Source organism: Phacochoerus africanus, chromosome 15 (assembly GCF_016906955.1).
Source record: "Phacochoerus africanus isolate WHEZ1 chromosome 15, ROS_Pafr_v1, whole genome shotgun sequence".
Lineage (NCBI taxonomy): Eukaryota > Metazoa > Chordata > Mammalia > Artiodactyla > Suidae > Phacochoerus > Phacochoerus africanus.
In genome coordinates this window covers 57,201,056-57,272,926 of record NC_062558.1, presented here as the reverse complement: position 1 = coordinate 57,272,926, position 71,871 = coordinate 57,201,056, and the positions used below count along the sequence as shown (strand labels likewise).

The window sequence follows — 71,871 nt, the reverse complement described above, 5'->3', positions numbered from 1 at the left end:
TATGTTGTGTGTGCTCTTTGTCTGAGTTTTGTGAAAGCAATGATCATTATGGATGATCTCCCATCTTATTTTATTTAAAAATTTTTTTTTTTATTTTTAGGGCCACAACTGAGGCATATGGAGGTTCCCAGGCCAGGGGTCCAGTTGGAGCTACAGCTGCCGGCCTACACCACAGCCACAGCAACTCGGGGTCCAAGCCGTGTCTGCAACCAACAACACAGCTGTTGTTGAGTGAGGCCAGGGATCAGACCTGTGTCCTCATGAATAGTAGTCGGGTTCGTTAACCACTGAGCCATGACGGTTACTCCTGATATCCCTTTTTAATCACCCAGTTGCACCTGACATCAAGCATAAGGCTGGGCTAGTGGTGCTAACCCTTTGATTATTAATAGTAATCACTATATTTCAATGCTTTCTATACTCTGACTCAGGTACTCTGCTAGGTATTCATATACACTTATCTCTGTAAGGTTATTATCATCTTTTTTTACAGATGGGAAAACTGAGGCTCAGAGAAATTAAGTGACTTGGTGGAGCTTACGTGATTGTTAAGTAGCTACACGGGAATTTAAGTCTAGGCATGATGTAATCAAAAACAGTGCCCTCAGGCTCTCTGTAAAATTAACATTACTTTTGGTCGATTTGTAAATATTCAAATCTACTTGTTCCCAGTATTAATTATGTTTGTTTGTTTGTTTTCTCTCTCTTTGTATTTAATTTAATTAATTAATTATTTTTTTCTTTTTTTGTCTTTCTAGGGCCGCACCTGTGGCATGTAGAGACCCCCAGGCCAGGGGTCCAATCCGAGCTGGCCTACACCACAGCCACAGCAACGCCAGGTCTGAGCCACATCTGCGACCTACACCATAGCTCATGGCAACGCTGGATCCTCAACCCACTGAGCGAGGCCAGGGATCGAACCTGCAACCTCATGGTTCCTAGTCGGATTTGTTTCCACTGTGCCGTGATGGGAACTCCATCTCTTTATATTTTAAAAGATGCTACCAGGTCTTTACATTTATATCAGAACCACTGAACCCTTCTAGAATCTCATTATAAATGTCCACCGGGTAATGGTTATTTGGTGATACATAGATAATAGTCATAAGCATTGAGCTCACAGAGGATTCCTCCACCTTTTTCTCTCTTGCAATGTAGTATGTTCTATACATTGAACAAAGCTCAGGATTAAAAACAAAGAAATTAGTAAGCATACAATGGAAACAGAGACTGAGAACATAACGTAGTATCTCAAAATGAACACAGTATATGTTCACAACCCAGAATTCTTCAGTTGGGTTTGCAGTAGTGTTAAGTCATTGCTCATTTGTTTCTCTGTTGTTCTCTATACACCCTGATCTGGTTGAGTTCCTGTAAATCCTTAACATCAGATTGTGGAGCACCTCTAGACCATTAAAAAGTCTTCTATAAACATTAAGAAAATAAAATAACAAATTAAAATTAAATTGCTTGGTTACAATATAGTAACTTTATTTTAAGAACACTTTAGGGGCTGAAAACACCTTGAGATATTTGTGGCAAAGCATCACAAAACAAAATCAGTAGTAAGACTATGTCAGCTTGTGGCTCTAGGGCATCCCATCTCATTGCTGGAAGTATTTGCTTCCTTGCTCTTCAGGGCAACTGATCTTGTTCCCACTCTTGCATCCTGTCTCCCAGCGTCTGGCCTCTTTTCTTTCTTTGTAACAGAACCCTCATTTTTAGCTGGGCTCGTTGCCCTAGTCACTGGTCACCAACCCATGCTTTCTTCTTGGGCACCACTTCCCAGCCTCCCTGGCTGTTATTTGCACACAGCCATGTGCTCGAATCTGGCCATAGTGAGTGGAAGTGGTGTGTGTTACTTCTGGCTCTGGCCCACAGAAATCTCCCTTTCAAGATCTCCATGCTCTTTCCCCTTCTACAGCTTGATGCAGACAAATAAGAATACCTTGGAAGACAAGGGTGGAAGATGGCAGAGGCCCAAGATGAAAGAAACTTGGGTCCCTCAATCACTGGGGAAGAACCCCTACCAATTGAGAACATCGTTTTGGACTTTCTATGAATGAGAAATAAACTATATCATGGCATGTTTATATCATATCATGTTTGAGCCATTAATCATTTGGGGTTTCCAATAATAAACCTAAAGTATCTTACAGACACAGACATCAGAAGAAGAAGACCATATTTCCTAATTTCACATTCTAAGTAAGTGTAGCCAGGTAACCAAGTCCTGACCAGTTAGATGTAAGCAGAAATGTTTTGTGTGACTTTGTAGGAGGTAGCTCAAAGGAAGCTGATTTGGATGGATGGGGAGCATTTTGTCTTCCTTTGTTTTCCTTCTATTGCTGTCTAGAACTCAGGCACAATGGCAGAAATTCCACTGGCCATCTTACCACCTTGCAGATGGAAATCATTTGCCAACACAATGGAACAGAGAGACTAGGTTTCTAATGAGCGTGGAGCTGCTGGACCAGTCTTGGACCCCTAACCCCTCTTACAACACTTTGGTGTTAGTGAACTCTCTTATTTAAACCACTCATTTTTATCTTTTTTTTAGGGCTGTGCCTGAATCACATGGAAGTTCCCAGGCTGGGGGTCTAATTGGAGCTGCAGCTGCCAGCCTATACCACAGCCGTAGCCACACCAGATCTGAGCCGCATCTGTACCCTACACCACAGCTCAGGGCAATGCCAGATCCTTAACCCACTGAGTGAGGCCAGTCTGCATTTTCACGAACACTATATCAGGTCCTTAACCTGTTGAGCCACAACGGGAACTCCTAAACCACTGTTTTATTTGAGGTCCAATGTATCAACTTTTCTTTTTATGGACCATGCTTTTGGTGTCAAATCTAAGAACTCTTTGCCTGGCTTTAGCCTTCAAAATTACTTTCCTAGATTTTTTTCTGAAAGTCTTAAAGATTTATGTTTCACATTTAAGTTCATCATCAAAAATTGAGTCAGTTTGTGCATAAGGTGTGAGGTTAAGGTTGAGATTCAGTTTTTTTGCCTATGGCTATCCAGTTGCTCCAGCATTTTTTTTTTTTCTTTAGGATCCCACCTGTGGTACATGGAAGTTCCCAGCCTAGGGGTCATATTGGAGCTGTAGCTGCTGGCCTATGCCACAGCCAAAGCAGCTGAAGATCCGAGCTGCATCTACGACCTACACCACAACTCATGACAACGAAAACCCACTGAGTGAGGCCAGGGGTCAAACCCGCGTCCTTACGGATACTAGTCGGGTTTATTACCACTGAGCCACAAAGGCAACTCCCTCCAACGCCATTTGTTGAAAAGTTTATTATATCCCTTTATTGAATTGCTTTTGCACCTTTGTTGAAAATCAGTTGACCATGTTTGTGTGGGTTCTCTTTCTGTTTTACTGATCTGTCTTTCTTTCCACTAATGCCACACTGATGTATAGTGGACGTTAATATCAGGTAAAGTGACGCTTCACCATTTATTCTTCTTTTTCAAGATTGTTTTAGCTGTTCTAGGTTCTGTGCCTTTCCCTATAAATTGAAGAATAAGCTTGTCTATGTCTAAAAATAACCTCACTGTGATTTTGATAGAGACTGCATTAACCCTATAGATCAATTTAGGGAGAACTGACATCATTACTATCTTGAGTCTTCCAATCCATGAGCACAGTATATCTGTTACTTTATTTAGTTCTCCTCTGATTTCTTCTTCAGCTCTTTGTAATCTGTAGCATACAGGTTCTGTACGTATTTTGTTAGATTTCTATCTAAGTATTTCATTTTCTTGGGGATGATTGTAAATGGTATGTTACTGGTTCCTGGATGTTTATTGTTAATGTGTAGAAAGGTGATTGATTTTGTATCCTGCAAGCATATGAAATTCACTTACAAGTTCTATGAGTTTTCTTTGAACACTCCTTGTGATTTTCTACGTAGACATTCATACCATCTCCAATAGGGACAGTTCTGTTTCTTCCTTTTCAGTCCACTCTCTGTGCAAAAATAACCCAGCCAAATAGATTTTCCTACTGAAGCTATAAAATAGAAAATTTTTACTATAACATCTTTCTTTTCTTTTCTTTTTTTAAATCTACATCTGTTTGTCACCTTTATTCTTGAAAGAAGAATAACATAATATTCTAAAATAGAGATTAACAGGAGTTTTTGCCATGGTGCAGTGGGTTAAGAATCCAACTGCAGTGGTTGAGGTTGTGGTGGAGTTGTGTGTTTGTTCCTCAGCCCAGCACAGTGGGTTAAAGGGGGTTAAATCCGTCATTGCTACAGCTGCAGCTCAGATTCAGTCCCTGACCTGGGAACTTCCATATGCTATGGCTGCGGCAAAAAAAAAAAAAAAAAAAAAGAGTAAGATAAAATAGAGATTAACAGGAAATGTTACTGGACAACTTTGATTTGCAAGAGAAACAGAATTTATTGCTGAGTTGGGTACCAGTGGCCAAGTAATTAGAACTTCTATGAAAGAAACTGCAAGTTGACCTCTTTTAAAAGCTGAGGTTGATTTTGCAGTTCTTGGTCAGAATTTCACAACAATTTATATTATTTTGATATAGTGTCATGGGCATCTGTTGCTTTTGCCTGCCCAACATCCATTTGTTCCTGTGATACTGGAACCCTAGTTTTCTTTTCGGGAAATACCCCTCCCTGTCTCTCAGTCCTGTGGTCATGGTGGCTTCCTCTTGCCCGCGGCACCCCAGGGTGGGCATGTGGTCTAAGTCTGGCCAATGGGAATGTTAACTGTGCTGTGTGCTTCAGGAACGAGCCTATCAGAGCCAGGATTGTCAACCCCTGGAGCTGTGCTAGAAGTTTGGAGAAAGACAAACTCGCTGCTTGGGTTGTTAGCCTAGAGCTTCTGGTGTGTCAGAAACAAGGAATGAGAATGAAAGCAAGACAGGGAAAGAAAAGCTGAGGTCTCAAGACACATTGCTGAAAGCACTGTGTGAAGGTCTGGGGCCACTTAGACCTAAAATAAAAGCCTACTCCTGAATCTTCCTATGCACGAGAGCATATACTTTGGCTTTTATTTGAGTTGTATTTCTGTCACTTTCCACTGAGGGTCTTGGTCTACACTTAATTTGTTACTAAACTTATTAGGATATAGAGAGTTTTAAAAATTTCTTCATGTAACTTTTTCTGATTGAAGCAGTGTGGTTATTCCTCCCCAGAGGATCTCTTAGGCCTTATGTTCATTTCCTTTTGCCTATACACAATCTAAAGTTTTTTCTTTCTTTCTTTCTTTCTTTTTTTTTTTTTTGTCTTTTTACCATTTCTAAGGCTGCTCCCGTGGCATACGGAGGTTCCCAGGCTAGGGGTCTAATGGGAGCTGTAGCCACTGGCCTACGCCACAGCCACAGCAATGTGGGATCCGAGCCGCATCTGCAACCTACACCACAGCTCACGGCAACGCTGCATCCTTAACCCACTGAGTAAGGCCAGGGATCGAACCCGAAACCTCATGGTTCCTAGTTGGATTCATTAACCACTGAGCCACGATGGGAACTCCCACAATCTAAAGATTTTTAAATGTACTTCTTTAGTTGCCTGAATGTTCTTACACACTTGTCCTATCCTTTCAATTCATATCAGGTAGCAGGGACTGCGATGAACATGTTTTTATAATACCCAGCAAAGTGCTGCTTGCTGTAAGAAGCTAAGAAACGGCAAGAAAAGACAGTCATTCTTCCTATAGTTTTGTGCAAAAGCCTTCTTGCCTCTTCCTCAGAGCTGTCCTTTTTTTTTTTTTTTTTTTTTTTAATGGCCGTACCTATGCCATATGGAAGTTCCCAGGCTAGGGGTCGAATCAGAGCTACAGCTGCCAGCCTACACCACAGCCATGGCAATGCTGGACTCGACGCTGCAGCTTGTAGACATACAGGATCCTTAACCCACTGAACAAGGCCAGGGATTGAATCCGCATCCCGATGGACACCATGTTGGGTTCTTAACCTGCTGAGCCACAATGGGAGCTCTGAGCTGTCCTTTTCTAGGAAGACATGAGTTCCTGTTGGTGCTAGTACCTTTGGCCTGGGGAAGAAAGTGCTTTTCTTCTCCCATCCTCTTTGAAGGGGTTTCCCCACTACTGTCCATTCATGATGTGGGGTCCATCAGAGCATCATACAGCATCAGCAGAAAAGCCCTAGTGTGAGGGAAGAGCAGGCACTGCTCACCTCTGGGAAGGGCTGTGGCACAAGTGAGCATCACAGAAGGCTGACAGCTTTGGGCTCTGCCAGCTGGGATTATTTGCCAACCTTCCAAGGGATGTGAGTGGGAACAGTGCCACAGGCCAGACTGGATTCTTTACGACTGTGTGTTCACTGGTGGAAAACACTTCTGAGGCAGATGATTGAAATGGAGACTAGATGTGCCTCTGCCGCCTAAATAAAAGCCTTCCCAGGTAGGCCATTCAAACTCAATTAAGAGCAGCAAACAGGATCCATCAGAGCCGTGGCTACAACCCCTGTCACAGAGAATGAACGGTGAGTGGTCCAAATGGATGGGGGCGCCAAGTGGCACCTCATTTACAGTGGGAGCTCAGCCGTTTACACTCTTTGCTGCTTCGCTGGAACAAGGAAAGACATTAGGATGAAGGATAATGTGCTATGGATACATAAAGATGAAAGAGAGGGGGATGGAGGAAATGTCACTTATTTGAAGGTCTCCTTTAGGCTGCTCCATCCTCTCTTATCCCTGCAAGCACACTTTACAGTGTTCGAACCTTCATGGCCTACTCCGGAGCTCAAGGTACTCAGGCTTTTCTGGTTTCTTGTCGAGCCCAGACACGTGAAACCAGCACTTCCATCTGAAAGGGCATAACTGGTGCATTTTACTGTCTCTACTGAGAAAAGAGGATGGATGTATCAAACCTCTGCATTATGGGTAGAACTGTGTCCCTTTAAAAGACACATTGAAGTCTTAAACCCCGGGACCATGAATGTGACCTTATTGGAAATGGAGTCTCTGTAGAGGCAGTCAGGAGAAACTGAGGTGACACAGAGTTCGGCTGGGCCTAATCCAGAGTGTTGGTGTCTGTATGGGAGAGGAAGACACAGGGAGAGCATGTGACATCAGAGCAGACTGGGGTGATGTGTCTACAGGCCAAAAACCACCAAGAGTTGCCGCCACCCTGGAGGGTAAAAGAAAGGTGTGGGCAGGTTCTGCCCCGCAACCTTCAGAGAGAGGGTAGCCTTGCTGACACCTTGATGTTGAAGTTCTAGAGCAAATTCCTCTTGCACTGAGCTATCAGGCTGGCAGTAATTTGATGACAGCAGCCCTGGGAACCTAATACACCCTGGTGAAAAGTAAGTGCACAACACTGTGAAACCTGCCCCACAGATAACAAGGTCGCCGAGAGCCGTCCCAAATAGTCAGAGTCAACGATGCCATCTTCCTTAGAGGAGGTTCAGCTGGCCTAGATGTGGCTGCAAGTTGTGCCCCAAGACGTCGGGGTAGGGGCGAGGCTGCTTTGAGGCCAGGAGCCGCACCCATTCTACTTCACATCCCTCCTTTGTACCTGACCCCAGAAGTGCCTGATAAAGGGTGGACGTGTGAATGAATTAACAGGAGAATGTGTATCAGATGAGAGATTGGCATTATTTTACGACATCTTTAAGTGAGTACCATCACCTTCCATTAATACAGAACAGACCAGGTGTCCTCACTGGAGAAATCCACTCTTAGGCATCGAAAGACATAACCTTAGGGCTTTTTTGAGATCGAATTTGGTCCCTGGAGCCCAGTGTGGCAGAAATGGCAGATGTGACTAGTAACACCTTTTTATTTTATTATTATTATTTATTTTTTTTTTGTCTTTTTGCCATTTCCTGGGCCGCTCCTGAGGCATATGGAGGTTCCTGGGCTAGGGGTCTAATCGAAGCTGTAGCCACCGGCCTACGCCAGAGCCACAGCAACACGGGATCCGAGCCGCGTCTGCAACCTACACACAGCTCACGGCAACGCCGGATCCTCCAACCCACTGAGCAAGGGCAGGGACCGAACCCGCAACCTCATGGTTCCTAGTCGGATTCGTTAACCACTGCACCACAATGGGAACTCCCATTATTTTATTATTTTTTTAAATATCCAGCTGATATTGCAATTCTGCAACTCAGATGTGACCACAGTTTCTTAACTTTCAGGGCAAGGTGTATTACTCTCCATTTAAAATCAGCCCATCCAAAATGATAGCTTGCTGTTTTGAGCATGAGTTCATCTTAAATACCTTTGGAGACGCTAGGTAAAGAGTGCCATCACCAGCAACAACCACTAAATGAAATAATACCAGATGAAAAATCAGTCACACTGGTCTCCTAGAAGTAAATAGAACACATGAGGGGTGTCATTTGCCGAAACCCCAGAATTGAAGTACCTTTTAATGTTGAATGTGAAAGTCTTTTATAAACTACAAAGGGCTATAAAGTAGGTATTATGCTTATTATTTTCCTGTTCTATATCCTTGATTAAATGACAAACCCATGGAGTTTCCTGTAAGCTCAGCCGGTTAAGCTCAGCTGGTGTTTTCACTGCTGTGACACAGGTTCAATACCGGGCCTGGGAATTTCTGCATGCATTGGGCATGGCCAAAAAAAAAAAAAAAAAAGGAAAGAAAAAAGACAAACCCAAAGACTCAGTAACCAACCTTTTTACTTTTCTGAACCACAATTTCCTTATCCAAATGAGGGAATTAGTTACTATCCCAGGGTCCCAGCTAAATCCATTTGTTTTCCTTTGACTCTGATTTGTTAGCAAGGGTGTATATATATATATGTATGTTCCTAAAATATGGGGATATATTTGGTGACTCTACTGGTATATAATATTAAATTATTTTGCATAAGTTTTTCAGAATAGATTTTGTATAATATAGAAGAACAAAGTTTTTTTGAGAAGTAAAATAAGAGGGAAAGTAGGACATGAGAAAATATAACAAGAAGCACTTAGGAGAATATATCCATCATAATAATTAAAATCCAATTTACCTGGAAACGAGAGGAAGAGTGTGTTTATGATTAATATATTTTGTGCTTATTGCAAAGAAAATTTTAAAAAAACAGAGAAGCAAAAGCTGCCTTTAAATGCAGTTAGAAACCCTAGCTGCCTTTTATTTTTTTATCTTTTGTCTTTTTAGGGCCGCACCTGGGGCATATGGAGGTTCCCAGGCTAGGGGTCCAATCGGAGCTGTAGCTGCCAGCCTACACCACAGCCACAGCAAAGGGGGATCCGAGCTGTGTCTGCAACCTACACCACAGCTCATGGCAACGCCAGATCCTTAACCCGCTGAGAAGGGCTAGGGATCGAACCCTTGTCCTCATGGGTACTCATCAGGTTCTGGTTTGTTAACCACAGAGCAACAGAGGGAACTCCCCTAGCTGCCTTTTAAATGTAAATGGCAACCTTAATTTTTTGCTGTGTAAAATAACAGCTTTTTCTTCAAGTTATAATTGTATAAAGCAAACATCATAGGAAAAAAATGACCATTGTTTTTTTTTTTTTTTTGGAAGCAACAACTTTGACTAAAATGCCCCCTTGATATTCCGGAAACCTGCCAGAATGCTGGGAAGAACGGGTAGAAAGAAATACAAAAGTCAGGAAATAATCTAGTTTTTAATTCAACAGAATCAATGTTTCTTGTGTATTTTTATTTGCTTTTTTAAAGACAGTCGGCTTTTGGTTTTAGTGTGTGTCTAGCCTTGAAATCAGCTCTGCAGAGAAATTCCTGGTTCTGCGGAGGGTCCACCAGGGTGACCTTGAACCATAGGTCCCAGGCCCCCAAATGTGGGCAAGACAACACAGCCCCTAGGAACCTCTCGGGTGAGTGGTCTTGAGACACAGGGGGAAACTTGATGAGCAGCAGGGATTCTCAACTCTAAAGATGACAAATCCCTACCCTGGCCTGAGCTGATGGAAATGAGGCAAACACAAGCAAACTAAAAACCAAAAATCTGTCATATTTCCCCATAACTTCCTTTAGATCTTAGTCCTTACATGTGGTAAAAAGAATTTTAAAAAATATTTTAAGTAGTTCCCGTCATGGCTCAGTGGTTAACGAACCTGACTAGTATCCATGAGGACATGGGTTCGATCCCTGGCCTCGCTGAGTGGTTTAAGGATCTGGCGTTGCTGTGAGCTGCGGTGTAGGTCGCAGATGCCGCTTGGATTCTGCGTTGCTGTGGCTGTTGTGAGGGTGCAGCTCCGATTCGAGTCCTGGCCTGGAAACCTCCATATGCCACAGATATGGCCTTAAAAAAACAAAAGACAAAAAAAAATTTTTTTTTAAGAACTGTGTCACAAGAGCTGTGAAAGTACTTATATCCCTTGCTCACAAAATTCTGCTTCTAGATAGCTGTCTTAGGAAAATAATCATATTATCAAAAGTGATTTATAAATATGTTGGCTGAAGCATTATTTATAATATAGAAAAAGTTGGAAACAAAATCCATGTACAAAAATAAGAAAATGGTTAAATAAATCATAGTCCATCTATGTGACGAATGCTGTATACATATTTACAAATCATATTTTCAGAGAGAGTTGTTGATAAAGGAAAATGCCCAGCATTGAAAAAGGCAGATTCACAGTGAAATAGTCCACATAGTTATAATTTTAAATGTGTAAGTTTGTCTATGTATATGTATAGAAAACAGTTGAAAAGAACTACACCAAAATGTTAACTCATTATCTCTCGAGGCAGGATTATGAGGTTACAAGCGATTGTTTCTGGTTATTTACATTTTCTAGTATTTTAAGATTTTCCTACAGTGAGCCTGTATTACTTTTTAATGTCAGAAATATTAATTTTAAGGTTCTTATATTTATGTATATTCCTTTAAAATGATAAACTCTTCCTCCATAAGTCAGAAACCTGGACACCGAGGAGTTCTTATTATGGTGCAGTGGGTTAGGAACCTGAGTGCAGTGGCTTGGGTCACTTCGAAGGCTCGGGTTCTATCCCTGGCCTGCTACATTTGGTTAAAAGAATCCAGCATTGCTGCAGCTTGGATTCAGTCACTGGCCTGGGAACTTCCATATGCCATGGGCGCAGCCATTGAAGAAAGAAGAAAAAGAAACATGGACACCAAGTTTTGGCTTTAATGTAGTGAGCTGGAGAATTATGATTAAATACTATTTCAGGAGTTCCCGTCGTGGCGCAGTGGTTAACGAATCCGACTAGGAACCATGAGGTTGCGGGTTCGGTCCCTGCCCTTGCTCAGTGGGTTGGAGGATCCGGCGTTGCCGTGAGCTGTGGTGTAGGTTGCAGACGCGGCTCGGATCCCACGTTGCTGTGGCTCTGGCGTAGGCCGGTGGCTACAGCTCCGATTCAACCCCTGGCCTGGGAACCTCCATATGCCGCGGAAGCGGCCCAAGAAATAGCAACAACAACAACAACAAAAAGACAAAAGACAAAAAAAAATACTATTTCATTGATGACTCAGTTAATGAACGAATATTTATAGAGCCCATGTGAGTCACTCGACCAATGCTTATCTACCCCCTTTTATGTGCTGGCCATTGAATGCATGCCCAAAATGAAATCATGCCCATCTTGTCTGGATAATGATGGCAAGAAGATCCTGTTATGGGTACTCGTGAATGTCACATATCACTGAGGAATGAGACATGCCTAAAGGTTGGGCACATTTGCCCAAGCAAACTGCCAAGGAATCTAAGCCTTGCCCAAGTGTGTAAGACCCAGGCTCACCTTCTCGCCCAGCCTCACTGAAGCGTGGAGGCAAAGTTTTTGCAAGTTCCCATCATGATTTCCTGGATGCCTCATTTTCTGTTGTTTTGTCTCGGAAGGAAGTTCGGTTAGTCCAAGAGGCTTGGTTTGTTATACGGCTGTACAGCTCTGGACTTTCATAGCCTTCTCTTTAAGCGCTGACAACTTGATACTTTGATCAATGGTTGTTATATTTCTCTGTATGTTAGTTGGACAGGCTGATGATTTCCAAAGTCAATCCCTTCTCCTCTCCCTTTCTCTCTCCAGTTTACACATTTCTGTTTTCCAATTGCTTTATCTACGTCTTCTAAGTATCTCAAAGTAGGAAAAAGCAGGGGCCCTGGAATTCTCCTGCCCAGTCCCTGAACAGTCGTCAGGGCTGGCTGTGCCCTTGTGTCATAGAGGACTGCTGTATGACGCCGGTGGCCTGTGTTCAGGACGTGTTGCCAAGGTCACTATAGTTTGTTAACAGGCAGCTGCCACTGGAAAGCATGCGCCTGACTGGCAACATTTCCCCACTGTTGCAGAGAGCCTCTGAGTGGCAGGGAGGGATCTAAGCAGGTGGTTTCTGCTGCAAAAGCCACCCTCCCTGGATGTGCCTTCTTCCCACTGTGGCCTTTCCCAGGCCTGGCATGTGGCTTTCCCAGACACTCAGAGAGGCCACGTGCCCATTCACATGGCAGCAGCGTGCCTGGTGATCACACTGCACATCCCAGGTCTTTACCTGTAAAGTGGCTGTTTTCCCAACCCTTCCCTGCTCTTGAGAAAATGAGAGTCATTGGCAGAGATAAACATTTAAGCCTCGCTGGGAGATTTCCTGGCCCAGTGGGTTAAGAAGTGACTTTGGGATGGGGTGAAGGGGGAAGGAGTTCCCGTTGTGGCTCAGCTAGTTATGAAGCTGACTAGTACCCATGAGGATGCAGATTCGATCCCTGGCCTCACTCAGTGGGCTAAGGATGCCACATTGCTGTAGCCGAGGTGTAGGCTGGCAGCTGCAGCTCAGATTTGACCCCTAGCCTGGGCACTTCTATATGCTGCAGGTGCAGCCCTAAAAAGCAAAAATAAATAAATAAATAAAATGCCATCTCTATTTTTTGTGAGCTTCATGTTTTTAAAAACATGTGCTTAAACTTCTCAAGCCTCAGTTTCCTCACGGGAGGCAGGGGGCATGTGACAGCTAAGTGTTGCCCTCTGACCCCCTGCCTGGCTCATAGGAATCGCTCATTAAAGGGCAGCGCTGACAGATATTACACGTTCCTTACATGACGAGGTTCCCACGTAAGGATTGTGGGTGCGCGCAGGAGTCTGCCGTGTGTGCGAAAGGAGGGTGCAGTTGATGAGACTGACTTCCAGAGTTGCCGGAGTTCAACTTGTTTTTCCTTATGAAAATGCGAATGTGCCAACATCTCTTCTATATCACATGGGGAGGAGACTTAGCTTTTTCTTTCAGTTTTTCATCAGTTGAAAGAAAAGCTCTGGTGGCAGTGAGCCGTTGTGGAGGTCTGTCTGTGAGCTGGGCTGAAAGTACAAACCAGCGGGACAGTGAAATTTTGTGTGTTCCTTAAGTAAGCCCTCCTCCCGCTGCACTAGTAAGGTGATGTTCATTCCGACCCAGCCCCTCCATTCGTGTTTTGCTTTGTTTCTTCTCTTTCCAAGTAAAAGTATCTTTAACAGTGGTTCAACTGTTCAGAAATAGAACAACTATGAGACGACTTTTAAAGGATATGAACTAATACTAATCACATAATATGTAATAATCACACATCTATATATGGCACCTATTAGCACGGCCACCGTGAAATCCCATCTCTCTTTGAGAAAGTAACCGTTCTAGAGAGTGGGGTTCTGGACCATTGAGAGCTTGACCTTCAAAGCAAAAGAATGAGGAGTGAAGGAAGAAAAGGAAGGGAAAAGAAAGGAAAGGAAAGACATTTTGAGCAGAAAACTTTCTAACGTGTAATTCAGAGTTCCTGTCGTGGTGCAGTGGAAATGAACGCGACTAGGAACCATGAGGTTGCAGGTTCCATCCCTAGCCTCGCTTGGTGGGTTAAGGATCTGGTGTTGCCCTGAGCTGTGGTGTAGGTCGAAGATCCCGCATTGCTGTGACTGTGGTGTAGGCTCGTCGCAACAGCTCCGATTAGACCCCTAGCCTGGGAACCTCCATATGATGTGGGTGCTGCCCCCCAAAAAGGCAATTCAACCTCTCCAGCTTTCTGAAAGAGTCTGGAGGCTTTATTTAACATCTTTTTTTCTTTTCTTGGTCCTGACATTGTCATAATGAGAACCCGTTCTGATATTATTGTATAATAAAGTCCTGTGCTTAGGCAGTGGAGGTAGATGGGTATATATGCAGACATACTAGGAGGTCCTACGTTACTGGGCCTTCTAGAATTCTTCTGTCTGCTTTTTACACTTTTCTATTTCCTCCCTTCTTTAGGGTGTCAGCAGTTACTTCTTGCTAATATGCCTGTCTATAGGAAACCCTCTCCCTACTTCTCATTTTCTATTTCTAAAGTACTCTGGGCATGAACTTGAGAAAATCACAGTGATTAGGGCTGTGTGTACAATAAACATGACTACTTTTTGAGTCTGGGCCTAAGGGCCATTTCTCCTACGAGAAAAGTATATGTGTAAGAAAATTATTTCTCAAGTTTTGTTTTAATTTTTAGAATGTCTTGTTTCTAAACTGTTTTCTGGATAAATGAGGTGATGCAAAAACTCAGTTCTGTGTAAATAGAAAACATAGAAAGTGTTAGCGACCTACCCACTCCGGCCCCTGCCAGTTGTACAAGGTTGGTTATCAGTTAACCAAATGCTTATATTCAGATAATATATGTCTTCAGTGCCCTGAAGTTCTGAAAATTTTAATAGCTCTGTGGATTGAACTGACATGAGAGAAAAATATTTCAAGTCTCCTTCAGTCATTTTTATGCTCATAAAAGTATTCTCAATATATCCAAGGCAATTTTTGATCACAGAGAAATAATATCCTCAGAAATCTCAGGTGCCATCTCCCTACTGGAGACACTTTCTTCCTTTCCCGATTGTTTTACAAGATGCATTTCCATGGCTGGCCATTTCTGTTTAGGATTCTGTTGGTCAAAAACATAATCTAGACAGCAGCCATGGCTTCAGGCTTTCCTGGCAGAAAGTGTAGTGAGTACTCAAAGTCAGGGGTTAGGAGCAGTTAGTCACCAAACACCATCACATTCAACTGTGCAAAGCTCCTACTGTACCCCCCTGGCCTGTTCCTTCCTGTGTGGATTGGGACCCAGAGCAGATTGTGGCTGGCTGGCCTTCCAGAAAGATCCACGCACTGGTCCCTGGACCCCAGGAGGCCTCTGGTACCCTGACTGTTTATATTAGCTATCATGCACACAGCAGTCATGTGGTACCCTTTGCAGTCAGCAAGTTTATCTTGTGTTAAAATTTTACCAATAGAAACGAAGCAGTGTTTACCCCCGTTTGATGGCAAGTCATGTGCAAATAGCACCTGTGAACATTTTCAGCACACATGCTGGACCACCCCCCCTTTCCTATTTCCCGTTGCGACGCCTGTCGGTGGGAAAGCCAGAAATGGTCAAATCTTTGGCGAGTGTTAAAATATTCACCAGAAATGGTTCACAGTCACTGCTGTCAAGGTGCCTGGGAGTTCTCCTTGTCACCATCAGAGCACGTTCATCCATTGACTGTAGACATTCATCTCAGCACCTAGCTGGAAACCCCGAATGCTGTTAACAGGTATTTCTGCCCAGTAACAAGAAGCCTCTATATTTAGAATTTTTTTTTAATGTGTTAGAATTTAAAAGGATTTTAAAAATTGGAGTTCATCATACTTTCCAACCTCTTTATTTCATATTTGTGGATCAGTCACAGTGTGCTAAGCACTCTTCTAAGTGCTTTGAAACATGAACTCATTTAATTCTCATAATCACTTAGTAAGATAAGTACCATCACCCTAGTTTGCATTTATGTAAATGGAGGCACAAAGAGATGAAGTCGTGTGTCCAAGGCCACACTACTAGTAAGTGATGGAGCAAGTGAGTTGAACCCAGGACCCAAGTGGGGCAAGTGCAGAAACACCACACCATGCAGCCTGCCCTGCTGACGCTGTCCTAGTGTGTCAACAAAGTGAACCAAAGTGGATTTTAAAAAATATCTGCTGTATTAGCTTGTTAGGGCTGTCACAAAAAGGTACCACAGACTAAGCAACTTAAACAACAGAAATTTACTTACAATTCTGGAGGCTAGAAGTTTAAGATCAGTGTCAGCAGGGCTGGTTCCTTCAAGGCCGCCCTCCTTGGTCTGTAGATGGCCGCCTCCTCCCTGTGTCCTTACATGGTCTCCCTCTGAGTCTGTGTCCTCATTTCCTCTTCTTGGGAGGATTCTAGTCATATTGGATCTGGGCCCACCCTAATGACCTCATTTTAACTTAATTACCTCTTTTAAAACCTCATCCCAAATACAGTCCCACTCTGAGGTCCTGAAGGTTAGGACTTCAGTATATAAATATGGGGTGGGGGGGCACAGCTTAGCCTGTAGCATCTACAAAATGGCCAAAATATTTTAGCAATTATGCAAAATGTCAAAATGAGCTCTGTGTTCTTTAAAAAGAGACAGTACTCAAATGGACATTTATTTGAATGACAAAATTGAGACGGCACTTTTTTTTTTTTTCTGGATGATTGGTTTGACAAGTCTCTCCAATTTGAAGTGGATACTATGATGATGAGACATAGTGCCGAAACCACTATTTAGTCTGACTTCTTCCCTATCTCTTCTTATACCAAGTATGAGAATGTGGGGAACTATTCACCAATCTTTTATATCCATCCATCCATCATCTATGCATCATCTATTCATCTATCATCTATTCACCCATCCATCCATCCATCCTTCATCTATTCATTGATCCATCCATCCATCCATCTATGATCTATCTATCCATCCATCCATCATCTATTCACCCATCCATGCATCCATTTACCCATCTATCTATCATCTCAGTGGACCATAGATTGAGGAGTGAAGTAGTCCATCTTGTTAGTTAACTGCATTTAGGGCAGGTCTTTAAAAAGACTTCATTTTAGCTTTCTCATCATAAAATGTGACTTTTAAGTTAATTATAGAACACATGAAATCATGTAGAGGGAAGGAGCTTTATGGCAAGAAATGTAAGGTAAGCCATTTTTTACGACTAGACGTAAATTCCTGGCTATAGTGAAAAATCACAAATATGTGGAAAGAATAGGTACACGTACATGTAAATGTGAGATATTCATCTTACAGTGTCCAGCATGTAACGGATGGTTAAAAATATTAAGAAAAGGAAGGAAGGAGTTCCTTAGTGGTTCAGTAGGTTAAGGATATAGTGTTGTCACTGCTGTGGCTCTGGTCACTGCTGTGGCATGGGTTCCATCCCTGGCTTGGGAATTTCTGCATGCTGTGGGTGCAGCCAAAAATAAAAAAATAAAAAAGGGAAGGCAGGAAGAAAGGAAAGAAGGAGGGAAGAAGGAAGGAGGGAGGGAGGAGAGTGGGGGAAGGAAGGCATCAGGTCCCAGCTTTTCCTAACAGATGGCATAAATGGATACCAGCGATGATGTAAGTCTCTGCAGTGATTAATCACATGAACACTATAATTTTACTTCTCATACAAGAGCAATATTATCCAGCCTCTCCTAGTTCCAGTTCTAATTCTTCAAGTAGAGCACGTCTGTCTTAGCTGTGTTCATCATTTCTGCAACTACTATTCATAGCAGCGGAAGTGCTGTCTAAACAAAGTCTAAAGTGCTCACAAGTATTAGTGTCGGCGCTGGCCATTCCTTTCCCTTCTTTTGTTTTTACATCCCAGAAAGCTAGAAACAAACTGGGCACTAGTGAAGTGAAGTTGCCAGCATAACGTCGAATAAACTACAGCAATCTTTTGACAAACCCGATGTTGTGAAAATGTGGCTTTGTCTTTGTGTATTAAAATTCAAAATACATGACCTTTTAGCAAATGCTGGACTTGGTTCAGCCTCCTTGGCAATGATGACTTTCCTTTTCCTTGGGTTATGTGTGTCAAGATTGGGGAACTTCTCCCTTCAATGAATGGACAGAAATGTGCTCTTAAGTTTCTCAGTATTTTGAGGAATGGGTTGGTGGTCACAGGGATGGATTATATAGTATTCTTCACAATTATTCCTTTTTTCTTCTTAAAAGGATTATACATTTTTACCCATGCCAGGCCTCCTTTACCGGTAGAGTATTCTTCCCTGCCTTGTTGTCAGGCTTGGTCCTGTGATTCACTTGGAATGACATGTAAGTAGACATAATATATGTTATTATGAGCAGATGCTTTAAATGTGATTGTGTGGTTCACTTTGATCTCTTGCCTTTCTGTCCATTGCCAAGAGAGCAGCATATTCCACATAGGGACCACTTCTTCAGCTGCCTTCTAGGGTAAGAAAACACAAGGGATGGAGCCACAGCTAACCCATAGCCTCCATATATCATGAGTGAGAAATAAATCATTGACAGAAGCTACTGAGATCTGGCGTTGGTTGTTATGTACTGATGCTGGCTAATACCGTTGCATGAGATTTTGTGGAGATTTGCACAAATGAAACAAGGAAGAATATGAATGCAAGAAGATATTACATTTCAAATCAGTAAGGACTAGTTTATAAACATTAAAGAACTTATAGTTTACATTGCATAACATTTGTTGAAGAATCTTAGAAAATCAGGAGGTCCCACTGTGACTCAGCAGTTAAGAACCCCACTGGTATCCATGAGGCTGTGGGTTTGATCCCTGGCCTTGCTCAGTGGGTCAAGGATCCGACATTGCCTCAGGCTGCAGTGTGGGTCACAGATGCGGCTTGGATCCTGAGTTGCTGTAGCTGTGGCATAGGTCGGAAGCGCAGCTGCAGGTCTGATTTGACCCCTAACCTGGGAACTTCCATATGCCACAGGTGTGGCCGTAAAAAAAGGAAAATAAAAATGTCAAGAAGGTTTGCAGGCCTCTTGCATTTTGTAATTAACATTCTCTTGCCTTTCTGCTCTGCCTATTGAGTGTTTTGGGTTTATTGTCCTTGAGATTGATTCAGACCCACTCCGATCACCTCCTTTTCTGCTCTGCCCCCCATGCCTGTGCACAGAAGACCTTGATGCTTGTTCTTGAAAGACGGTCATTGGAGGACAGTGACTCTAGAGAACATGCTGTTTGAAATCTAGAAATGGGTGGATCCAGATAGTGTTTGATACACGATCAGTGTTCCCTGAAAGTAAGCTCAGAACTTAATTCATATAGTGTAAGGTAGAAAAGAGGATTCACTGCTGCATACTCGTCCCTTCCCCGCTGACTTTCTCTCCTACCAGAATCCCGCATCTCGAAGGTGACCTGTCATACAGTTCCCGGTGCCAGCCACGCAGCTGCTCATGGAGACTCTAGGCAGCTGTGAAAGACTCCTGATACCAGGAGCTGGCGCAGCCATCTTGTGAGTGCGAGGAGACAAGACTGAAGACAAAAGCCAATGATGCTGAGGCTGGAGATGCAGAAAGGTGGCGAGAACCCGGCTCCTTAGTATCAGCGTTAAACCTCTATGCTAATTGAGCCTTGAACCGCTTGGCCTCCAAACCTCCTGTTCTACGACATAATAGACACCTTTTTGTTTAGGCCCCTTGGCCAGGTTTTCTGTTCACTAAGGCTGTGGACACCCAGAAGGATACTTTGACCTTTTGCCCTTTTACAAATTGATTCCATGCTGGTCTGGATCTCACAGAAGACAAAGATGGACTCTCTGCTGTAGGCATCTGTGGTCTCTATGAAGAAATAATGAACTACATGAGGGCAGGATCCACACTTTCTGTTACTTTGCTTTGTCTATAACATGCAGGTCCTCATGGGCACCTGAGAGTAGCAGTTGCTTACTTGTCATAAAATAGTTGTTCAACGCATGAATATTTACCGTTGAGACTGTAAAAATGCTCCTACAAAGAAGCAGCCTAACCCCCTTGGAGGGTGACAGTACTCAGGGGAGTCCCAATTCTGCCCTCCCTGACCCAGGCTGAATCTCCTAGGGAACGAGGCTGTCACCAGTCTTGTGAAGCCAGTCCTACCTGGGTGGCAAGAAGTTTACTTTCCTGCCTCTGCTCTGGTGGAGGTGTGCCCTCCCCTTGTGTCAGTAAATTTCATAAATATAACATAGTAAATATGTTTCAATTCAATAAATTAAATATTTGGTAAATTAAATATAATAAGTAATGATCAATGTCCCACTTATCCCCAATAATCATTTTAGGTTTATACCTTCTCTGTTACAGGTATTAAAAGAATCCAGGGATGTCTGAAGCTGCCTTTTCCCCGCTAACCTGTATGCTTTGTGAAGGCAACACCCACATCTGCCTGGTTCACTGTTGGGTCCCTGAGTTCCTGTCCTGTTGTGGGTGCTAAACACATACATAGAGTTAAATAAATGCCCAGCCGTAGTATAGTGAGGGGCCCAAAGCTATGAGCAGGTCAGCCCATATCAGGGCCTGGCAGGGACTCCCTAAGTGAACGCTCTGGGCTTTCAAGAAGACCTCACTATGGATGAGTTAGTGCATTGTTGGCAAAAGGCCCTCACTGAAATCTCCCCATAAATTTGTTGTAGAAAAGGACACGTGGACAGTTAATGTTAACAAGGACAGGAATCCATTACATGAATAAGACCTTTCAGACATTAATTGATTGAATCCTCCCAACTGCCCTGTAGGTTCCATGGCTGACAGCCTCTAAGATGTTCCCTGGTGGTCCTCACCTGCTGGCATCCACTCCCTTGTGTAATCCTGCCCCTAAGTGTGGGTGAGACTCATAGACTCACCTGCAGTGGATAGAGTGTGGCCGAAGTAATGGCATGTCACCTGCAGGATGACATTATAAAACTGGCTTCCATCCTGGGAGCTTCAGCTGCCATGCTATGAACTGCCCTGTCAGGAGGCCTGTGTGGCAAAGGACTGAGGGGGCCCCCTCACCAATAGCCAGTCCAGGAATTGGGACCCTTAGTCCCATAGCCTGCAAGAAATGGCATCCTGCCAATAGCCGCATGCATGGATTTGGAAGAGGCGCCTCCCCCAGTCAAACCTGCAGATGGGACTGCAGCCCCAGATGATAGTTGCCTGCAATCTCCTAGACACCTCCAGCCAGAAGCTCCCAACAAAGTCATGCCTGGATTCGTAACCCACAGACACTGCAAGATAATGAATGATGATTGTTTTAAGCTTCTAGGTTTTGGGGTACTTTCTTATGCAGCATAGATAAGTAATAGTAGCACTAGGTACTAGTATAATTTGCTCTTTATGGAAGAGGAGACTGAGGTTCAGAGAGGATGGGAAGTGATAGAGCCAGGCTGTGGGCCAACACAGTCTGACCTCAGAGGCTACATGATTAATGACTGGGGTCAGTTTCAGATGGCATTAAACACATCACTACTGTTCAGCCAGACTGTGCAGAATCTTAATGTCCCCAGACTTTGGAAAAGCTAGAATACATTTCCTCCCAAGTCAGGTAACATTTTTAGAAAGCTACCACGGGGAAAAATTATAGATCAGGCAAGCAATGATAGAGCATTATCATTCCATTTCTAACAAAGATGTCTCCTGGTCCCCCTTTTCAAAAGGGATCACTCTCAGCAGTTGTTGTTGTTGTTTTTTCTTTTCTTTCCTCTTTATTGTAATTAATTAATGAATTAATTAATTTGCTTCTTAGGGCCACACCTGAGGCATATGGAGATTCCCAGGCTAGGGGTCAAATCGAAGCTGTAGCTGCTGGCCTACACCACAGCCACAGCAACACAGGATCCGAGCCAGGTCTGTGACCTACACCTTGGCTCATGGCAACTCTGGATCCTTAACCCACTAAGCAAGTCCAGGGATCGAACCTGCAACCTCATGGTTACTAGTCAGATTCATTTCCACTGCGCTGCAGTGGGAACTCCCTCTTTTCTTTTTACAGCCACACCTGTAGCATATGAAGTTCCTGAGCTAGGGGTTGGATCAGAGCTGTAGCTGCTGACCACAGCCACAGCCACAGCCACAGCAATGCCAGATCTGAGCCACATCTGCGATGCACACTGCAACTCAAGGCATTGCTGGATTCTTAACCCAGTGGCAGGGCCAGAATCAAACCCGAATCCTCACAGAGACAATGTTCGGTTCTTAACCTGCTGAGTCACAATGGGGCCTCCTCGGCAGTTTCTTCTGTCCTCTAACCCCCTCAAAATTATACAAAGTACAGCAAATGTGTGTATACAATTTTCTTTATGGGAATATAATTTGTAGTATATACATGCACATCCATATATGAACATTTGGGATCATGATCTGCACCTCCTAGCTGTTGCCGTGTAACAATTCACTCCAGAATGTAGAGATTTCCAGCAACAACGGTGTTGTCTTATCTCCTGTGCTTTCTGTGGGTTAGTAGGTGGGAAGGGCTCAGCTCGGCGGTCTAGCTTGTCACTGCCTGTGCAGCTGCCATCAGACGTGGACAGGGCCACTAGGGACTGACCAGGCATCCATCTCTCTCTGTTTGATCTTTCCATGTGTGCTAGTTTGGGCTCCCTCACAGCATGGTAACCTCAGGGCAGTCCGACTGCCCTCATAGCTGTGAAGTCTCTCAGATCATATGTTCTAGAGACGAGATAGAAGCAGCACCCCCTGTCATCATCTAGACTCAGATCACTCATTGTCATTTTTGCTCTATCTTGGTGGCCTGTCTGGTTTGCAGGGAACAAGGCATGGACCACACCTCCCAATGGAAAGAGTGTCACCAATTTTTCAATATACTTTAAAATATACTCACTCTAATGTGGCCTGAGTACATGCACTGAAGGGAAGCTTTAAAACACTGGGGGAAGAGAGAAGAAAAAAATATGAGAGCTGGTATTTCTTTGCTTTAATCCACTCCTTTTGTGCTGTTTTTGTACATATTCATATATGTATCAATCAATCAATTAATATATAAGGGCATTTGTTCAAAAGTTTTTTTACTAACAAGGTGCACAATTTAAAAACTTAGATATTCCTAAATACCTTGTTCAGAGCCTTGCTTTCTTTCCCTACTTATTGAAAAAAATCAAAGGTCCTCTATATAGAGATCTACCAATCAACCTTTAACCTTTTTAAAAACTGCTTCTTCGAGTTCTACTTTCTAGCCAGTCTCAATAATAGACCTTCAGGTGGAGTCCAGCTTTTCTGCTATTAGCAAGGCTGTCATGGACATGCTTGTGCAGTATGTCTTGGCATAATTTTGCAACTGCAGTCATAGGCTAAATTCAGGCAGTGAAATTCCTGGATCAGAGGTTGTAGACATTTAAAATTATGATTGATATTGCTAAATTGCTTTCAGAAGAATCTTAATATTAGCAAAATGACCACCAATTGACAGATCCCATATCAATATCTGCAGACACCTGTTTCTCTATATTTCTTCTTGACAGACACTAATTATTATCCAAGTTAACAATTTTTGACAATTAGGTGAAAAATGGTATCCTATTATCACTTGGGTCTGTGTCTTTTAATTTCCAGTGAAAGTGCTTATTGGACATTTGTGTTATTTTTTCTACAAACTGTCCATTCTTATTCTTTGTCTAATTTTTTATTGTGTTAGTCTGCTTTTTCTTTATAGATGTGTACTAGGTCTTTGTAATTTAATGAGATTATGTTTTCATGTGTGTCGCAAGTATTTTCTCTGGTTTGTCTTTTTTTTTTAATGTACTTTTACTACACAAAACTATGTCTTCTTTTATGGTATGAAATTTATAATTTTTAAATCTATGGCTTCCTTGCTAAAAAGGACTTCCCCAGGCAGAGGTGATCAATAAACACACTCATGATTTTTAAATCTTACAGTTTCAAATTTTATCATTAAGGGTTTTGTTTTGTTTTGTTTTTCCGAGCTGCACCCATGGCACATGGAAGTTCTCAAGCTAGGGGTCAAATTGGAGCTATAGCTGCAGGCCTACGCCACAGCCACAGCAACACAGGATCCAAGCCGCATCTGCGACCTACACCACAGCTCATGGCAATGCCGGATCCTTAACCCACTGAGTGACGCCAGGGATCCAACTCGAATCCATTTTGGATACTAGTCAGATTTGGGAACTATCTATCTTTAAGGCTTTTATCCACATGGAATTTATTGGGAGTAAAGAGTAAAATAAGGATCAACTTTAATTTATTTTTCCAAATGGCTCGCCAGTGGCTCTAGCACCATTTGTTAAGTAATTCCTCTTTTTACTACTTTCAAGCAACTCTTACTCCGTTAACCTGACCCCCTCTCTCTGAGTGTCTTAATTCTGGCCACTCTAGTAGATGATGACTTGTGACCTTGGTTTAGGGTAGAAGCTACTGTTTGGCTTTGGGGGAAGGAGAGACAGGTGAGAGGGCCCATGATACAAACTCTCACTACAAGCAGTTACATGCCCCCCACTCCTGGCCCCCAGCTCTGCTACCTGCACGCCCCATGCCTCTCAGAATGTTTCTGCTCTGTCTTATTGACAGTTCTTACCCATATGATCGTCTTTGGGATCAATGCGGCCGTGACGTTGATTTCACCGAGCACTTTAGGAGACTGCTCAGGAAAAGCTACCAATGAACAAAATGGAATTTGAAGCTGAAACACCTGGAAGACTTGGTATGGACTTGGCCCTGGTCTTGAAGAAGGTACAAGGCACTTTGTCCTGCGTCATGAATTCATTTGCCTTGGTGGGGTGGTGCGGTGTGGGGTGTGGGGCAGTGGGAGGAATCCTCAGGTGAGATGTCACTCCTGGCCTCTGTTGACAGAAGTTACAATTGAGCTGAAGGGATATGCACCTCACCTTTTTTTCTTTCTACTATTTTTTAGGGGGGCATATTGAAGGTCCCAGGTAGAGGTTGAATCAGAACTGCAGCTGCTGGTCTACGCCACAGCCACAGCAACACCAGATCTTTAACCCACTGAGTGAGGCCAGGGACCGAACCTGCATTCTCAGGGATACTAGTCAGGTTCTTAACCCACTGAGCCACCAAGGGAACTCTTACCTTTTTTTCAATTGCCTCACCTAGACTGCTTGGAAAACATTATGCTGGCTCTGGGATTCAGTTCCAACCAGCAGACAGCTGCTGGTGTCACTAGCATAGATATCTGCACTGGGACTGCCCAGGCCAGGACCCAAGCCAGCAGCCTGGGAGCCTCCTTGCCATACTTGAAAGGTACAAGCCGAGTAGACCAGCCCCTGCCTCCTGCAGAACAGTGAAGCCCTCCCCCTGAGCACAGGAGCCAGCCCAGCAAGCACAGGCAGCAGAATTGGGATCTGGGTTCTGAACCCAGATTCTCTGCCCCAGGCTTCCTTGCTCAGTGCCCAGTGGGTCCTAGGAGAGAGGGAAGAGCCCCAGGGGAAACCCCACCCTTGGGGCCTCCGCTCCACAGATAGGAAACAGAAGCAAGGCCACCCAGTTTAAAACCAATGCAAGATATCATGCTGGTGTTCCCATTGTGGCTCAGCAGGTTATGAATCAGAGTAGTATCCATGAGGCCTGAGGTTTGATCCCTGGCCTCATTCAGTGGGTTAAAGAATTTGGTGTTGCTGTGAGCTATGGTTGTAGGTTGAAGACACAGCTCAGATCTGGTGTTGCTGTGGCTGTGGTATAGGCCGGCAGCTTCAGCTCTGATTCTATTCCTAGCCCCGGGAACTTCCATATGCCATGGGTGCGGCCCTAAAAAGCCAAAAAAAAAAAAAAAAGATATCATGTTAATTAAAGGGGTCTGTAGACCCAAGACCTGGCTAGATTCAGATCCAGCAGTTAACCTAAATCAGATGGTGGAGAGCAAGATTTCATGTAAGTAAAGATATGACCCCGCAACGTGCAATTGAGCCGTTGAAGTGAATTTTTTTCCTAGGCTGCAGATATTTCCCGTCATAGATAACATGGTTTCTGACAGAGGAGCATGTGGGTGGGGCTGCCGACTTTTTTTTATTCACTTCAAAATCACTGCAATTTGCTGAAGAAGTTTGAATGATTCCAACTTTTTTTTTTTTTTTTTTTTTTAAGAAAAGCAGCTCTGAAATGAATGGCTTCATTGAGTCAAATCGCAGAAGAGCTCATGCCAGAAAGATCCCACTGCACCCCCAGGCCCCCAGCACCAGTTTTCCTCCTGGGTCACCTTGAAGACAGAGTTTGGTCCTTTCAATAGGGGATCCCTTTATTTCTTCATAGATACTCTAGCCCTGTCTTGCCAGGGAAATCACCTTTAGTTCACACAGCAGCCACTGAGCCAAGTGTTAAATGCAGGGCACCACGCTGCTGTCACCTCACGACTCTCAGGAGGAGGTGTATCCCTGGGCAGGTGGCTGGGGAGGGGCTCCCACTCACCTGTGTTGCTGAGGCCACAAAATGTGCCACCTCAAAGGACTCCAGTACCATTATAGGAGGTGACAGAAACTGTTTTGCAAAAAGAGAACCATAACTGTTTGGACCTTGAAAAGTTGAAGCGTCCCCTTTCCTCCTCAGGAGGCCACGCAAGTCTGAGGCAGGCGCCGGTGGGTCAGGGCAGCACCGAGCCACCAGGTCCCCAAGGTACCATGTTGCATTTCTCAATTTAACTTTGTTTAGTTTGGGGAAAACATTTTTTCGGTCCAGAAAGAAAAAAAAAAAAATCACTGTGGTTTCTCTCTCTTACCCCCACCCTCTATAATCGCCACTTGTAAGAAAGAGTTTCACCATGTTTCCCATAAAACCAAAAAAATGAGGATGCTGGGCAGACATTCTTTGTTTCTTTTATTCCCTGTCTCTCACCCACCCCCTCCCCAGCCCCTCTGCCCCAGGCAGGCCTGTCTGCCCACTGTCCCCACATACCCCTCATACAAGCTGGGCCCCAGCCAGGCCTTGCCCGGCCTTTCTCCTGGTCAGACTTCTTGTTCAGGAGGCCAGCTCAGCACCACCTCGCTAAGTAACCCTCTGCTAGGCAGGAGGCGGCCTGGGCCCTGGGTCTCCTGCCAGCCAGGGGAGCTCGCTGCTGGCCTCCTGGGCACCCTGATGAACCTGCCATCCCTTCCTCGAGAGTCCCTTCTCCCCGTGGTGCTCCTAACTCGTCACCACCATCACCTGGCCGCTACCCACTCCCGGGGGCCAGGAGCACAGCACAGTGTCATTCTGCCCCCGCCCCTTTGTAACTTGTCTGACGCCCCTTTGCGTGCGGGCATGCGGGCCAGCGCACCTCAGCCGCTGCTCTAAGGGATTTCTCGTGTCTTCCGGTTGCTTCCTGGTCGCCAGTCTTCTCCCCGTGGTTTGTTCTCGTCCTGGCACCCAAGTGCTGTTGGCTGACCCGTTCCCTCCTTTCTACTCCCTTCAACAGGGCAGGGCAGGGTGACTAGCTTGTTAGTCAAAGCCCCTGGATTCTCTGAGTGGTCCTGCTGCTGACTCACCAGGGGAGCGCGGATAAGCCACTTCCCTTTCTTACCCCCAGCCGCTCCAGCCTCCCCAGGCTCTCTGTACATCCTGAAACCACACGGCCAGACTGACCATAATGGCCTTTGTACGTGGGGTGACTGAACGCTTGCTTGTCTGGCTGTCACTCGGGAGAGCCACAGGGGGTGCTGCTCGTTGTTCTGGGTTTGCCCCTAGCAGGTTCTAGAATCCCAGGTGAAACCTGGGACAGGTGCAGGCTTTCCTTAGCCTATCGCCTCGTGGCTTGTGGAGACGGAACAACAGCAGCTTGGCTCAGCCTCTGCTGTTAGCTGTGCTTAGAGAGGGGGACAGGAAAGTCAGGCAGTCTCTCCCACATTTCTAACCCACGGGCAAAAATGATCAGGCAGAGCACTCAAGGGCCATCTGAGAAGTGGTAGGTGAGGCTGGGCAAAGCTGTCAGGGTGACAAGGAAGGCTCCTGTCTGCTTATTGTAAGTCCCAGCCTCAGACCTATACGTAGCCCACCCCGTTATCAAGCACTTGGCTGTTTGAAGTCTCTAAAACAACACCTGGCCAAGCCGATTAGGCTGGGCCCAGATGAAAGGCTAACAGAAGTTGGTTTGGCTCCAGAGGGCCTTAGCATCTTCTGAGAATGCAGTTGGTGGGGGCATTTGCATATAAGGCCTGCACTTGGGCCTGCCTCTCCCAGCCCTCTTGACTGAGATCCTTCTTCTGGGAAGGAATATCCCAGGTAGGCACAGAGCACCAGTGTGCAGTCTGCAACCACAATCAGGAATCAGCAGAAACAGAGCCACCCATGTTTGGCTCAGAAACCAGATACCAGGCGCTGGACAGGAATCTGCCCTTGGGAAGCTGTTGCTTAACCCTCCAGTTCCTCAGCTCCCTGCCTCCTTGACAGAGGCCAAGCCCAAGAGGGATCCAGGGCGAGGCTGGTGCCAGCTCATTCAGGGTTAGAGTAGGCTGGGAGGCCTGGGCAGACCTGCGGGGTGCCAGGCACTGGGCGGCAGCCCAGGCGTAGGCAGGTTCCTGCAGCTCCCATTTCCCGTTTCCCATGGAGAAGTGCAGGCTTCCATAGGCTCTTGAGCGAAAGACTCCAGTTGTCGTTATCTTGAGTCTGATGTAGCTAGAACCACTGGGGATCCCTGGTGAAGCCGGATCTGGATCCCGTTACAGGCCTAGCCTGGAAGCAAAGAGAGGTTTGGCAACAGTAGGATCTCCAATTAACACCGTTTCAAGGATGAGCCCAGCCCTATAGTGTAGAGTTGGGATCTGTGGCCTTTGACTCCAAATGGCCCCCTGACATCTTGAAGGGAAGGGTTGGTTCCATTATCAAAGAGAAAGAACGGGAGATGATTGTCTAGGAATATTTATTTTCCTTTAAAGTATGAAGGGAATTGGAAATGTCCCCAGGGGCCACCCACAGCGTTTGGATTGTCAGTCCTTTGAGTGGGCAGTACATCTAACCTCTGTTCTGCCCCGTGTTCTATTGGCACTTGACAAATGGGTGACAACACCTCCTTCATAGTGGCCACCTTCACAGGAGTACCCACGTGGCACAGGAGGGCTTCACAGCCTTCATTGGCTTTCCTCTCATTCCTAGTGGACAGCTGTAGAATTCTGGATGGGTCCCAGATAGATTAACTCAAAGTTGCAAACATTTCTTCCTTCTCCAGGAACCCAGACACAGCACAGGTCTGGGGGAATGTGAAGACAGTGGGCCTCAAGGGCTGGCCCCAGATGATGAGTCTCTGATGCCGGAAGTCCCAGCGAGTGCATTTTCTGCAGGACTGATACTGCGCTTTATCTGTTTTCATGGTGAGTCCCACTCCCATACACACGGACACCCTGTCTCTACCCAGGGATGGAAGGCTGAGTGGCTACTCCTTTTAGCCCCTTTGGTTTCCTCTCACTCAGCTCCCAGTGCAGAAGCTCGGCGCTCAAGCTGCTCCTGGGCGTGGCAGGCAGCTTGGACATTTCCAGAAGATGGAAGTTGGCGGGTGGGGGGTGGGGGTGGGGGACAGGTGGTGGGGGCCGGAGCCGAAGAGCTGCAGCTTCTCAAATGAGTTAGAATGAGTCACCGCCCAGGCCTGTTTCTAGTTAAGCAGAGGCCCTGCCCCTGTTTTGTAACCCTGGCAGGTGGAGGGCGAGGAGCCCGCCCTGATCTGCATACAATGGGGACAGGGCAGTCTAGCTTCTAGATCTGAGGACCCAGCCCCTGCCTGGCAGCCCAGAGGCCCCAGGTCCTTGCCCCACACTCCCATCCTGCTTCCCTGACCTCTGAGCCCTGCAAGTTCAGCTTCCCTCAGTCCAGACAGTCTAAGTTACCCGGCTTCAGCCAGCCGCACATGGCCAGTCCCACATTCAGGGCCGGGAAGGGCCTCTGTGGACGTCACATCCAGGTTGGGAGGAGAAACACCGAGAAGAGGTGAGTCAGGGATGTCGCCATGTGCTCCTACAGCCAGAGGAGGCTTGTTCTCTGGCCAGGGCCGCTGCATTCCTTGGTGCCTGCTCAAGCCAGAGCCCCCAGTTTGCCGAGCAGGGTGGGGTAAAGTCACACCTGGGACCTCACTTATTAGCAGATGCAAAGGACGTATGAGATGAAATGTCCAGCCATCATAAGTGGGTGAATTAATTTATTCATAACTTTAGTGAGGCATTTTTCACTTCTTTCCAAATGAGTGAAAGATACAGGCTAGATTTGGATGGTATTTGATTAATGAAGGGCAGATTTGTTTTTGTTTGTTTAGGTAACTGTTTTTTCTGCAAAGATCTTTTACATTTTTTGATAATAGCAATCGATTTTAAACATATAACCAGAGTGCATTCCAAAATGCATATTAGAAAATGCAGGTACATAAGAAAAATAAAACTAAAAAGGAGTACACTGAAACTTAAAATGGGGTTTTTGTTGTTGTTGTTGTTTTGTTTTATCCTTTTTAGGGCTGCACCCGTGGCATGTGGAAATTCCCAGGGGAGAGGTTAAATTGGAGCTGCAGCTGCCAGCCTACATCACAGCCACAGCAACTGGGGTTCCGAGCTGCATCTGCAACCTATCCCGAGGCTTGCAGCCACTCCAGATCCTTAACCCACTGAGCAAGGCCAGGGATTGAACCCACATCCTCATGGATAAGAGTTGGGTTAGTAACCCACTGAGCCACACTGGGAACTCCTAAAATGTTTTAATGAGAGGCAGATTTTGATAAAAACACTGTAAGGTCTTAAATGCCTCAGACGGTATTCAGAGTGGAGTCACTGGAATTTTACATTAAAAGGAGAACAAACACCATCTTCTCATTCCTAATGCTTTCTGGCTGATGTTAAGGGTTTGCCTACAGTCTCAGCAAACAGTGGACAGTCTCTGATGTGGCTGATGAGTGATTCTGAGGATGGGATGCTGGCTGAGGGGTGGGTCTTTTGTTGTTGGGCTCATCCTGGGCCTTCATCGAGGTGTGGCAGGGCCTCTGGCTGTCCACCCTATCTGTGTCCTGTGACAGGAAATAAGGGTATAAGGACGTGGGGACAGGGCAGCCGGGGGAGGGCTGTGGTGACCTGCCCTCTGATTTTAGGTTCAGGGGCCTCCCTCAGGGCAGCCTGTGTGAGACATGGACCCACAGCTCAGGACCCCACAGGGGCACCCAGCACAGTCACCTCCACCCCAGCCAGTGGCTAGCATCTCACTCAGCTGTGTTCACTGACGGGTTCTGTGTGCAGGACACTGGGGAGTTGAGGGCCTGCCCACCATGGCTTGGGGCTGGTGTGAGTTGAAGGCAGGAATCGAGGCACAGAAGTTCCAGAAACATGGAAGGGTTTGGCCCTCAGTGGGGGTGGTGTAGGGTGGGCTCTGAGAGGAGCTGGGGCTGAATGGGAACAAGAACTAAATTAGGACTCAGAAGGTGCAAGGGTATGCTGGGTATGGCTGCAAAGGGAGCAGAAAGACCACGTGCAGAGGTCACTTGCAGGCAGAAAGGGCAGGGGGCGGGGAACAAGGTGGCCAAGGCAAGCAGCCTTCGGATGTTCTCTAAGGTCAGGTGAGGGGGTTGGCCTGGTCTCAGAGGGGAGCCAGGACAGAGTTTTGTAAGGAGGTGTGTTCAATGAGGCAGTGTTTATTGAGGCTTACCCTGTTCTGGGGATCATGGTGGGTCCTAGGAGTTCAGGCATGAACAAGACATGGTCCTTGCCCTTAGAGGTGTCCTAGTTTTGGGGGACATGACAGATAAGAAACAGATACTTTCAGTTAAATGTGCCCCGTGAGGTGGTAGAACAGGGGTGCTGTGGGCCAGAGCCTAAGGACGTGGCTGGAAGCCTGTCGTGTGGAGGGCGGGAGGCCAGGGATGGGAGGGTAGGCAGCAGCAAGAGTTTGTGCTTTTTCCTGAGGGCAGTGGAGGGAGGCACGGGGGCTGGGTTGGACCTGGGACAGGGGCAGGGCAGGCGGGATGGGAGGAACAGAGGAGGCGGATGGACAGTGGGGGTGGAAAAGGAAGGGGTTGTTAGCTGGGGTAGAAGCGGCTGGCTACACTCAGGAACCAAAGGGTAGGAGATGCTCAGAGGTCTCAAGGTCTACCTGGAAACTCTTGAACTTGGTGAGAGGCGATAGAAGCTGGTGCTGGGAAGGAACTAGAAGAGGAGATGGGCCCCCAGCTCTTGGGGTGGCGCACCCTGGCTCTTCCTGGTGGAAAGGCAGTCGGTGCACCCAGAGGCCTCTCTCTTTGAAATCAGTCTATCGATTCTTTGCGTTTACATAAAAAGAGAATGCAATTCCCCAAGCCTCCCAAAGATCCCTGCAGCTAACACTTTGGAAGTAGTTGTCAAGTCGTTTTTCCTGCCTTGCTGTAACCACACCTTGTTTGCTGTCAGTGCTGCAGTGAGCATCTGCTGTGTCTCTTTTTCTTTCTATTAAATTTATCCTGGTTCTTACAAATGTTCATATTTTTACATATATTTCATGAAAAGGCCCACTTCCTTGCTTTTTTTCCTCCTTAATAGCAAACTTTGAAAACATAGATAGCTTCTCTTTTTCCTCTTTCTCCCTCCTCTCCTGTTTTCCCTCCTTCCTTTCTTTTCCTAATACTTTCTAGCTTCTTCCTTCCAGCTTACCTTCATTTCAAGCCTCCTTTTCCCAAGGCAGGAAGGGACATCTCTTTCAAATCTGCCAGTATCTTTGTAAGACCTACAGCAGAGGATTTCTCAAAGCCAAACTCTGAAAAGTTCTGAGGTTCCTGCTGGCCAGAGGGAAGATTTCTGGTCACTGGTGGCAAGTCTCAGTGGCAAGGGCTGGGGCTGATGGCTGATTACTCCAAACCAGGGACAGCTGTCAGGATTGAAAGGAGAGGAAGGTGAGATAGCCAAGGCATGGAAAGCCATTTCCTGGATTTTTCAAGACCATAGAGTCTCAGAGAGGGGGGAATATGACATATTCTATTTTTAAAAAGTTTTATTGCAGTGTGGTGTTAGTTTCAGGTATGTGGCAGAGTGATTCATTTCTACACATATATCTATTCTTTTTAGATTCTTTTCCATGATAGGTTATTATAAGATATTGAGTCTAGTTCCCTGTGTTCCACAGTAGGTCCTTGTTAGTGACATATTCTGTTTCAAGACAGACATGTTGTCTGTCAGCTATGCCATGGGCCCACACTTAGAAAGAGATGTTTTAATATTATATAATGTTTACAGCAGTGTTTCATAAGAACTGGTTTGCCTCTCCTTTGCTCGGTCCCATTCACAGGTAGGTGTACACAGCCTCGCTCTCTCTCTCTCCCCTAACCCAGTGAAATTTCCAAAAGAACCTTTGTTCGGTCATCATGATCACAAGCTCTCTTTGTCCTGTGTGCCTTTCACTGACCCCAGCCCTTGTATGTTTCTCACCACACCGCCAGGAGGTACCTGCTGTCATCACTCACAGACAGGTTACCTCACCTGTCCAAGGTCACACCACCAGTGTGTGTCAGAGCCTGGACTTAAACCCAGGTCACCTGATCCAAGCCCATCCTTTCCGCCAGAAGACCATTCTAACGATTTCTCTGTTACACATTTTTCACTTTGTAGTTTTTCAAATAGAGGCTAGGCTTCCAGTGGGATGTTATTACAGGAAAACGTGTGATGTGCAAAGCTCTTTCAACTGGAACACAGATTATGTACTAAGACTCTAAATTTTTGCCGTTCAAGTTGTGGGTGACTGCTTTTTCCGGCCAGGTGTGGAGCAACTTGGGAAAGCTCCTTGCCTTTTCCTGACCCATCCAGAGATCTGCTTAGAGCTTTGCCTGAGTAGGACAGTCTGGCCTCAGGGATGTCAAGGCCTTGGGTCCATCTCACATCACGACCCAGGGCCGCAGAGCCCAGGGCAGTGTGTCTGCTGTACCCAGAAGGCTGCCCAGCCCTCTGTGTCTGTCTCCATGTGTCAGTCACGCTCCCAGCCCCCGCAGCGCTGTTCCTATCTCTTCATTGACCAGCAGAGGAAGGTATATATAGAGCAGGGAACTTTGTTGGGAAGAAGAAGTCACCTGTGTTGATTCCTAAAGATCCCTCTGTGTGCCTCCCTCCTGTGAGACCCTGGAAGGACTTTCATGTGGTGTCACAGCCCTGCCTGAAGTCCACCCCCACCACCAGCTCCACCCCCCGCAACCATCCTGCCGCTGGCCACACGCTTCCTGCCCCAAATACCAAGGTTTTCATTTGACCATGATATAACGAGCTGCATAAAATTAAAAACAGCCAAATACCCTCTTATTTACAGTCACTCTCTATTTTTTGAAGTCATCACAAAAACCTGTCCTTAACAATGTCAAGCTCCAGATCGCCCAGGAGTCACTCCAGGCACCAAGCACAACATAAATCAGCTCACAGTCCCAGAGCTCGCTTGCCCTCACGCTGTCCCCAGCCCAGATGGGTTTTTCCATCACATGCTTTTTCTGCAACAGGGTGCTGGGGCAGAGGAAAGGCTCACTTCCCTTTCCCCAAATTGGTATATTTACCAATACCTCCAAGTAAGCAACCAGGCTTCAGAGGAATGCTTGTTTGCAGTAGCAGGAGCCAGGCGCTGGGATTCAGACTCCTGAGTGCCCTTGGCCCTGAGCTTGGGCTGTGGCCGAGGCTCAGTGTGTGAATACACTAACAGATCCTTCCTGCCCCACTCTCATATCCCCATCTGGGTGGACAACCCCGGCTCTTATGGGCTGAATCGTGCACACCCCATCATTCACCTTGAAGTCCTAATCCCCAGCACCTCAGACTGTGACTGTGCTTGGAGATGGGGCCTTTAAGGAGGTGATTAAGGCTAAATGAGGTCTTAAGGGTAGGGATCTCATAAGATAAGAAGAGGAAGAGAGAGACACCAGGGGCGTATAGGACTGGAGGAAAAACCACATGAGGTCACAGCGAGACAGCGGCCATCTGCAAGCTGAGGCGAGAGGCCTTGGGAGAAATCAAACCTGCTGATACCCTGATCTTGGACTTTTTTTTTTTTTTTTGCTATTTCTTTGGGCCGCTCTCGCGGCATATGGAGGTTCCCAGGCTAGGGGTCGAATAGGAGCTGTAGCCACTGGCCTACGCCAGAGCCACAGCAATGCGGCTGCAACCTACACCACAGCTCACGGCAACGCCGGATCGTTAACCCACTGAGCAAGGGCAGGGACCGAACCCGCAACCTCATGGTTCCTAGTTGGATTTGTTAACCACTGCGCCACGACGGGAACTCCTGATCTTGGACTTTTAACCTGTGTTTTGAAAATACAATTCATTTCATAATTTGGGTACTTACTAGTTTTTATTTTTGTTTTTGTTTTTTTCTTAAATATATACCACAATCCATATCTCAGGAGATTATGGGTAACAAACCTCAGTATGACTTCCTGACATGTTTCAGATTGTTTTTTTTTTTTTTTGTTGTTGTTGTTGTTCTAAATTACCTATCCCTACAGTCACTCTTTTGTACTTGTTGAGTGTAGATTTAATTATTGTCATATGCAGTGGGTCTCTGCTTTTTATCAAGTTTTATTCATGCAAAGTTTATGACAAAGTGAATTGCCTTGAAGTAGATTATATTTTACCATAGGAACAGCGATGTAATTGAAAGTTTTATTCTTGATTTAACATCACATGAGTTCCCGTCGTGGCGCAGTGGTTAACGAACCCGACTAGGAACCATGAGGTTGCGGGTTCGGTTCCTGCCCTTGCTCAGTGGGTTAACGATCCGGCGTTGCCGTGAGCTGTGGTCGCAGACGCGGCTCAGATCCCGCGTTGCTGTGGCTCTGGCATAGGCCGGTGGCTACAGCTCCGATTCGACCCCTAGCCTGGGAACCTCCATATGCTGCAGGAGCAGCCCAAGAAATGGTAAAAAGACAAAAAAAAAAAAAATCACATGAATTCTAGATATGACCATAATATGTCAGAAAAGTAAAAACACAGCTGTTTTAAACCTTTTTAATTGATTGCAAGAGTCAAAATAATGCCCAAGCCCTTTAAAGTGGGGTTAAGTAGACTATATATGTTTTGTAATAAAAAGGGCTGTGTGTGTATAAAATGTAAAAATTTGGGGAGTTCCCACTGAGGCTCAGCCGGTTAAGAATGTGACTAATAGCCATGAAGATGTGGGTTCGATTCCTGGCCTTACTCAGTGGATTAAGTACCCGGTGTTGCTGCATGCTATAGTGTAGGTCTCAGATGCGACATAGATCCACTGTTGCTCTGGCTGTGGTGTAGGCCTCAGCCGCAGCTCTAATTCAACCCCTAACCTGGGAACTTCCATACGCTGCAGATATGGCCCTAAAAAGACCAAGTAAATAAATAAAAATAAAATAATAAAAATTCCCTGTTTTTTCACCTTTTCCTTGACAGTCCAGTTTACACACTGGCATAAATTAATTTTAATAATGGATACTCCAAGTTGACAGGCCTTTACTAGTTCCCCTTCTCTTATAGGAATGGGTTGAAATCCTTGAGTGGAAGTTGCCCACTGGGAGCCTCTGCCACCTCCGACTTCCCTCTCCTCCCCTTCCCAGCCTTAGCTCACTGTTCAGCCTGTTGGTCAGGAGCCCCCCTGGGTCCTTCACAAACACTCCCCTCCCTCCGCCCCATCTTCCTGCTTCAGTGCCTTGTTCTCTGCCTGCTCAACCCTTGCCCGTCTCTCCACCCACATAAACCCCTTTCCTCCTTAGGGGCTCTGCCCCAGTTCCTGTGCCTCCCAGACCCACACAGCAAGCCCCTACTGAGCCTGACTACCCATTTAGTACCCCAGAGGGCAGCTGGCAGGCCATCTTGCACCTCACTGGGGCATCACTCTGCTGTTGCTGCTGTGTTGTGCCACCCTGGCTGGATAGTCTGCTCCCTTCACCACTGTGCATCAGTAAAGGGAAAGGAGAGACACCAGCTTTTGCTGAGGGCCTACTATGTGCCAGGCACCATGGCTGGCATTCTTACATATGTCCCCTCATTGAATCCCTACAACCACGTTATGTGGCGGAAATTAGTATTTCCATTAACAATGGACAATTACAGAGGCTAAATAACTTCTTCAACTAACTCAGCTAAGAAGGGATGGGACCAGAATTTAAACACAGAAAGTGCACAGGAAGGATCTAAGACTAGAAATCGGGAGATCTCCAGTTCAATTAACCTCTCTGAATCTCATTTTTTTCCCATTAACAAAGAGGGCTAACACCACCCACCTCTTGGAAATGTGTGAATTAACAGGAGACATATTTTTTTTTAATCAACCGTGGTGACTATGGCTCCTGGTGCTTAGTGCACTCTGAGGCTCAGTAAATATGCGTTGCTAGATTGAATTCTATTTCTTCTCATACAAATTGCAGAATCTCTTAGTCTCGCCTGCCGTGCCTGCTGTCTCCCTGTTCTGAGCTGGTTACAGTTATATTCACATTTTCAATTTGGAAAAAGAAAATCATGCCATGATGGCCTGAGAAGCATTTCCCGGTCCAGAGGATCAGACAGTCAACACGGACCTGCACACATTTGCAAACATTACTCAATGTCCTCGGGAGAATTCCTCCCAGTATTTTGTAATCGGCGTTGAAGAGTCCTAACGAACTCCCCTGTGTCCTGTCTGTTGGTTTCCACTCCTTGAACGATAACAGTGGTTCACCCTCATGGTTGGGTTTCGCACTTGCAGGGCTCACTTAAATGGACTGAGAACCCTTGATAGGAGTGATTTTCTCTGCAGGCCAAGCTACCGAAGAAAGGCAGTATTAGTCACATGCAGAGTAATTTTTTTGTTTGTTTTTAAAAATCTATTTTATTCAAGTATAGTTGATTTACAACCATGTGTTAATTTCTGCTGTACAGAAAAGTGACTCAGTTTTATATATATATGATCTATGCCAGGAGATTGGAGCGAGTTCCCTGTGCTGTACGGTAGGACCTCATTGCTTATCCATTCTAAATGTAATAGTTTGCATTTACTAACCCCAAACTCTCAGTCCATCCCTCTCCCTCCCCTTAACCCCCTCCGCCTTGGCAACCACAAGTCTATTCTCTTGTCTGTGAGTCTCTCTGCAAAGTCATTTATTTTTGCTAAGAGTTCTGTTGTTCCTTTTCACGATAGCGGTAACTGAGTTTTGGCTTCTGACTTATCTTTCCGCACCTTCTGAATATTTGTGCACTATACTCAGCATCTTTTATGGGGTGAGGTTCTGTTATTTACTTGGGGCTTCAGGTTTACTTCTTGGTACTTGTCATTCCTTTTGTGACTACCCAGCTTAGCTCCTTGCAAACGCATTTTCTCTATTCTAATCACAGTATGATTTTGACCCTCAGCCTTCCTATTTAACCTTTCAGAAATTTCCTGAAGCAGACTCTTCTCGCCCTGCTGTAATTAGAGTTCCTGTCTCAGAACTTGCCTCATCTATAATTTCTCTCCTGCTTGTAGATTTCCTTTCATTTAAATAAGTAAAAGCAGTAACTTTTTACATTTTGTTTTATTTATGTATTATTTTTTTGTCTTTTGTCTTTTTAGGGCTGCTCCCGCAGCATATAGAGGTTCCCAGGCTAGGGGTCAAATTGGAGCTGTAGCCGTTGGCCTACACCACAGCCACAGCAATGCCAGATCTGAGCTGTGTCTGCAACCACACTACAGCTCACAGCACGCTGGATCCTTAACCCACTGAGCAAGACCAGGGATCAAACCTGTGTCCTCACGGATACTAGTTGGGTTCATTAAACACCGAGCCACAACAGGAAAGCCTACATTTCTTTCTTTCTTTCTTTTTTCTTTTCTTTTTCTTTTTTTTTTTTGTCTTTTTGCCTTTTCTAAGGCCACTTCAGTGGCATATGGAGGCTCCCAGGCTAGGGGTCAAATCAGAGCTGCAGCCGCCAGCCTATGCCAGAGCCACAGCAACATGGGATCCGAGCCTCTTCTGCAGCCTACAGCACAGCTCACAGCAAAGCTGGATCCTTAACCCGCTGAGCAAGGCCAGGGACCAAACCTGAAACCTCATGGTTCCTAGTCGGATTCGTTAAGCACTGTGCCACGACGGGAACTCCAAGGAACTCCTACATTTCTTAATTGTAGTTTTAATAGCTTGGATTTTTCTGGTAGGAAACTTGCTTACCCTTTGTATTTCCTTTTCCACCACAACTAGCTATACAAAATCATACTTTTTTGGCCACACCTTCAGCCCTGCAGAAGTGCCTATGCCAGGAGTCTAACCCACAGCAGTGACCTGAGCCTAATCCTTAACCCACTGAGCCACCAGGGAACTCCAAAATCATACTTATTTTTAAGATGAAACAGTCCACAAAAATAGGCCCCAGTAGCACTTTTGTGCTTAAAGTTAATAACTTCTAGATATAAATTTTGTTTCTCTATCCTGCATTCTTGATCTGTAAGATTGCTCAGTGATCAAAACAGAAAACTTATCCATACAAATCCATTCTGTAGTATCTATAATATGAGATCTTTTCCTCTTCTTTTCCAATATATAAGCCTTTTTCACTCTGCCTAGTTCAGCTATTCATAAATATTAATCAGTCCCATTGATTTATCAATTCCATTTTACATCTGTTAATAGACACGTCTCTGGATAGGCATCAAATGGTTAATCCACTTTAACTAGTTTCATCAATTCTCTTCTGAAGAACATTTGCTTTAGCAAAGTCAAAGGGAATGTATTTCTTCTATTTTTTCTTAGGGCCTCATCTTTGGCATATGGGAGTGCTGGGCTAGGGGTTGAATTGAAGCTACAGCTGCTGGCCTACGCCACAGCCATGGTAACCCTGAATCCAAGCCACATCTGTGACCTGTGCCACAGCTTGAGAGCATAACCCACTGAGCAAGGCCAGGGATTAAACCTGCATCTTCATGGTTACTAGTCGGGTTTGTAACCTGCTGAGCCACAATGGGCACTCCCCATATTTCCCTTTAAAAAGCTATCTTAGGTTCATTAGTTCCAGAATCATGGATATGATCCTAGTTATAGGAGCTCTGAGAATAGAAACCTGTACTTATCAGACTCAGAGAAATAAAAGCTTGCAGAGTAAGTATAGGAGTAGCAGGCATCCTGGGAAAGCCAACCCACCTGGAGACTGACGACAGGTGAGCTGAGGAAGTGGCCCATCTACCTGGGCAGGTGCCAGGCATCACTGATCCTGGGGAGCTCCCTTGTGTTGCATGGGCATCCAGGGTGGTTTTGCAGGCCCCCCGATACAGACACATGTCAAGGGCATGTGCTTCAGCCTCTGGGAGCTCCCACCCAGGCGTCCTGGCTCACCTGACACTGTCCCACTAGTTCCCAAGCAGGTGTTAGAGACAGACCCCCATTCGAGCTGGGACAGCACCCTCCTGTGCCTTCACTAGTTCCGGGAAGACCACCTGCAGTGCTGAGCATAGCCCACAGATCTGCCAAACCTTTCATCTTAATATTGGTACTTTAATTAAAGGATCCCAGAAAGCCAATTCCTGAAGGAGGCTGGTATGGGGCCAGGCCCTCATGTAACACACCTACTTGCTGTAAACAAGAGAACCAGAGAAAGGTTTTCTACTGGATTGAAATTGCTTCCCTCTTTTCCTGCATCTTGGAGATCAGCCTTGAAACAGTCGGCTAGAAGGATGACACCATCCCGAGTTAATTGTACTTACACGCTCTCCCCCTTTCTGTTCTCCCCCTCCTTACTCCAGCTTGACCTCCACATCTTGGAAGGGAGGAGAGTTTGTTCTCAGCAACCTCCTCCTGTGCAGAGCGCTAGGCTGTCCCAGTAGTAGCAGCAGCCTTGGCCGATGCTGAAGCTTTGGGGAACCTGGAAAGGGGTGGATGACAGCAAAGGAGAAGGTCCTTGATACCCTTCTTATCCTTGCACTGCTCTTCCCACGCCCTCACTGCTTTGTCAGAGGGGATGTTATCTTGTAGGTTTGCGTCACTGTCTTCATCTCGCTCCAGAGCACCATTGGGGAAATTGGGAGGAATTTCCATTAAAAATGAGATAGAGTTGATTTTGAAAAGAGAAGAGCCTACCCTCTCTCATTTCCTGACACTGAGTCAAGTGACTTCCAGTAAAGGTAGGAAGATGATTGACATTCGTCTCCTTCTCTCTTTCTGCTCTGGTTCAGTGACCCCAAAACTGTATCAGTCAGAAAAACAGGGCCTCTCGCCCTCTAGGAGTGGGTTTCATTTCTATGAGGAGCTTGCATGTTACCCTTCCAGCTCCATGTCTTCCTAGCTCTCTCCCTGATGTTGAGACATTTCTGTTACCAGATAAACAGATGGAGGCTGATGGTGACAGAGGACTCTGGGTGGGGTCCAGGAAGGAAGCCACCTGATAGCAGTGCTAGGGGTGTCATTCTCATGTAATCCATGGGGTCACCAAGCTGGAGAGGCAGAGGAGCCACGTTGTGGATGCTTGCTAGACCCTGAGATCTAGGACAGGAGACAGGACAGCTTGGCTAGTCTACTCTTCACCTGAAGGCATGAGAAATGTGTTCAACCTCCTTAACCTTATTTCTGTTTTGCCACCTGATCTGTTAAGAAGCAAGTTGAAAGTTTTAAAATTTCCTATTGCTTTTTTCCTGTCAATTAATACTTCTACTTTGAGCGAGTTTTATTTTATATATGTCATGGCTATGTTACTTAGGACTTAGAATGTATGCCTGTTAACTGTTGCATTCTGGAAGATGATGTTCTTCATCAAAATATCACCTTCTGGAGTTCCCGTCGTGGCGCAGTGGTTAACGAATCCGACTAGGAACCATGAGGTTTCGGGTTCGATCCCTGGCCTTGCTCAGTGGGTTAAGGATGTGGCGTTGCCATGAGCTGTGGTCAAAAATGCGGGTGCTGTGGCTCTGGCATAGGCTGGCAGCAACAGCTCCAATTAGACCCCTAGCCTGGGAACCTCCATATGCCGTGGGTGCGGCCCTAGAAAAGGCAGAAAGACAAAACAAAACAAAACAAAAAAAATCACCTTCTGTGGCCCAGGAATTCTTCCAACCTTGAATTTTAATTTGGCTGATATTAATTTTGTGATATTTATTTTCTAAATAAATAATTGCCAAACACAGCAAAATGTATAAAGCTTCCCGAATCAATTTATAAATTTATGTAATCTTATTACCAAACCTGGGAAACCTAGAACAAAAAAAGCAACTACACACCCATCTCATTTATAAATATACAGATTTAAAAGACTAAAATGTTTCAACAAATGAAATCTAGCAATATGTTAGAAGAATAACATATCACACTGAAAAGATTTTACTCCAGGAATGCAGGGATGGTTCAGTATGAAGATCTAATAATACAGTTTATCACACAGACAGATTTGAGAAAAAAGTTAATCTCAACAGATATTTAAATGGCATTTGGTAAAATTCAACATTCATTCCCAGTAAAACCAATTAATAAACACATACTAACATCACAGCTCACAATAAAATAGTAAAGATATTACTGTTAGAATAAAAAAGCCAGTAAGTATGTTTATTACCATAGCCATTTTAAATGTTTTCCTAGAAATTTCCATTATAAGGCGCTCTGAGAAAATAATAAATAAAAATAACTTCTCTTCTGGGAAATTGTGGTAAAGATATAATCAAACTTGTTGACAAAGATACAAGTATAGAGTGCATACTGTGACTTTATTAATATACCAAAATAAATCTTAAAAATTTAGGATTTATAAATCAGGCAGTAAGGGACTTGCCTGATAAAGTATGACACATCTATACTTGGGAATTACATGAAGACTTTCTAAAATCATGATTTGCAAGAATGGCAGGGAAATGCTTGCTCTATAATACTAATAAAAAAGCATGGTCTAAAAATTAGATATATAATTTTATTTTATATCTATTTTATTAAATGAAACATTAATATTTAATATTATTTGTATTTAATATTGTATTTATAATAAATTTATTTAATATTCAACAATAATTCAATAAAATATAATTAAATGTATTATATTTATTTTACATTAAATATTAAATATTATTAATATTAAACATTATTTAATATATAAATTTATTAAATTTATATATAGAATAAAATCCAAGTTTTGAAGTGAAAGAAAAAAGACACAGAAAAAAATGGGAGGGTATACACTTAAAATTAATAAACTTTTTTTTGATATGGTAGAATATGAGTAGATTTTGTTTCTTTATATTTTTGTGTACTTTCTTTTTTTTTGACAATAGCCTATATTTTACTTTCCAATGATAAAAGTAAAGACTTTTTGAAGTATTGGATAAGACATTAAAAGAAATGTGCTTTAAAATTATAAACATGTGCAAATAAAAAATTACACTTGATTATTCTACTAAATCAGGACTAAACTGGAATTTAAATCAGAGAGTCTAAAAGGCAAAGAATAACAATGGTGAACTGCAAGAAAAATATCTCAAATTATTTGCAAGTCAGAGGTCAGTGTTCCCTTCTGCCTCTGCTTCGGGAAGAGTGCCCAAAGTCTTTAGGGGAGGCAGCATTTCATGCCCTGTCCTCTTCCCGTTCCCACCCTGAATAGCTTTTTTCCCAAAAAAGAATAAAGAATACTCAATGAAAACTATTAAAATGCTTGGCAAAACTACACAGACAGACACAGAGGCCAATTAAATATAAATAGTTCATACCAAAACTATCTTTTTGACCCAGCCACTAATATCTACCCGGCCCCAGATTTAACTGTTTGGATGAAAATGACAAAGAGGACAAAAGCCTGCCAGCCAGCCACAGCGGAGCACCCATTAGAAGTGTTCACATTTGTCTGAAGAATGTGTGTGCAGTATGTTTCCCTAAGACACGGGAGGGATTCAGATATCTGACTACCTCCCTAAACCTGGGAAGGTGACTTTTTCCTTTCAGATGTAATCTTTCCATCACCTACTGTTACTTTTTTGGGGTCTCAAACAGAGGGCCCATTCCCTTTGGATTTTGAAGCTATCAATACTTTTTCTTTTTTTTTTTTTCTTTTAAGGCGTAGCTGCTTTAGACCTTAAAAACGAATACAATAATAACCATTGTGAAAAAAACAGCTTTGATTTTTGGAGGACAATTGCTATGGGGCGGTGTGTTTCCAAGGGCTTAAGTCCTGGTCCTGGCCCTGGCACTTGGTGTGTAAGACTTGTTATGTTCCTTCATTGCCTTGGCTATCAGTTTCTCCATCTGTAAATGCAGGATGGTGGTACCTGCTGTATTGTGTGGTTGCTGTGAGGGTTAAATGAGATAATGCTGTGTAACTTCTTAGACTCTATGCACTTTAAGATACCCCTCCATACTTAGCTAAGTGCTGTACACTCACTGCTCTTGAGGTAAAATTGAGCAAAATATTTTGTAGTGCCAAAATAAAATCACTGTTAGCTTGTTTACACAAGGATTATTAAAGTAGGAAATATGTTTTGATTTTTTTTTTCTATGAGTGAGGATAGGAGTTACCATCATTCATTTATATTGTTTGGGCACCAATAATATGTATTTGTAATATAATATTTGATACAGAGATAGTCACTTAATAGACTGCCTCCATGTTTATTAAAAATCAATTAAAACTATTTCAGAAGCACATCTGAAAACCCCATTTCTAAAAATAGGATGGATTAGGTTACCTGAAATCTCTCCTACTACAGAATGCCTAGAAATGCTGAAAACCTATGACATCCTTTTAAATTCATCATTTGAATTCCAAGAAGGTATGAGAAATCCCTGGGGTGAAAAAGAAAGATGACTGTGAATAGCAAAATGGTAAAGCACAGCTACTGTTGCAACTGCCTGGAAAGAGAACGAGGGGTCAGAGGATGAAAAATTTCACACACACATTCACATGGAAGAGTGAGTCCTCCATATACCTATTGCCCAAATTCAACAGAGCTGATCAGAATTTTGCAAAATTACATTTATCTTTCCTTGTTTTTATCCTTGCTGAAGTATTTTACATCATCTCAGACATCATGTCAATTCACTCTATGTGTGTATCTAAAAAATACAGATTTTTTAAACCACATAATAAAATAAGTCTGAGAGTTCCCATCATGGCTCAGCTGGTTAAAAGCCTGACCAATATCCATGAGGATATGGCACAGTGGCCTCGTTCAGTGGGTTAAGGATTCTGCGTTGCTTTGAGCTGCAGTGTAGGTTGCAGTTGTGGCTTGGATTTGGCATTGCCGTAGCTGTGTGTAGGCCAGGAGCTGCAGCTCCAATTCAACCCCTAGCCCTGGAACTTTCATATGCTGTAGGTGCAGCCCTAAAAAGGAAAAAAGAAAAGAAAAAAGAGGTGTAAACATAAAATCGAGGAATTTAAATAAAAGTTCTATAATGTTAAACTTGGATTTGAATTATTAGCATGAACTCCTGATTTGCTTTTATCTCTTAGGAGAAAAGGCCTAGCAAAAATGAAAAGTCAGTAGCAATGGATCTTTGATTACTTCTTTTTTTCCCCTGGCACTAGAAGATGTTCCACAGCCATCTTGGACATTTCTTGTCCCATACTTGTAATAGGCTGTTTCTTCCAAGGAGCTTTGATTTTGGTGAGTGAGAAATTATATTTGGTAACCACCTAGAACTAACACAGATACTAAAATAAACAGACAAGTTTACAGAAGCAATTATTATAACTGTGTCCCATATATTCAAAACATTAAGGAAGATATAGAATATATATATATATATATATTTTTTTTTTTGTCTTTTGTCTTTTTAGGGCCACACCCACAGCATAAGGTGGTTCCCAGGCTAGGGGTCTAATCGGAGCTGTTGCCACAAGCCTACGCCAGAGCCACAGCAACACCAGATCCAAGCCGAATCTGCAACCTACACCACAGCTCACGGCAACACCAGATCCTTAACCCACTGAGTGAGGCCAAGGATCAAACCTGCAACCTCATGGTTCCTAGTTGGATTCATTTCCACTGCAGCACGATGGGAATTCCTGTGGAATATATTTTTTAAATTAAATTTCTAGAGACAGAAACCAGAGCCCAGCTCAGAGCAGGACCCCCCCCCCCTCCGCCAGTGCTTGTTGACTGACTCTGTGTGAGCCAAGGGCAGAGGAGGAGGATGCCACTTAGTAAGCTGGCCACCTAAAAGGCAGCAGCAAGGCCTGGTGGTGGAGCTGGGCAGCCAGGGCTAAAGGAAGGAGGGAGAGATAGTAAGGGTTCTGTTCTGAGGGCCCAGGACAAGTGACCTTTGTAGTCCCATTTCTAGAAATAGAAATAAAGAAAACAAGAACAGAATCCATCTATACTGGTCTCAGTTAGAAATGTTCCATCCAAGAGCTTCTTTTCCTCATCGTTCTATGGGTTCGTGCTAAGTTCAGCCTAAGGCTTCCATGTACTGTGGCCAGTGACCGTCTTAGACAGTCTTACTCAGAGTCCTTTTCTGGATGATGAGAGTGATAATGTCATTTCTTAAAAACAGCAGGCAGTGTGGAGAGCTGGGAAGAAGCTGTCCTTGCTTGGCATCTGTCACCCAGATTGTATGCTGACTTTTCTGGAGCTCTGGTTTTTTTTCTCCCTATGGCTTTTTTTTTTTTTTTTTTGGCCACGCCTGCAGCATGCAGAAATTCCCACTCCAGGGATTGAACCTATACCACCACAGTGACCCAAGCCACTGACAATGCCAGATCCTTAACCACTAGACCACCAAGGAACTCTGAACTCTATCTTTTTTAAAAAAAAATTATTTTATTTACGTATACTTGGTTTACAATGTTGGGTTGATTTTTTTCTGCACAGCAAATGATTCAGTTATAAATGTGTACACATTCTTTTTCATATTCCTTTCCATGATGGTTTATCACAGGATGTTGAACATAGTTCCCTGTGCTCTTCAGTAGGACCTTATTGTTTTTCCGTGGAGCTGTCTTATTCTGCATGTTGATTAATTGGTCTCAGCATCATAAATTATAGACGACATCAAAGTTTCTATAGTTAAGTGCTTTAGAGAGGCGGGGATTCTCAGTGCTCAATAGGGACACTGGATTGTGCTTAGCACCAGTTGAATAAGTTGGACCTGGTTCCTTTCAGCAGGAGACTGGTTAAAACCCACATAGATCTGAGATAATAGGAATTACCTTAAATTGTACTTATTTGCTTAAGGGTATATGTCTTGGTTTCCCAGATAGACTGCAAGCTGCCTGAGGATAGAAACCATAGATTATACCTATTTGTTTCTAGTAGACAGCTCTGTGCATAATTAAGCCCTCAATAATTATTTGTTACATGCATTAATGAGTGAGTTAATTTGAATGAGTAACCAAAGTTGGATATTCAGTCTCCTTGCCTAAACTCTTTGGAACACGCATCTGGCCTACCAGGCCTACTTTGGGGGGCATTGTTGAATCAATGGGAAGCCATAGAAGTTTGTAGCATGCATAGGAAGGCACAGTGGAGGAAGAAGAATGGAGTTAAATCTGTAAAACTATAAACAACCCCAGATTAATATGGATTGGTTGATGGCACATTGTGTGGGATTGCTCGGAACCCTTGGTAATCTCTATATCGCATGATTTGCTTTGTTTTCCCAAGCCCAATTTCATTCTAGCTTAACTTGCTCTAATCACAGCCCCTGGATAATCAGGCTCCACCGTCTATAGCCTATTAGTCTGGTGATGGTTAGAGACTTGACCAGACAGATTATCAGCTGGTCAGCAATCAGAGGCCTCAGAGGGAAGTCACAGGGGAAGAATTGCCCCACTGCCTCCAAGTCCTGCCCTGCATTGCTCCTGGCGTTCACCTTTTTTTTTTTTTTTCCTTCTTTTTTAGGGCCGATCCGGAGGCGTATGGAAGTTCTCAGCCTAGGAATCAAATTGGAGCTACAGCTGCAGGCCTACACCACCGCCACAGCAATGCAGGATCCTAGCTGCGTCTTTGACCTACACCTCAAGTCATGGCAGCATCAGATCCTGGTGCCACTGAACAAGGCCAGGGATTGATCCGCATCCTCATGGATACTAGTCAGGTTCTTTACCACTGAGCCGCAACGGAAACTCCCCTGGTGTTCAACTTTTCCTGCTTTTCTACAGAAACCTATTTCTATCCTTAAAATTCATGCCTTTACATCTTTCTCTTATTCTTTGTAAAACCCGAGCTCCTTTGAACAGGTTGCTGATCTCTTCCATCAGGTGAGCTATGTCTAAAGTACCTTATCAATACCAATTTCGTATCATGGGGGTTCAGTGGGCAAACCGCCGTACCACTGGCCACTCCTACAGAGGGTAGGGACGGTTGAATTATCCAGAGCATCTTAGGCAAAGGAGGCTTGTCTGAACCAGGCCTGAGCGGGCCCAGGATAGAAGGGGTCCAGCATGAGGTCAAGGCAACCTGCTGATTCCTGGTGGGGAGCCACCTGGCCTCTGCTGATGCCTCTAATTGAGTTGACTACACACAGGGGCCCTCGATCCTGTGACAGCAATCATCCCAGCCAACCAGATGTACCTGCCACAGGGTTGTGGAATTCCAGAACTGGAATAGACTTTAAGAAGTGAAATCTCTTGGAGTTCCCGTCGTGGCGCAGTGGTTAACGAATCCGACTAGGAACCATGAGGTTGTGTGTTCGGTCCCTGCCCTTGCTCAGTGGGTTAACGATCCGGCGTTGCCGTGAGCTGTGGTGTAGGTTGCAGACGCGGCTCGGATCCCGCGTTGCTGTGGCTCTGGCGTAGGCCGGTGGCTACAGCTCTGATTCAACCCCTAGCCTGGGAACCTCCATATGCCACGGGAGCGGCCCAAGAAATAGCAACAACAACAACAACAATAACAACAGCAAAAAGACAAAAAAAAAGTGAAATCTCTTAATTCATATGTCAGCTCTACTGCTTTCCTTACAGATGATCACCCCATCTGCGTTTTTGTTGTTGTTGTTGTTTGTTTGTTTGCTTGCTTTTTTAGGGCCTAATGTGCAGCATATGGAAGTTCTCAGGCTGGGGTTGAATCCGAGCTGCAGCTGCCGGCCTACGCCACAGCCACAGCCACTCAAGATCCAAGCCATGTCTATGACCCAAACCACAGCCCACGGCAAGCTGGATCCTTAACCCACTGAGTGAGTGCAGTGATTGGGCAAGCTGGATCCTTAACCCACTGAGTGAGTGCAGCGATTGAACCTGCATCTTCATGGCTACTTGAGTTCATTACCCCAGAGCCCCAACAGGAACTCCCTCACCTCATCTGTTCTTGAATGAGACAGCCTTATTTCTAGATAACTCTATTGGAAAGAATGTTAACCCTAATTTCAAGCCAGAGTTCCACCTCCTCTTAGATTTTTCCCATTGGCTCTAGTTCTGAACCTCTGTAGACATATTCAGACGTAGGATTTCTTAAAGAAGGAAGCCAGTCCTTCAAATATTTGGACAAAAGAATCACATCTCTCTTAAATCTCTTTCTCCAGGCTAAATATGCCAAAGCCTCTAATCATGTCTTTTGTAACATAATTTTGAATCTCTTCACCATCCTTGTCACTTTTTTTTTTCCCCTGGATGTGCTCTAAATTGTCTCTAGGCTATTCTTTTTTTTTTTATACCCACACCCATAACATATGGAAGTTCCTGGGCCAGGGATTGAATCTGAGCTCCAGCTGTGACCTAGGCTGCAGTTGTGGCCGTGCCCGAACCTTTAACCCACTGCACTGGGCCAGGGATTGAACATGTGCCTCCACAGTGAACCAAACCGAGCCGCTGCAGTCAGATTTTTTTTTTTTTTTTTAACAGCCGCACCTGCCGTATATGAAAGTTCCCAAGCTAGGGGTTGAATCTGAGCTGCAGCTTCAGGCCTATACCACAGCCACAGCAACAAAGGATCTGAGCCACATCTGTAATCTATACCACAGCTCATGGCAACGCCGGATCCTTAACCCAGTGAGCAAGGCCAGTGATCCTCATGGATACTAGTTGGGTTCTAAACCCACTGAGCCATAATAGGAACTCCCTATTGCCTTCTATTTTTGCTTATGATTCCTTCACCTTCAGAGCCCTTCCCACTTTTATACTCAATCCTTCTGGTCATGGACAGAATGCTGGCCTAGAGTCAGACTGCCAGGCTCTGATCTGCCTGTGCCATCCTGGGGGCACTAGAGTGGCTGGTTTTGCCCTCCCAACCTTACCCCTCCTTAGACTGTCAGTCTCTGCCAGCACCACCCTCTACCACTGTCCTGGGCCAAAAACTGGGTGGGCCAAGGAGACCCTTCCCAGGTCAGTTAGCTCTGAGGAGCCTTGGAAGATCATGGAGATGTGGAAATGAACCTGCTTCTCTGGATGGCTAAGAGCCAGCAGAGAAGACAGGCTGCAGAGGGCCTGGTGGAGGCTCCTGGAAGCGGGGGTGGGGGGGGTGGAAATAGAGTCAGAGAAGGTAACCAAAGACTTGCCAGTTGCCACAAGTTCCCCCTAAATCTCTTGCAACTAGCTTCCGTGAGGTTTCTCTGTTTTTAATATTAAACTATTTAAATTTGAGATTCTTCAAATGGATTTTGGTTCCAAACAAACAATCTTTGCTAAGATTTCAGGCAAGTCTTTGAACCTCACTGGGCTTAATTTTCCTTATGGATGAATTGCATTGGTTGTACAAGAGTCTGCTTCTACCTTGTGATTCCACTTCTCATTATTCTCATTCTATCCTTCTGTACTCAGGAGGGTGTTAACCATCAAAACTGAGGTGCATAACTTTGTGTATAATCCCTGGTAAATTTCATTTTCATTTTAGTTCATCTTACAAAATGCCTTACCTATGGGAATCTCTTCAGGTCTTTTTTTTTTTTTTTTTTTTCCCTTTTTCTTTTTCGGGCCACCCTCATGGCATATGGAAGTTCCCAGGCTAGGGGTTGAATCAGAGCTACAGCTGCCAGTCTATTGGTCTATACCACAGCCATAGCAAAGCCAGATCTGAGCTGCATCTGCCACCTATACCACAGCTCACAACAATGCGAGATTTTTTAACCCACTGAGCAAGGTCTCATCCTGCCTTGCCTCCTGACTCTACCCTCTCAAGTTCAAAATCTCAGTGTGACTCTCAAGGCTTTCTCTCTCTCTCTCTACTCAACAGGTGACCAGGTGTAGTCGATTCTGCAGACTTAAAGCCAGTCTTCCCACCGTCTCTGACCAGGACCATCACGACTTATCTCCCTGCCCAGGCCTGGCCTCCCTGATCCACCCCTCTTGCCAGCTCCACTTGAACACCTTCAATGACTGTGGTCTCTCGGACACATCCGGCTGCCTTAGCAGGCACATGGGACCTCCCGTGGCCTCAGACATCCCCACTGGTGGCCAGGCCCATCATAGTCAGGCTGGACACAGGGGCCTCCCCTCCATGCTCTGCACACATCAGAGCCCCCCAGGGCCCCTCAGGGCTCTTGCACTTCTGGCTGGACCACCCTGGCCCCCTCACTGTCAAACTCCTCATCCCGCCTTTAAACTCACAGCAAATGTCACTGCGTTTGTGGAGACCCTCCCACACCCTCCCCAGGGGCCCACAGCTTCCTGCCCACACCCCACAACTTCCCCTCAGGTATAGAAGACCCAGTGGCCATGATCTCAACCCTGTGGGAGCCTCAGCACCCGCATGGGCCAGGTTCATGCTGGGTGACCAAATGCCGTGTGGTACACAATTCATAAAATGAGAGAAGAAATGCTTTGGGGGCCTCTGAGCCCAGAGGCTGAGGAACCACATGAGAAGTGAGTGGCACTCCGCATAGGTGGCCCCTCCTTCCCTGTTTATGCTTCAAGATGGCCGAGAACCAGAGCAAGACCAGAAGCTGCAGGATGAAATGATGCTCTGGACCAGACTGGTGGTTTTGACCAGAGGCTGCAAATGAGGCCTGTGTTTGGCTTGACGTGCTCAGCTCACTAAAATGCAAGGCCTCCCGGAGAGGAAGATCTTGCCACCATTTGTAGGTGAGTTGCTGATGTGTGTTCATTACCAAGGCTGTTCTGGGCCAGGCCCCAGAGAGAGAAGAACGTCCCGATAAGCCTTGAGAGTCAAGCTAAGCAAGAGCAAAGCCAGGTGGGAAAAGGGAGGCAGGGCCCATTGGGTTCTGCAGCCACGCCCCTGGTGGGCGGAGCCCCATGACCCTGGTGGGTGGAGGTTTCTCAAGACACACCCCACCCAGAGACTTTGGAAAAATCCAGGGCACAGAAGTCTCCTAAGGCAGGCTAGCAAAGCAGCGCATCACCAAGCAGGGAACGCTGTGGTTTGCAGGCGAGACCGGAGGGGAACAGAGGATTTGGAAACTTTCACGGCCATGGAAATGAGAATCAGGTGGGCCCAGCTCAGAGCAGTCATGAAAGAAACAGGCCCAGCCCGGCAGAAGAGGACAGATGGGCAGGGAGGAGAGGCTGCTCAGCGCTACTGGGGAGGGAACGTGCCAAAGCTTGTCTGGCCTAGTCAGGGATTCTGGGTGACACTGTTAGTAAATGACAGCTGACATGGAGGCGGCTTCGCAGAGGTTAATGGATGACTCAGAGGCATTATTTATTATTGTTATTTTTGCCCCTGCTCACGTGGTTTATAGAAAGTGCTTTGTCAAGATTTGCAGGCCCAGCCATGTATAGATGATCTAAGACTGGTTCTTGGGGGGAACCCCTGTTGACGCAGCTGGAAAGCAGCCTGGGAGCAGGGGGGACTGAAAGATGGCTGAGGGGCACAGAACCAGGACGAAGAACGAGGCTCTGGACCCCTCCATACTAGGTGAGCAGCTCCAAGTCCACAGGCTTGGAGAAGACGGGTCAGGACAGGCTCTGCTGCCAGGCTGCGGAAAAGCCATGAAAATTCTTCAAGGTGACCTGGCCCGGATTGGCTTAACATAGCAGCCGGCCCAGTGGCACATTAATGAATTGCATTATCCCCGGAACATTTGCCAAGGGACTGATGTCTCCAGGATTCACTCAGGGTGATTGGTGACTGTATCAACTGAGAGGGTACAAATTCCAAGCCATCACCTAGCAAGTTCAGTATATGTGAAAAAGCTGGGCTATTCTCCATAACGTGATGAACTACTCTAAGGAGAGCAGGACTGCGATTTTTTTTTTTTCCCTTTGGATCTCTCTCTCCATCTAATCTGTCTATTGCTGAAGACAAGGTTGGGTCAGGCAAGGAAAGAAAGCACTTACCTGGATATGCATTGAATATAGACACAGAAGCTTTTGAGAATCTTAGAATGTTTTCTGTTATTTATGTGTTTGTCTCATTTTTTTTTCTTTCTTCCTTTTTATTTATTTGTTTGTTGGTTGGTTTTTTGGTCTGGCCCATGGCATGCAGAAGTTTCCTGGCCAGGGATCGAACCTGAGCCACAGCAGTGACAACTCTACATCCTTAACCACTAGGCCGCTAGGGAACTCCCTCTTTCTTTCTTTTTAAAGAGACTTCTTTTAGGTTTGGAAATCCCAAAGTGTGAGCAACTCTATTACGACTTGGATTTTGGCTTCTGAACACGCACGTTAATATGCGACTATATGCTCAAGTGATTTTTGCGTGAAATTCACCCAGGCTTTCCAGGAACCAAGGAATCCAGCAGAGGGGTTTCGTGAGAGCTTGCATGCAGGCCATGAATAAGACCATTGAGCAACTTTCTTGGGCTATAAATACCTCTGCGGCAAGCTTAAGAATTCAGTGAAATCCAGGGGGCACACGCATCTTTGAGGGGACAGACCCATGTGGAAGAGGGCCAAAGTCAAGACATGCTTTCCCTTGGGCACCATTTTTTTAGACTGCTCGTGGTGGGATTGGCCCGTATCTCTCTGCCCACACAAACTCACAGCTCCTAGCAGCTCTTCTGGAACATCTGGGACTTGCAGCAGCTGGGCGAGTGGAGTGGTCCAAAGGAAGAAGGGACTGGAGATGAAGAAGGGCCAGGCTGCCAAAACTCAACTGAGAAGATGGCCAGCATGACCCCCCTCCTTCTTAAGGACCGGAGTTCCTTCAGAATGAGCCAGATCCAAACAGGGCCCTCCCCGACCTGTAATGCACAGCTTAGCAGAGGGTCTTAGGGAAAACCAAAGTCCAGGCTGATGCTGCAGGGAAGTCCAGGGATCTTTCAGCCAAAGGGATTGGCTAGGGGTGAGGCTAGGCGGGAGCAGAGCTTGAGCTCATGGTACCAAAGGGACACAGCCTTAAGGACAGCACTTCCAATCACATGATAGCATGACAGGAAACAGTAAATGGAGAAACCAATGAGAAGGCCCAGGACACTTCTTTGGAAAAACCCAAGAAGGCCTTGAGCACCAGCCAGGATTCTACAAGGGCTGTTCACATTTGGCTGGAGGCCGGCTCTAAGGAGAAGTCACAATCAAACACTCCCTGAATGTGTCTTCAGAGGAGTGATGCACACTTCTGAGCTCCTCTGGGGCCAAGCGAAGCCCCAAGGTCCCCAAGTAAACAGAAGAGGACCTCCCACACTCCTGGCGCTAACACGCAGGAAGCTGCTGGCCTCTGGCCCCTTATTGGCTGGGCCACACCTCTCATGACAGCCTTCTTGGCCTTACAGGCCCTAGTCATCCCAGCTGGGTTAAGAAAAGGTAACAGAGTAAGTGGAGAATTCAGGGCACTGGGCGGAGTTCAAAGATAGACTTCATCAGCATAAGCAGCACTTTCCTGTTTTTAGGGCATATAATTACAATGTCTGCATTCAGCTTGGGATCCAGCTTCCTAGACTGACTCAGTCCACAGCAGCCCCTCCCTCCCTGTCCTTCTCCAGGACATGGATTGCCTTGAATCATTCTTAAATGTTTCCTGTATATACCACATTCTTTCCATTTTCCTAATCCTACGCTGTGCCTGGAACAAAACTCAGAGGCAAGGAAATAATGGCCCCTTCTTGTCCTCAAGGGGACTTACAGTCCAGTGAAAGAACAGGCATGCAGAGAATAATGTTACTGTGACAGCACAGAGGTGAGCGACCCAAGGCCGGCTTGGCTGGTAGGCTCCACAGGAGGAGAAATGGACCAAGATGTTACCCAGGCAGCAGTAGGTGTGACTTGATACCTCACACCAGAAGTAGAAGCCAGGTGGAGAGTCACTGTGGAAAAGCACCTGGAAATCTAAAACCAGGGGAGCCTGAGTGGCCAGAAATGGAAAACTCAAGTGGGGGTGGCAGGGGCTGGTGTTGGTGGGGGGGTACACAAAGCAGAAATCAGGAAGCAGAGAGCTGAGACCAGTGAAGCGGAAGCTGGGGCTCTTGCCTAAAATTGCCACTACTCACAGCTTGGGGGAGGTGGGGGTGAGGCCAGGACAAAGCCTGTAGATGGGTCAGCTAGACTGCAAAGATCAGGGGCAGAATGACAAGAGATAGCAGATTTAGGAGATGATTAGGAGGCAACTGACTATGAGGCAGGAAGGAGAAGGAAGCATCTAAAATAATCCTGAGGTTCTAGCCTAGAGGCGGCCTGGCAGGCGCCTGGTAACATAAACCAGCAGACTAGGGGAGGGGCAGGCTGGAGAAGGAAGGGGCTGGTCCCTCTGGGGCATGTTGAGTGTCAAGGTTTTCACGGGGTGACCCAATAGACTGGTTAGGGAGTCACTGGAAATACAGCCTCTGTACCCCAGGATCCGGATCAAGACTGGAGACCGCATCTGGGGGTCATCCACCAGGAGTGTAGACGGTCACCACAGAAGGTGATTGGCAGGTCCCAAGGCCAAAACATAGGGATCCTGCATGTCCCAAGAGCAGCCCTGAGTATTATAGAGCCATGTATTGGGGAGGCGGGGTGGGTGCAGACGCTGAATCTCAGAGGCGGGGAAACAGGTGGAGGAGGGGACCTTGAGGCCATGAAGGTACCCTTCTTCAAAAACGAGCTTGATGGTGAAGGGAAGGCATGACACGGGGCAGTCATTTGAGAGGGGTTTTTTAGAGCAGGATGTCCTTGGCATGTTCCAAGGACATGGGAAAGGAGCCAACAAGTAGACAGCATTGAAAGTTCAAAATAGTGGAAATGATGGCAGGGGGCAGGAGGTCTGGGGGAAGGGCTGGCGAGGGGTCAGGTGGCAGAGCATCCTTTAAAGGGCCGCAACCCTTCATTTTCAGAGGCTGAGGGAGGGCTTGCAGGATGGATGAGAAGCTGGGCAAGGTGGTGGTGCCATCAAGCAATAAACATACCACTGCTCCCAGGACCGTGTGTGTGTGTGTGTGTGTGTGTGTGTGTGTGTGTGTGTGTGTGTGAGGGGCGTGAGAGAGAGAGAAAGAGATCTCAGATTATCAAGGCAAGGAGTTCCCACTGTGGCACAGTGGGTTAAAGGATCCAACATTGCTGAAGCTGTAGCGTAAGTTGCAGCTGCAGCTCAGATTCAGTCCCTGGCCTGGGAACTTCCATATGCCGAAATGTGACCATAAAAACAACAAAAAAGATTATCCAAGCAAGTCTTTACAAAGCGCTGAGTACCAGTCACTCTTCATCTCTTGAGAGCTGGGCTGTGCCTTTAAAGGTTATTTGTATTGACCTGGCACACTTTGCCAGCGTGAATTTAGTAGGAATAAGATGAGGAGAAGAACTCAACTTACAGTTGAAAAATAATAATTACTCAGTGAAAAGAAAGGATATTAAAAGAAAGAAAGCGTTTCCTCTCTTTTAAGTTGCTATCTTGTTTATATGTCTTTTTTTAAATTATAGTTTATTTACTGGAATTCTCCTGTGGCACAGAGGGCTAGGGAACTGTATTTGTCACTGTGGTGGCTTGGGTCACTGCTGTAGCACAGGTTCGATTCCTGGCCTGTGAACATCCACATGCTGTAGGCACAGCCAAAAAATATAGTCAATTTACAATGTTGTGTTAGTTTCAGTATATGGCAAAGGAATTCAGTTACACATTCTTTTTCATTTTCTCTTCCATTATGGTTGATAACAGGATATTGAATCTAGTTCCCTGTGCTATACAATAAGACCTTGTTTATTTATTTTATATGTAGTAAAAGAACTCCAAACTCCAAATCTAGCTCTCTCCCCCATCACACACACCTTTCCCTTTGTAACCATAAGTTTGTCTTCTATGTCTGTGAGTTTGTTTCTGTTTTGTAGATAGGTTAATTTGTGTCATATTTTTATTTTTTTAAGTTTCATTGAAGTATAGTTAATTTACAAGACTGTGATCATTTCTGCTGTACCGCAAAGTAACCCAGTCATGCATATACACATATCCATTCTCTCTCGGATTCTTTTCCCACATAGGCTGTCACAGAATACTTGGTCCATTGGCTCTACTGGGTAGAGTTCTCTTTGCTGTACAGCAGGTCCCTGTTGGCCAGTCATTCCATACATCTCCGTGTGCAGATGCCAGTCCCAAACCCCCAGTCCATCCCTCCCCCCGACCTGTCCCCTTTGGTAACCATAAGTTTTTCAAAGTCTATGAGTCTGTTCTGCAAATAAGTTCATTTGTGTCTTTTTTTTTTTTTTTGGCTTTGCTTTTTAGGGCTGTACCTGTAGCATATTGAAGTTCCCAGGATAGGGGTCAAAGTGGAGCTGCAGCTGCCAGCCTACACCACAGCTCATGGCAATGCCAGATTCTTAACCCACTGAGCAAGGCCAGGGATCAAACCCACACCCTCATGGATTCTAGTCGGGTTCTTAATCCATTGAGCCACCGTGGGAACTCCCATCCATATCTTTTAGGTACAAATTTTAGATTCCACATATAAGTGATATCATATAGTCTCTCTGTCTTTCTTTTTCTGATTTACTTCACTTAGTACGATAATCTCTAGGTCCCTCCATGTTGCTGCAAATAGCATTATTTCACTCTTTTATGATTGAGTGATATTCCATTTTATATATATGTACCACATCTTCTTTATCCATTCCTTTATTGATGGACATTCAGGTTGCTTCCATGTCTTGGCTATTGTACATAGGGCTGCAGTGAACATTGAGGTGCGTGTATCTTTTCAAATTTTAGTTTTCTTTGGATAGGTGCCCAGGAAAGGAATTGCTGGATCATACAGCATTAAGTTACTATCTTGTTTAGAGTTTAGAGTCAGGCTGAGCTGGATGGACCTAAGGTGTCAGTTTGGCCCATTGGCTCTTTTAGCTTCCCTCCATGTCTCTTTATTAGTCTTGTTAGGGCACACACTACACTTCCCATAAACATTCAGCTAAAGTGAGTCTGTGAGCTTTCGCCAGCTAAGCAAAGAGCAGGGTGTTGTTTGGCTTCATCCCGTGGCTTTGGCTAGATATTTGACACAGATCTGCTAGGAAGTTTCCTCTTTGTAGCCACCTGGGCTCAGCTTTTCCCTTCCTGCCCACTCACAACATTTAAAATGCACCCTCTTCATTGTTTGCACCTGATTATACTCCATTTCGCACCTTAATAGTGCTTACAGCTTCCCGTCTCATAGTGTGTAGTCATTGATGTTCATTCTTATCTTATCTCCTTTACACATTAAACCCAAGTTCCTGGAGAACAAGGTCCATAACTGATTCATCTTTATGTTCCTATCACAGCAACTGGATTAGACACTGAATGCATATTTGTTCTTGGAGGAGTAAATGGTCCACTGTCTCATGTGTTCGTGCTTTTCTGGACTCGGCTTTCTCACTTACAGGATGAGGCAGCTGAATTAGATTCTGTAAGGTCCTCCCCACTCAAACTTTCAAGTATTTAATGGGTCTTGGTCCCTTCCTGACCATGCACATTAGAGAATCATTCCTAGGAGTGAACCACTGTTTTAGCCCTGAGCTAAGACATAGTAGATTTAGAATTTAAAACCTATTGAGAGAGACAGAAATAACCCATATGAAAATAGCCCAAAAGATGAGAATTTCTTATGTTGAAGTCTGAATTGTGTGCCAAACCCTGGAGATGAGAAAACAAACAGATAATCAACGCCGGGGTCCAGATGTGGGCAGTGTCACTTTAGAAGTTCTCTGCTGTCACTCAATACACCAATATGGCAGATGGCACTTTCAGTTGTGTTGGTCCTTATCTGATCATCCTTTAGAAAAGGAATCAGAAGTGGAATCAGTGACCTAATTCAACAGAGAGCAGAAACAGGGCTGGGACTGTTGTGTTTGGATGAAGGGTTGCCAAAGGGCTGGTCTGAAGAGGGTCTGGATACACAGTTGGGTGTCAGTAGGCCATGAAGAGCCTGAGTTGTGAGAGAACCCTGGGCCCTCAAGGGAGGGAGCATGTACAGAGTCAGATGAGGGGGAGAAAAGGGAAGAGGATGCCTCCGAGGGCTGGCATCATTCATTCCACTCTTGTGTCTAGGGCTGACTGGCTCCTCTACGGAGAAGGCATCAACAAAGCTGGAACAGAACAGAGAATTCACCTTAGGATGTGGAGCCTAGAAGTGGGCGGGTGACCCGCTGGACACAACATGTGAGTACTTCCTGTGTGGCTGGTCAGTGGAATGGATGTACAGGGGGTGGGGCATAGGGTTCCACCTCCCAAAAGTGGACCTGAGTGAACCCCCAGGAAATGACAGTGTGGTGTCATTGCTGACCCCGTGCCTTCTGGATCCTGGAGCATTGAGAGTAAATCTGCTTTCCTGTCAGTGTGACAGCATTATATCCGACCCAGCCCCCTTCGGCACCTTGGCGAGAGACTGAACTGTTGGCACCTTCATGAAAGTGCCCTGTGAGGGTATGTGTGAGAGCAGGGGGCTTCTGGTTTCCAAGAAGACCTTCTCTGGGGCTTTAGCTCTTCATGAACAGGAGGCACTCATTTCAGTGTCTCCCAGTCTTGGAGCATGTGTGCAAAGGGCATGAGGCTGTTCTCAGGTTGTACAGAGCTTAAACATGGTGCTCGTTAGGCCTGGTCATGTGAAAGAGGCCTGGGGGCCAGCTCTTCTCACCATGAGACCTCCTCAAAGGCTGAGCTGAGCCTGTGACCCTGACCCCCCAGCATGCCATCTCTGTTTGGGGGAGAACTTCTGTCTCTTCTGTCTTATGTGGGTTTTTTGTTTGGTTGTTTGTTTTGCTTTTTAGGACCGCATGTGCAGCATAGGGATGTTTCCAGGCTAGGGGTTGAATCGGAACTGCAGCTGCCAGACTATACCACAGCCACAGCAATGCCCAATCCAGGCTACATCTGACCTACACAGCTCATGGCGATGCTGGATCCTTAACCCACTGAGGAAGGCCAGGGATCAAACCTGCATCCTCATGGATACTAGTCAGGCTCGTTACCCCTGAGCCACAATGGGAACTTCCTGTTTGTCTGTTTTAATCACCCATTTGGAGTGTCCTCCTGATTCCTGGCCACCTTTGCTTTGCTGGCAAGGATTCACCGGAAACAATGCAGAAGGAGGTAACAAACTCCACGAGACCAGGACTTCCTACCAGAGCTGGGCTGTGGGTTGGTGGAAGGCATGGAGGCCCTGTACTGGCTCCGTGGGCTGCCCTGTCTTTGAAGAAGGGGCATCAGAGGTGAGGAACTCCAGAGGCGAGGCAGGAGCTGTCCTGGGCCCAGTCTGTCCCCTCAGCTCTGCTCAGGGTGGTTACAGCTGCCTTCAGTCACTTGCAACATCCAGGAAGTGCCCCGGACCCTTGGCCCAGGGCTTGCTTTGGGTTTACTCCAGAGGCTTAGTTAAAAGGGCTCAAGCACCGAGGGCCTCCTCTGCAGTTCATTCCAAAAATGAGTCACGTTCTCTTCAAATATTTGGTAAATATCTGGACTTGGGGCCCAGCCACAATATGTATGTACTTGGAAGTCACAAAGATTCCTAATGCAGGGTCTCAGGTCCAAGGGATTTGTGGTGCAGTTGGGGAAACACGCTCCTTATGGCATCAGTGACTATGTAACTAATGCTTCACACATTTGGTACACGTTCTGCTGTGACACAGGCGGTCCTGTCCTCGCTGTGCCCACAGTCTCATAAGGGGGGGTGGGATGAATTGAGGTACACAAAGGAGGAAATAGATGAGGACTAGGGGTGCCAAGTGCTGCACTGAAACCACGGGGGGAGCCTCCCATAGACAGAGAGGCATGAAGGAGGCTGAGACCTGGACGCCAGGAGTGAGAACAGAACACCAGAAAAGGAGAAGGGAGCCTGTGCAAAGGACCTGGGGCGAGAGGGAAGACTTGGAACCAGCAGCAGGCAATGGTGCTAGACAGAAGAGGGGGGATACAGAGGGGGCAGGGTTGGGGGGGTGCAGGACCATGGCCACGGGTTATGTGGCTTTATGCAGACTCATTGGGAAGGGAGATGATGACGCCTGAATGTGGTTTCTGATGGCTCCGGTCCTGCATGGAGAGGGGACTAAAGGTAACCTGCAGAAGCAGCCGCACAGATGGGATGTGTGTCAGGGAAGTTCACAAGCCAGAGGACGGTTCCTCTCAGTGTCAAGGACAGTGAGGAGTCTACTCCATGCGAGGAAATACAATAAACAAAGCCAGGAAGACTGCAGCACACAAAGTCAGGCGGAGGAGGCGTGGTCAGGAGGGGAGAGCCTGGAGGGGAGAGCCTGGATGGGGACATGGAGTTGGGGGGAGTGGGGGTTGGCTGCCTGCACCCGAGGGGCCAGCTGAGGACTGGGTCCTGGTCCTGTGGGCAGTGGGGATCACAGAGGCCCCGTCCAGCTGCTCCTTTCTGGCCTCTGAGTTGTGCCCGGGGCTTCCTGCGCTGAGATGGGTGTTATGGGTCCAAGGGCAAAGGGCTACTGGGTAGGGTCACCCTGAGGGTGAGAGAGACTGAACAAAAGGGGTGGAAGTTAGTGTCCCAGCTCCCTGCACTGGATCAGGATGAGAAGGGCTCCAGCCTCAGGCTGAAGGCCCAAGGCGGGCTTCTCTCCATGCCCCACCTCCCCCATAACTGCGCCTCTCGACCAGAGGCAGGTCAGGGTCAAGGAGAGTCTCTGCTTGTTATCTTCACCAGGCCCAGCACTGGTTGTTCCCCAGTCAGCCTCAGCCTCAGCCTGAGCCTCATTGGGGTGTTTGCACTCGATGACTGTGTGAAGGGGGACAGGCAGCTGCAGGAAGGCTCCCGGGGTGTAGGGAGGTGCAGGGACCTGTAGGGGTACCCCAGAGCAGGCCCTGTGGAGGGGCCCATGGAGGGCAGAGGCCAAAGCCATGGCTCTTCCACAAGGCATGAGCCTTGTTTGGGGTTCAAGTGACGAGTGTGGGCTGGAAAGAGGAGCAGCCTCCTGAACCTGTGCAGGACCCAGGAGATTTCCAGGCCAGGGACTGACCAGGGAGGAGGGCACAAAGCGTTCTTGAGGGGGCATGAAGCCTTCATGGGGGAGCACAAGGCGTTCATAGAGGGCGCCCAGAGTGTTCACCAGGGGCTCTGGTGTTGGGCACTGCCCTCAGGTGGTTTTGCCACCAAGCAGCAAGGCCAAGAGGGCTACAAGAGGACTCACGGGCACGTGTTCAAAACCCCCACCAGGCCTCCCAAGGCCAGGGGGTGGGGGGCGAGGGGGCCTACTTGATGTAATGCCAGGGCCCTGCAGCCAGGGGCAGGGAGGCTGCAGTTACTCCTCTAACGGTGGGGCAGTCTGAGCGAAATATGCCCTCCCAGGGAGCAGGGACCATTCACCTTGTACCTGTGGCTGCCTCACCTCCAGAGTGCCCAGGACGGCTCTCGGCCCAAGCATCACAGCTGCCAGAGCTCCTGGGCATGCACTCATAGTTGTCAGACGTCAGGCTCTGCTTTTATTTTTCACTCCACCATGTCTCCCACACTCCAGTTTTCTGTTATGGTCATTTGTGGCACAGGGGCTTGCACAGAAAAGGCAAATAATAATCTCTGAGTGACTGATAAATTGAATTGTAGAAATGCTTTGGCAAGGAACAGTTGAAGCCTAAATTTGATTTTGTTTTGCTTTATTATTTTATTTTATTCAGAGGCTTTTATTTATTTATTTATTTTGGCCATGTATGTGGCATGCAGAAGTTCCTGGGCCAGGGATCAAACCTGAGCCATAGCAGTGACCCAAGCCTCATCAGTGACAACGCCTCATCCTTAACCCACTGAGCCACCAGGAAACTCCCAGAAGCTTTTATTTTAACAGTAACTTTGTGCTGCATTTGGTTCTTGGTCACAGCATGGTCTTGGCTCAGCAGTGGGGTGAGAGCCCCTTGACAATGTACAAGATGCTCTTGTTTACCTGGAAACCCAGTGACCACACAGCTGTCTTGGGAGCAGGTCCTTGGGGCCAGGTTGTAGCACAGCTGGTATCCTGGGCTGAGCACACCCTGGGCTTCATAGATTTTTCTCCTTGCATTTCTGAGGCTGAGTTAAAGACTGACACTAATGAATCATGGTCATGGTGAAAAACTAGAATAAGAATGAAGTTGAGATAATCCATTTTTCAGAGTCCGTGTCAAAGTTTTATCTCTTTGGCTGGGTTTGATTTAATCGATAGTTAATACTTCGGTTAATTACTGATGGATGATTTATAAGTGGATGTAGGAAATGTAGTATGAGAGAAATGGGAGTTGAAGGAATAAGTATGGAAGGTCAAAGACCGTGAAGTTACTAACAAGGCTTAAAGCTGGTCCCCTGTGCTCCCAGTTCTGGTAGCAGCTCTCCATAGATGGAAGGAGAGCCTGGGAGTCCTCCTGGACCCTGCTCTTCCTCTCTCCTCCCTCCACCCAGCTTTTCATCAATTTAGACTGCTTTCGCCATGTATTCCCCTGGTCTCGCTCCTCCTCTTGGTAAGACTGAGGAAAGAACAGTGCCTACCTCACTGGGTGGAGGTGAGGATGAAATGCCTCGATAACGTGACCAGGGCCCTCCGTAAGTATTAGTGCATAATGTTAGTAAAAGCCTGGAACACACCTCTGGACCATGAAAGACCGAACACTCCTAGCCCCAGAAAAGGTAGACTGTGAACCACCCAGGCTTCCAAATTAGCCATGGAGTTCCAGTGGGAAAATGGCCTGTGCTGTTTGTTTGGGTTTGGTGGGTGGGTTGGGGGTAGGGGACGAGGTGGGGGCAGACAGACTGGGAAGAGGGCCAGGGAGTTGCAACTCTGCAGGTAACAGAGATATATGACTTAGAGCATTCAGGACCCAGTGTGGGCGAGGGATCTGTGAATTCCGAGGGAGACCGGATCCTCAGAACCTCGGTCTTGGGGTTCTGTGGGGAGCTTTGCAGAGAGGTTAGAAGATGACCATGAGGGACAGACGTTTCTGGGAACCTCCAGGAGATGGGTCCAGGCTGGACCACACGACCTGGAGTTCTTTACAAGTTCTAAACCAGACAAGTGACTGAGAAAGACAGTCTCAGAATTCCTGTTGTGGCTCAGAGGAAAACGAATCTGACTAGTGTCGTGAGGACACAGGTTTGATCACTGGCCTCGCTCAGCAGGTTAAAGATCTGTCATTGCTGTGAGCTGTCATGTAGGTTGCAGACACACCTCAGATCCAGTGTTGCTGTAGCTATGGTATAGGCCGGCAGCCACAGGTCCAATTCGAACTCTAGCCTGGGAACCTCCATATGCTGCAGGTGCGGCCCTAAAAAAGACAAAAGACAAAAAGGAAAAAAAAAAGAAAGAAAGACATTCTCATCTACTTTTGTTAGAAGGCGCTCAAATGGTCATGAGTCGCTTTAGAAAAATAAAGGTAAAACATCCCTTACCCTTCAGTGCTGAGAAGTATATTACTTGTATGTTTCTGCTGTGATCACAAATAAAATTCACTTTAAAAAAAATCACAAAATTTGCAGTAATTTTTTAGTCTAGATGCATTTTCCCAATCAGTGTCACTAAAAGTACTACTTTGACTATGGGAGGGTCTGAGAGGATGTTTTTCCTTGCTCAGTTTGGGTCCTCACTGTGGAACCCGCTGAGAAGGACTGGCTTCTGGGTAAAGTCTAATTAATGTGGTGCAGGATTCCTCAGTGGGAATCCTGCTGATCTTCCAGCCTCATCTCCCAGCATCCCATACACCCTCAGGAAGGTCAGGTGCATGTGTTCATTCATTCATTCAGTCCACTAATATTTGTTATGTACCGGATGGTGTCCAGCTCAGGTCAAGGCTCTTGGGAAAGAGCAGAGAGGACCCAGAAAGCCAGCTCTCCAGGCGCTGCCATCCTAGTCCCCTGACAAATGGTGCTGCTTCACCCCCACACACCGTCCTTTCCGCTGGCAGGTTCCTTCTGCCAGACCCCCACTCGTAATACAAGCTGTTCTGGCTTCCACCTTGGCAGGGAACTTTTCACTTCTCTCTGGGATGGCAGAGTCCCTGCACCTACCTGATCATGCTCCCTGAATGTGGCTCAGAGCCTGCCCTGCCGGTATGGAACCAGCCTTTATCTCTGAATCCCTCATGAACATGCCAAGGTGCCATGCAGGCTGCACTGATGTATTGCTGGAGGAGCCCAAGCATGGAAGCTGTGCAGAGTAGGGCTCCTTAATGTTGTGAAAACTTGCTCAAACCTTGGTAGGGGCCTATTCCTGGGATTATGGCCACCAATCAGGAGCTCTCAGTGATTCTCAACCCAGACTGCACGTTAAAATCATCTGATGAGCTTCTTAAGAGGCCGCATTGCCAGCGAATCTGACTTAATTGGCCAGGAAAGGTGTGCCCAGGCATGGGTATTATTTCCAGGCTCCCTAGGAAATTCCTCTCTGCAGTCAGTGTTGAGAACAACCTAGATAGAGGCACAGAAAATTTGCTTCTTTTTTTTTTTTTTTTTTTTAGGGCTGCACTGCAGCTTATGGAAGTTCCCCGGCTAGAGGTCGAATCACAGCTGTAGCTACCAGTCTACACCGTAGCTTCAGCAATGCCAGATCCGAGCCTCGTCTGTGACCTACACCATAGCTCATGGCAACAACAGATCCTTAACCCACTGAGCAAGGTCAGGGGTCCAGCCTACATCCTCGTGGATACTAGTCGGGTTCATAACCCGCTGGCCCATAATGGGAATTCCATGGCACAGAAGATTTGGCTGCTCAGAAGGTAGCTGCCACTTTCATGTGCATATGGAGGTTGTGAAATTAGCTACCAGCTCAACACAGACTCTATACATGCCTGGCTGGTGTTGCCATCACTCACTGCCAGTTAGCAGATACCCAGGCATGGGTAGAGGCCACAAGGGTTTGGGGGTGGAGAGACCAGTCCTTTCCAAGGGGACAGGGATTGGTGGTTGGCAGCAGGGCATGAGCAAATCCACATTGGCCTTCTTGCTGGGAGTTGTGCCAACACCTGCCAGCTTGGTTCATACTTCTAGAACCTTACAAGATGTGTTCATAGACCGTTGCCCCATCTCAGAGTAGAGCACCCCCCAGGACCCCCTCAATGAAGAGTGTGATGCATGTAGGGGGGGTGACAGCCCCCCCAGCTGTTCTGCTTCTCCCCAGCCCGCCCCCTCCCATAGTGGTAAGGTGGTGACACTCACTCCTTCCCAGAGCATGAGTCGGGTCCTCTGAAGGAAAGGAATACAAAGAAGAAAGGTGTGTGTTTTCAACACATCAGGGCCCCAACCAGCATCATCTTCTCTTGGAAAGGGGATACATAGTGGAATCATCCATCATGGCTTAATTTCTACTGGTGTCTTCAGGGTGCAGACCAGGAAATTAGATTGTGAGCCTTCTGAGCCAATCAGAAACCTACATCAGGCTCTGTAGCCACAGGCAGAGCAGAGCAGCATCTTAAAAGAAGCAAATAACAGGACACTTCCCAAGACCACAGTCTGAGAGCTTGTGCCCTGTAGTATAGCCTCTACCCTGTGGTATAGCCTCTACGCTTCCAGTGAACAACCACAAGGGAGTTTCCAATCTATTTATTTTTCCCTCAGATTTTTTCCTACTTCCCCCCCAAAATCTTTGAAAATCCACTAAGCATTAGATATTTTAGGATTTTTGCTCTTTTATTATCTAACCTACATGCTTCCTGCACACTTTAAGTCTGTTTTAATTTTGTGTACTATTTAGTGGTAAAGAACGGTAGGTAACCCCAACAGAATGCTTTATACTTACAGACCAATTATTCAGTCAGCCCTTAATTATTCAGACAAAGCAATGACATCAGTTTGCGTGTGTTCCCTGGGATATTACAGCAACAACAGCCCTGTTTCAGAACATTCGAAGGATAGAAAACTGATGGTTTAAAATCGCAGTCAATTGCCTAGCTTTTCACCCGAAATAAAATTCAGGTACTGGAATTCCCACTGTGGTGCAGTGGGTTAAGAATCCAATTGCAGTGGCTGGGGTTGCTACGGAGGTGCAGGTTCAATCCCCAGCCTGGCACAGTGGGCTAAAGGGCCCAGCATTGCCACAGCTGGGACTCAGATTCAGTACCGGGTCCAGAACTTCCATATGCCATGGGCGTGGCCATTTAAAAAAATGCAGGTACCATTTAGTTCACAAAGATAATTTTACTTCAAGATTTATAGCAGTGCCACTCATCTGAAGTAATCTTCCTCACCATCCCCCAGCCCTATGTCTTTCTTCTCAGCCCTTAAACCTACAAGGCTGCCTTTGAAAATGATGAATCAAGAATACAGTATAATGGAAATAGCTGCTGTATTAGAAAAATGCACTGGGGAATCTTTGAAAGCCAGGGAGAATGTATTGAATACTTCTTTGATAAAACCCAAAAAGGGCAGGTTCTACCTCAGCGTAAGGCTGAGGTGGTATCTTCCCAGGCCTCCACTGGGTTCTTTGTCCCGTCTCAACCCTCATCATTAATCACAGCAGGTGCAGCACTCCTGGATAGTGAAGCCATGTGGAGCCACTGCCCAGGATCAGGAAAGGCCCAGCACATGCTGCTGACCTCTTCATTGTATGCACGCCAGGACTCAGCAGGATGGCCTGAGACAACCCTACGGTAGGACACAAAACTCAGGCTTTGTTGGTGACCTGCTGGTTCTTCACTTCCTCTGCTTCCCTTGAGGACTGTCTTTGTCTTGCTTCAGCCTGGCCACTTCCAGGTCGCATGTGTGTAAAAGGGAGACCCTCATGCTTGCTCCCCCTCGGTGACAGGAGTGAAACAGAAAACGCAGATGGAGTTCTAAGAATTCTCAGGTAGGGGACGTGGGCAGATTCACAGCTTTGGCCACTGTCGGGGCTGAGAAACATGGCAAGATCATGGGGAGGAACCATGCCTAGGGTGAGTTTGTAGGTGGGCCCTTAAAGATTTGGATGTAGGGCTCAGTAGGTGTGAATAAATACACTGAAGGCACTGGGAGGAGATGATTTTCTGGGTTCTTCATCTCTGGCCTCCAATTCAGCATGAAGCAAGGATAAAGGAGATTCCAGCCTAATAATTGGGAGGATTTCTTAAAGCACATTCCACAGAAGACTGCATTTTTCTTGTCAAGCTACTCCAAAATCAACAGCAAGGGAGCTTGTGATGAATTCAGCTGAATTTGGTTTCTCACTCCAGTGAACCAAGTAACAGCAAAGAGGATCCAGAGAAACAGGGTCCCGGGGTTCTGGACACTCCTCTTCTCTTTGGCCATGTGCCCCCGATTGTTAAGGAGAGAAGAGTAAAAGATGGTAACTCTTAAAATGGAGACCGAAGGGGACTGTGCCTTTGAGGGGCCCATAGCCTAGGTGAGAAGAAGGATCAGGAACCAAAGTTGAAAAACAATGTAAGACGCATTTAGGAGGTGCAGTCTTTGGAGCAAGAGCAGTTATAATGAAGCAGTTACAGGTAAGGGAGAAGCCAGATTTCAGTGAGTTAAAAAGGAGGGGAATGAGTGGAAACAGCAAGAAAGGTGTGTGTATGAGAGGCAGTGTCGAGAAAGCTGTGTGGACTATGGGGCGCTCCTGTCTGCAGGGTGGACTGCTTCAATCATACCGTGGACTTTAGGGCACCTTCAGTGTAACAATCTGTTCAGCCACGGGGATATCAAAATAAATAAGACAAAGTCCACATGCCCAAAGAGCATTCCATCTGTGGTTCCAGAGAAACATATGAGCAGACACATCAAAATGCAAAGTCATACATTCTGGACAGAGGCGGATGGAGCACAGGATTAGGAGGGAAAAAACACAAACCTATTCTCAAGGAGCTTATGGCCATTTTTTTTCTCATCTTTTTAGGGCCCATGCCCATGGCATATGGAGGTTCCTAGGCTAGGGTTCGAATCGGAGTTACAGCTGCTGGCCTACACCACAGCCACAGCAACGCCAGATCCAAGTTGTGTCTGCAACCTACACCACAGCTCATGGCAATGTCAGATTCTTAACCCACTGAGTGAAGCCAGGGATTGAACCTGTGTCCTCATGGATGCTAGTCAGATTACACTGAGCCACTACGGGAACTCCCTTACAGCCATTTAGTGTGTCCACAGTTATAATGTGTCCACAGTTATAGTTAGTATAACCCTAACCTTAACCCTAACCCTAACCCCCAACACAGGGGACAACGCTTTAGGAGAGGAGCATTGTACTTTGGGTACCTAGAAAAAAAAATCAAATACCTTTTAAGTGAAGCTTGAGAAAGGTCTGCCTGAGAAGGTGGCATTTGATTCAAACCTTGAACAATGGGAATGAAGGCTAGTGGGATAGCAGAGAGGGTCACTTCAGGCAGAGGATGTGATGTTTTAGGAGAAGGTTTAGGAGAAACTTTTGGTCACACTGTCTTTACTTGCAGGAGTAGGAATCAAGGATGAATCTAGAACACAGAGTCAGGCTTCTTGGAAAATTTCCTAGAATTGAGCCTTTTATGTCTTCTTGGGTCACCAAGATCCAGGCTCCTTAAATGCTCTTAGACCAAAGGCTGGCTCCACACCCAGGAGACTTCATTAACATTTCATCCTCCCATGGCTCTGTGATGAAGGCAGTAGAACAATCCTGCCCTTTGTTGTGAGGGGCATTTGTGTGTGTGTCTTTTCCACGAATCTCCCCTAGTGCATCCTTGGGCAAAATGTCCTGTTGGCCTCAAGGACAGTAAACATGTCAGCCTACACTGATGAGAGGTAATTAAGCAACCCTATGATATACTCATGTTGCAGGGTCCTGCTTGGAGTTCCATCACAAAGACCCTATTGTCTCTCTTTTAGAAAGACCTCACGTCTCGATTTAAGGGTTTTTTGAAACTATTGGATTGTATTGAAAATTTTGTAGAAAGACAGGGCCTCGGTAAAAAAAAAAAAAAAAAAAAACAGAGGAATGTGAACTTTAAATATAGGTGAATGAGGGAGTTCCCATTGTGGCTCAGTGGAAATGAATCCAACTAGTATCCATGAGGATGCAGGTTCGATCCCTGGCTTCGCTCAGTGGGTTGGCGAGCTATGAGCTTCAGTGTAGGTGGAAGATGTGGCTCAGATCCCCTGTTGCTGTGGCTGTGGGGTAGACTGGCAGCTGCAGCTCTGATTTGACCCCTAGTCTGGGAATGTCCGTATGCTGCAGGTGCAGCCCTAAAAAGCAAAAAAAAAAAAAAAAAAAGAGTTGGGTGATTTTTTAAAATCCAAACTTTGAATGAAGGCAAAGGAGCTTAATTTAAACAAATGAATGATTAGAGTTGCCTACCAATATATAAACATCATGATTTAAAATGTAATCATCATTCTTCCCCATTCAGCCATTATCCTGGTCTGATTTCTAGCCCTGTTCTTTCTACACAAGAGCTAAGGATTTGGCCTGTTTTAACAGCCACTTTTTTTTTTTTTTTTTTGGCAAACAGCAGGACAGAACACACTGCAATCAAATCAGCCTCTAAGTTGGCCCCAAACATCAAATGGGCCTGGGCATGATGGCGTATTTTCAGGCACATATAAACTTGGCCTGTATTCCTCAGGGCGTGAGTCTGGCACCTCTCTGGATCAGTAAATAGGCTTTTTGAAAAGCCCAAACAAACCATAAGGAAATCCTGCATTCTGAAACAAAAGGTATAAAAGCTAAGTAAAGACACACACTGCCATTGTCTGCTTTGCCAGGATGTGAGCTGTTGCCTTGGGAGAAAGATAACATGAAAGAGGCCATAATTGCAGGGCCAAGACTGCAGGCCCCACAAAAACAGGACGAAACATAGCAAAAGCGGGGGGGGGGGGGGGGGGGGGGGGGAAGCTCCATGTGCTCTCAGCTGAGCCAGGAGAGAAAAAAAAAAAATCAAAAGAGCAACTCCTTTTTTAGCGTGTTCAAGAAATGGAGACAGAGGGCGAGGAAAATGAGGAAGATCACCAGGATTAAGTTAGTTTTCAGGAAAAACACGAGGGCGGGAGAAAGAAAGAAAGAAAGAAAGAAAGAGAAAAAAAAAAAAAAAAAAACACCAGGCAGAACAGCTAAAGGAAGTAAGGGGAAGAGGACATGTTTTTTTAAACACATTTGCTTTTTTTTTCTTTTCTTTTTTTGTTCAAGGGGAGGAGTGTGGAAAAAGAAAAAATAGGGCCATTTCATGAATGAGGAGAGGGTTGAAAGCTAGACAGACGGTTCCATATTAGCTGAGCTTCTAGATGGCTCTTTAAAAAGTATCTTAAACCAGGAACATGAAGATAAGGACTAAGGACAATTGGGAAATAATGAAGATGTTGTCAATAAACTATTGATAAGGAGGGGTTAAAGGAGTATTTAGAGAAATTGAAGATATGCAAATGAGAGGCTGAAATAACACATGCATCCGAGGGTATTTAGTGGAACAGGCTCAAGAATTTGCGACACTATGAGGCAATTACTATTATTTTTTTAGTTGAAGTGTAGTTGATTTACAATGTTGTGTTAGTTTCTGGAGTGCAGCAAAGTGATTCCTACATATATATATATTTTTTTAACACATATCTTTTATATTTATCTAGGTATATCTTTCTATATATATCTTTTTCAGATGATTTTCCACTATAGGTTATTATAAGATATAATGCCCTATGCTATATTGTAAATCTTTGTTGGTTATCTATTTTATATATAGTGGTGTGTATCTGTTAATCCTAAACTAATGTAACCCTTCCCCCATCCTTTCCCCTTTAGTAACTGTGAGATTGTTTTCTAGAGGCAATTATTTTTAATGCCATCCTGTGCAAAGGGGGTACTAAACACAGGTGTCTTAACACGACATTGCATCTCACATTGCTGTGATGCATGATAAATGCATTTGCTGTTCTCAGAGTCACACATATTAGTCTGGGTCTTATCCTTACCTCCTCTCTCAGTAACAATATGAGAGGCTTAACTAAAGCAAAAGGAGTTTAAAAATGTTGTTTGGGGAGTTCCCGTCGTGGCGCAGTGGTTAACGAATCCGACTAGGAACCATGAGGTTGCGGGTTCGGTCCCTGGCCTTGCTCAGTGGGTTAAGGATCTGTCATTGCCGTGAGCTGTGGTGTAGGTTGCAGACGCGGCTCGGATCCCGCGTTGCTGTGGCTCTGGCGTAGGCCGGTGGCTACAGCTCCGATTCAACCCCTAGCCTGGGAACCTCCATATGCCGCGGGAGCGGCCCAAGAAATAGCAACAACAACAAAGACAAAAGACAAAAAAAAATGTTGTTTGGTATTAAATAGAACCTGCCCTCC

General features: G+C 45.8%; 2 long non-coding RNA genes across 2 annotated transcripts; one reads left to right on the top strand and one right to left on the bottom strand.

Moving 5' to 3' along the window:
* Positions 1 to 12,831: 12,831 nt before the first annotated feature.
* Positions 12,832 to 16,105, bottom strand: LOC125116519 (uncharacterized). The gene is made up of 3 exons (XR_007132357.1): positions 15,948 to 16,105; positions 15,323 to 15,426; positions 12,832 to 13,229 (listed from the first exon to the last, which is right to left on the bottom strand). It is a non-coding gene; the product is annotated as an uncharacterized LOC125116519 (long non-coding RNA).
* Positions 16,106 to 24,236: 8,131 nt separating this feature from the next.
* LOC125116777 (uncharacterized) lies at positions 24,237 to 68,517 on the top strand. Its single transcript, XR_007132421.1, has 6 exons — positions 24,237 to 24,398; positions 26,226 to 26,291; positions 28,816 to 28,957; positions 50,598 to 51,445; positions 58,743 to 58,853; positions 67,115 to 68,517. It is a non-coding gene; the product is annotated as an uncharacterized LOC125116777 (long non-coding RNA).
* The last annotated feature ends 3,354 nt before the right edge of the window (positions 68,518 to 71,871 follow it).